This window comes from Oncorhynchus mykiss, chromosome 5 (genome assembly GCF_057628025.1).
Source record: "Oncorhynchus mykiss isolate SJ-2025 chromosome 5, ASM5762802v1, whole genome shotgun sequence".
NCBI classification, from domain to species: domain Eukaryota; kingdom Metazoa; phylum Chordata; class Actinopteri; order Salmoniformes; family Salmonidae; genus Oncorhynchus; species Oncorhynchus mykiss.
This window is the reverse complement of record NC_143026.1, coordinates 89,225,447-89,297,535: the sequence shown is the minus strand read 5'-3', so window position 1 is coordinate 89,297,535 and position 72,089 is coordinate 89,225,447. Positions and strand designations below refer to the sequence as shown.

Genomic DNA, 72,089 nt, shown 5'->3' with positions numbered 1-72,089 from the left:
CAGCATACCATCCTGCAGCATACCATCCTGCAGCATACCACCTTGCAGCATATCATCCTGCAGCATACCATCCTTCAGCATACCACCCTGCAGCATACCACCCTGCAGCATACCATCCTGCAGCATACCACCTTGCAGCATACCATCCTGCAGCATACCATCCTGCAGCATACCACCCTGCAGCATACCACCCTGCACTATTCAGTATACCATCCTGCAGCATACCACCCTGCAGTATACCACCCTGCAGCATACCATTCTGCAGCATACCACCTTGCAGCATACCATCTTGCAGCATACCATCTTGCAGCATACCATCCTGCAGCATACCACCCTGCAGCATACCATCCTGCAGCATACCACCTTGCAGCATACCATCCTGAAGCATACCACCCTGCAGCATACCACCCTGCAGCATACCACCCTGCAGCATACCACCCTGCAGCATACTTGATCTTCATGAATAGGACTTGGAAATATAGAAGTATAGATAAGCGAAATGCTGCACTCAGCTTACACTTATTGAATTCATCCATTATTGGGTTCCAATACACATTTAGATTTGTGAACAGCCATCCACAACATCCACAATCCGTAAAGCGCAAATAGCTAATACCAATCCTCCCAAACAACAAAACCATACTCCTGACGACTGTGTGTAGCTACGGCCGAAAGATTTGTTTAGATATGATCAAATAGACCAGCTAAATTCATCCTACTATTACAAGACTGTATACTATAGACCAGCTAAAGTCATCCTACCATTACAGACTGTATACTATAGACCAGCTAAATTCATCCTACCATTACAAGACTGTATACTATAGACCAGCTAAAGTCATCCTACCATTACAAGACTGTATACTATAGACCAGCTAAATTCATCTTACCATTACAAGACTGTATACTATAGACCAGCTAAATTCATCCTACCATTACAAGACTGTATACTATAGACCAGCTAAAGTCATCCTACCATTACAAGACTGTATACTATAGAGCAGCTAAAGTCATCCTACCATTACAAGACTGTATACTGTAGATCAGCTAAAGTCATCCTACCATTACAAGACTGTATACTATAGACCAGCTAAAGTCATCCTACCATTACAAGACTGTATACTATAGATCAACTAAAGTCATCCTACCATTACAAGACTGTATACTATAGACCAGCTAAAGTCATCCTACCATTACAAGACTGTATACTATAGACCAGCTAAAGTCATCCTACCATTACAAGACTGTATACTATAGACCAGCTAAAGTCATCCTACCATTACAGACTGTATACTATAGATCAGCTAAAGTCATCCTACCATTACAAGACTGTATACTATAGACCAGCTAAAGTCATCCTACCATTACAAGACTGTATACTGTAGACCAGCTAAAGTCATCCTACCATTACAAGACTGTATACTATAGATCAACTAAAGTCATCCTACCATTACAAGACTGTATACTATAGACCAGCTAAAGTCATCCTACCATTACAAGACTGTATACTATAGACCAGCTAAAGTCATCCAAAAGATGACTTATCGACTTGAGCTAAATTATCGACTTGAGCTCTGTAAAAGTAAACAAGAAAGAAGTGCAGAGTGTTTGTCTTTAAATTGAATCCCATTCCCTTTATAGTGCACTACTTTTGTTCAGGGCCCATAGGGCTCTAGTCAAAACTAGTACACTATATAGGGAATATGGTGTAATTTTGGACACAAGCAGTTGTTTTTTCTTCAGTGAGAAACAATTCCTAGAGGGATTCCCCCCAGCCAGTGAGTTCTGACTTAAGCAACAGGAGGGTTCTAGTTATGTTGTCCACCCAGCTTCAGTCCTCAGACAGAGATAGAGGGTGATTGTGCTCACCAGTCATAGCACACAAGTTCCATCTCTAGCTCCCAGCAGCTCCTCCAACCTGTCCTACCGTAGGGCAGGGCAGAGGTGGGTTGTGTTCATTGGGCGTGTAACGTCAGAAAACAGACTGAAACATATTAACCATGTGTAGTATGACCTGTGCAAAATATGTCTTATATTTCTCGTATGACTCTCCGTAGGATTCCTTCGCAAGATATGCTGTTATCTTGGCTAATGGGGAAAGATCTACTTACAGTGCATTGGGAAAGTATTCAGACCCCTTGACTTTTTCCACATTTTCTTACATTACAGCCTTATTCTAAAATGAATTAATTGTTTCCCCTCATCAATCTCCACACAAAACCCCATGATGACAAAGCAAAAAACATGTTATAAATAATTTTTTGCAATTTTATTACAAATAAAAACCTTAAAATATCACATTTACATAAATATTCAGACGCTTTACTCAGTAGTTTCTTGAAGCACCTTTGGCAGCGATTACAGCCTTGAGACTTCTTGGGTATGACGCTACAGGCTTGCCACACCCGTATTCAGGGAGTTTCTCTCATTCTTCTCTACCATAAACTTCTTCCATTTAAGAATGATGGAGGCCATTGTGTTCTAGGGGACTTTCAATGCTGCAGAAATGTTTTGGTACCCTTCCCCATACCTGTGCCTCGACACAATCCTGTCTCAGAGCTCTACAGACAATTCCTTCGACCTCATGGCTTGGTTTTTGCTCTGACATGCACTGTCAACTGTGGGACCACTCCAATCAAGTTTCTAGAAACATCTCAAGGATGATCAATGGAAACAGGATGCACCTCAGCTAAATTTCAAGTCTTATAGCAAAGGGTCTGAATACTTATGTAAGTAAGGTCATTACGGGGTATTATGCTTAGAAAATAAAGAATGGCGCAGAAGGATATGGCTGACGTTTTACGATCCCGTAACCAATTTAGCATTTTTTTAAATGTTCTTTCGCTTTATTTGTGTTTTGTACATAATGTTTCTGCCACCGTGTCTTATGACTGAAAAGAGCTTCTAGATAACAAGACAGCGATTACTCACCCTGTACTGGAGGAAGACTATTTCTTCACCGAGTCGGACGGGAAGGATTTACTTCAGACGCCCGACAAGGCCCTCATCCCCGTCATTCACGGGAGAAAGAGACGGAGGTATTGAGGATGAAGACACTGTTGCCTTGTAAGGACACGTCACCGTGACGGTAATCTACCTTTACCATCGGTCCTATTAACCAACGTACAATCAATCCATAATTAAATACACAAACTACGATCAACTATATCCTACCAACGGGACATTAAAAACTGTAATATCTTATGTTTCACCGAGTCGCGGCAAGCACAGATACAGGTGAAAAAAGATCAGGGTGTGACAATACGTTTGTGATGTTATGTTGCAGTTTGTTTTATATTTAGAAGAACATTAATTGTCAACTAGAAGGTCATTTTCCAAGAAGAAAAATTGTGGGATAGTGATTTGTCTTTTTGCTCAGGACATTGATGAATAGAAACCAAATAAACTGCCACAAAGCAGGACATTTTCTTGGACACATGTTAATAACGAAGGGAGAAGCTGACAGTGAAGGACATTTACTGTTACAGCTTAACTGATGATGCTATGATGATATTATGTTATGCTATGTTAATGATTTTATTGTTGTTTTTTTTATCTTACACATGACTGTAATTGCAGTCTTTGTGTTGATTGGTTAGACGCACTGTAGTAATGCATTAGAATAGCTGTACTGAAGTTTCCTACAGTACAAACAGACATTATCACACTACTGGCAATGGGTTGGAATAAGAGGAAGTTCACCAACATGGATCGCATCTTGTATCAGCTTTCTCATTCTTGTTGATCTATTTATACATGTCAGATCTTCTGTCTGCAATCCTGGCTCAGCTTTGTAGTATTTCTATTTGTCATCTTGATGTAGGAAAACATTAAAAATGACTGTATACGTTAGAGTCAAACCTTTTAGTGTGATTCACCAGACCTTCACCTACGTTGTTCCTTAATTTAATTGTATTTTTTTCAGAATGTCAAAAGACTGAAGGAGGAGACCAGCTTCCTTGAAGATAAGTAGGCAGAGCTGGATATCGACGATGCTGTGCTTCAGGAGTGGGTTGCTGAGGTCCAGCAGTGGCCTGAAGGTATGTTAGGTTCAGGAGTGGCAACTGAGGTCCAGCAGTGGCCTGAAGGTATGTTAGATCTGAACAAATAGAACAAAAAGTCAGACAACCAGAAAAAGCTCAAACCAAGTTTTGTGTGTATGGGATAGGACTGTAGTCAGAGGGTCTTCGGGGTGGGCCCCTATGCCCCCCCACCCCACCCAGCAATGTCTTCTGTCTTCAACACACACTGTTGACTAATCCTGAGTTGAGTTCCACATCCCTCATTGTACAGGTTCTACAGCATCTGGCCGTTCTTATCAGGAACTGAAACTAAACTGCACCCTTTGGCTCCTTCCTGTATTCATATTCAGCAAAAACATGTTTGAACAGAATTTAAACTTTCTACACTTCCTCTTGTCTCCCTCAGTAACTTTACATGCACAAAGTTCCTATTCACCCTTAAGTGACCCTTAACATATTACATGTCTTACACATGTAAAGTAGTCAATATGTTCTAGTATGATGACAGGAATTAGTATATTTCAAGCCAGAATTCAACAGGTAGAAAAGTGAATGTTTCGCTGTTTCTCAACTTCATAATTGTATTGATGTCAGTGAAGTCATGTTTGTAACCTGCCCTATGTTTGACAACCAGACTTCAGGATAGTCAGACAGGAAATGTCCAGAAGAAGGCTGATGGGCTTTACCTTAGTGTGAAACAGAGGAAACACTACCTCTACCGTTTGACAGGTAAATCCCAACAACAATATGACCTCTAACACATTATGAATCTAGCAGTTCAAATGAATTATGAAAGAAAATACATTAGTCATACACATCAGACCATGTTTATGATCAAATGTTGGTATGACCTATGTTAGTAATTGATCTAATGTAAAACATTTAATTAAACTGAGAAATGAAAGACTACCTTGTGAGCCACAACTCTGCATGCCCTGCAATAATGTTATAACCGCATGACAACAAATGCTTTAGAAATGAGTTGATTGGGGCCTCCCGGGTGGCGCAGTGGTTAAGGGCCTATCCCATATCTCTGTGCCACCAGAGACTCTGGGTTCGCGCCCAGGCTCTGTCGTAACCGGGAGGTCCGTGGAGCGACGCACAATTGGCTGGGTCAGGGAGGGTTTGGCCGGTAGGGATATCCTTGTCTCATCGCGCACCAGTGACTCCTGTGGCGGCCGGGCACAGTGTGCGCTAACCAAGGTTGCCAGGTGCACGGGAGTCGCTGGTGTGCGATGAGACAAGGATGTATGGGTATGACGCTACAGGCTTGCCACACCCGTATTCAGGGAGTTTCTCTCATTCTTCTCTGCAGATTCCCTAAAGCTCTGTCAGGTAGAATGGGGAGTGTCGCTGCACAGCTATTTTTAGGTCTCTCCAGGGATGTTAGATCGTTTCAAGTCCGGGCTCCGGCTGGGCTACCTCAAGGACATTTAGAGACTTGTCCTGAAGCCACTTCTGCGTTGTCTTGGCTGTGTGCTTAGGGTTATCACCCCAGTCTGAGGTCCTGAGCACTCTGGAGCAGGTTTTCTTCAAGGATCACTCTGTACTTTGCTACATTCATCTTTCCCTCGATCCTGACTGGTCTCCCAGTCCCTGCCGCTGAAAAACATCCCCACAGCGTGATGCTGCCACCACCATGCTTCACCGTAGGGATGTTTCCAGGTTTCCTCCAGACTTGACGCCTGGCATTCAGTCCAAACAGTTCAGTCTTGGTTTCATTAGACCAGATAATCTTGTTTCTAATGGTCTGAGAGTCTTTTTTAGGTGCCTTTTTGCAAACTCCAAGTGGGCTGTCGTGCCTTTTACTGAGGAGTGGCATCCGTCCGGCCACTCTACCATAAAATTCTTCCATTTAAGAATGATGGAGGCCATTGTGTTCTAGGGGACTTTCAATGCCCCCCCACCCCACCCAGCAATGTCTTCTGTCTTCAACACACACTGTTGACTAATCCTGAGTTGAGTTCCACATCCCTCATTGTACAGGTTCCACAGCAACTGGCCGTTCTTATCAGGATCTGAAACTAAACTGCACCCTTTGCTTCCTTCCTGTATTGATATTCAGCAAAAACATGTTTGAAGATCTGATCTAGCAACCTTTCGGTTACTGTCCCAACGCTCTAACTACTAGGCTACCTGCCACCCCAGTTAACTAAGGGGCTCTAGTTAAGTCATGAGGCTCCCACATTTCAAATTGAAACATTAAGGACTGAAAAACACGTTTTAAAAACTGCACCAATTGAAACATTGAGTTGGCATGTGCTGATGCAGCACAGCGTTATGTAGGTTCTAATGAAGGTCCATATCAATTTACAGGCATATTATAATGATATTACCGAATATATTGATAAGAATCCGATTAGGGATAGGGTTAGAATAATAAACTACAAAATGTTTCCATATTTGTAGTTCACAATTTATCTGGTTCAGGGAAGCAAATGTCTTTATTTTTGCATACACGATTTAATAAAACGTGATTCAAACTAAAGACAGATGCAGTTACAATAATTGATGAATACTATCAAAAACGAATATAACAAATCTGACAGGATCACATGATACCCTTCCTACAAAGAACTATCAATGTCACGTGATGTGACGCAACGTAACGGTAACATAGCAACCAAGCAGTGACTCAAAACACAAACAGTACATAGAGATAGATGTCTGTTCGAAGTGCATGTTTACCATTCTCCCTCTTTATATGTCAGATACTTAGTTGTTGTTATGATCATAACCTGTAAAATGTACAATTTATTTCCTCTAATTGTAATAATAATAATACAAGCAATTGCGAACATTACTAGCAAACGTCGCTGTTGCCCCAAAATATGGGACCTGTTCATCAGAGGTCAACGTTACAGAACGGTCATTTGCCAAACTTTTGTGTAGAGGTATAAATAAAATCGTGTCCGCGGTACAAACTATAACAAAACGTCAAAATTGACCAGGAACATACCGATTAAGTATGACTTTTGTTGTCATCTAATGAATGTATGCCCTATACATATTTGTGCAGTTCATTGACCTGAGAATTGTTCATGTTACTAAACTAAAGCTTAATATCTTATTTTAACTCTGAAGATCTCTTTGGTCGCCACAGAGTTATTTATTTTCTGGGCCGTTATGTTTGGAACAATACACAGAATTCCTTGCATTTAGATATTCTAGTACCTTAAATGATTGGAGACTTTTTTGAATGTGTATTTTGTGGTTTATTATAGTCTGTTTTATTTGTAATGTACAGTACCAGTCAAATGTTTGGACACACCTACAGTACTCATTCCAGGGTTTTATTCATTTTCACTATTTTCTACATTGTAGAATAATAGTGAAGATATTAAAACTATGAAATTGCACATAACTCATTAAAATAAAATAATAGTCTAGAATTATGCGGACCGAAATACAGAAACTACTAGATTATTGGTAATTTCTTATTCAATAATTTACTTCGCTTTCACTTTAAAATAGCTAGCTAGCTACCTCCAAAATAAGTAGTTATGTTTATTTGTACTAATAGCCCAAACTCAGAGAGCATTGAGTTAAGGGATTCAGAAGGGGCTTGGTATTGATGTAGTTCAATGCACCATGAGTTTGTGCTATTAGTACATAAAAACGTTGTGCTAATTTGTACATATAGTACATAATGAATGAGAGACTGGGTTGTGCTGCAGCAGTCTCAGCACCCCTACTTATCTCGTCTCTGACTAAAGCAGTTATTAATCACAATACAATGTACCTCATATAAATGGCCAATAGAGGGGGCCATGTAGACAGTACATGTTCAGTCAGTGATCTAACATCAAGTCAGTCCTCAAGTCTTCTCAGGACTTGTTTGGGGTTTGTAATATTCAACATTTTCAGAGATATAACATGGCTACATGCATAAAACACTAATCAGGAGCTATTTATTCTCAATCACACTGGCACATTGATGACCGTACACAGCCAGCCCCCTGTTGGTCATCTGAAAACCAGTTGTATAGAACATTTAACAGAATATCTCATGATTTGGGACCTTAACATTTGTAATCTTTATTTACTGTAGATAAAGATCTTCATCTTGTTCGTTTTTTCCATTTATGTTTTGAGGTTGGATTTTAGCGTGTAGTGCGTCACCTCGTTAGTCAGCACAGTCATCACCTTCAGTTGGCACTCTCTATTTGATTTCTAGAAACAACATTCCTTTATCTGATCTTCCCTGATTTTGTTTTGCTAAACTTTTTGGTTTGATTCCTGTCTTTAAGTTTGATGTGGGTTTTTCTAATGTTTGGCCTCTTCTTGGGCGAATTGAGCGGGCTCTCACAGTAGGTGTCTGTTAGGTTTCAGTTGTTGTTGCTAGGCAACTTTCAGTGGACATCCCCCATGAGTGTCTTTCAGAACCCCTCCTAAAACCACACCTGTTTAGTTTTGGTTGATGGTCAGTGACTCTTTGTTAGTCCTCCCCTTCCGTTGGAGCCACATTATTTGTTTTTCTTGCTGGGGAACGTAACAACATTGATGTCATCAAAAACCTTTTATGCTTCTGTATGCAAGAAACAAAGTTCAGAACATTTACAGGTGGTTTTCACAGACCCAGATTAAGCCTAAATCTGGACTAAGAATCGCTTTCAATAAATATTTCCCATTGACCCTGTTATTCAGTCCAGGAGTAGGTTTAATCTGGGTCAGAAAATCCAGCCCTAAAAGTGAAAATGGCCTATTACATTGACAGAATATTTGGTAACAGTTTACATGAAAATAGTCAATGTAGAGCTAATGAACAGAAAGTAGCCTGATACATAAACCCTTTATACTTAAAGTAACTGTCACAGTTTTCCTCCTCTTCATCTGAAGAGGAGAGGCGAGAAGAATCGGAGGACCAATATGCGGCGTGGTAAGTGTCCATGGTTCTTTTAATAAGAAAATCTCAACATGAACACAACTACAAAACAAGAAATGTGAAAACCCGAAACAGTCCCTCCGGTGTGGCACAAACACTGACACAGGAAACAATCACCCACAAAATACCCAAAGAATATGGCTGCCTAAATATGGTTCCCAATCAGAGTCAACGATAAACACCTGCCTCTGATTGAGAACCACTCCAGGCAACCATAGATTTACCTAGACAACGAAACTGAACACAACCCCATTAATCTAATAAACCCCTAGACAAGACGAAACACCCTGGCCTAACCAAAATAATAAAGAAAACAGATAACTAAGGCCACGTCCCCCCCCCCCCCAAAGGTGCGGACTCCTGGCCGCACACCTAAACCCATAGGGGAGGGTCTGGGTGGGCGTCTGTCCACGGTGGCGGCTCTGGCGCCCACTCCACCATAGTCTTAGTCCGTTTTTGTAGCATCCTAGGAACGGCGACCCTCGCCCCCGACCTAGGATTGGCAACCCTACTAAATGGCCCCACTGGACTAAGGGACAGCTCCGGACTGAGGTAGCTCAGGACTGAGAGGTAGCTCAGGCTGGTTGACGGCTCTGGCGGATCCTGGCGGATCCTGGCTGACTGGCGGCTCTGGCGGATCCTGGCTGACTGGCGGCTGACTGGCGGATCCTGGCTGACTGGCGGCTCTGGCGGATCCTGGCTGACTGGCGGCTCTGGCGGCTCATGACAGACGGGAGACTCTAGCGGCTCTGGACAGACGGGAAACTCTAGCGCCTCTGGACAGACGGGAGACTCTAGCGGCTCTGGACAGACGGGAGACTCTAGCGGCTCTGGACAGACGGGAGACTCTAGCGGCTCTGGACAGACGGGAGACTCTAGCGGCTCTGGACAGACGGGAGACTCTAGCGGCTCTGGACAGACGGGAGACTCTAGCGGCTCTGGACAGATGGGAGACTCTAGCGGCTCTGGACAGACGGGAGACTCTAGCGGCTCTGGACAGACGGGAAACTCTAGCGCCTCTGGACAGACGGGAGACTCTAGCGGCTCTGGACAGACGGGAGACTCTAGCGGCTCTGGACAGACGGGAGACTCTAGCGGCTCTGGACAGACGGGAGACTCTAGCGGCTCTGGACAGACGGGAGACTCTAGCGGCTCTGGACAGACGGGAGACTCTAGCGGCTCTGGACAGACGGGAGACTCTAGCGGCTCTGGACAGACGGGAGACTCTAGCGGCTCTGGACAGACGGGAGACTCTAGCGGCTCTGGACAGACAGGAGACTGTAGCGGCTCTGGACAGACGAGGCGCACTGTAGGCCTGGTGCTTGCTGCCAGCGCTGGTGGTACTGGGCCGAGGACACTCACCTCAGGGCGAGTGCGGGGAGGAGGCGCAGGGAGTACTGGGCTCTGGACACGCACAGGAAGCCTGGTGCGGGGGGCTGCCACCAGAGGGCTGGTGCATGTAGGTGACACTGGATAGACCGGACCGTGCAGGCGCACTGGAGCTCTTGAGCGCCGAGCCTGCCCAACCTTACCTGGTTGAATGCTCCCGGTCGCCCTGCCAGTGCGGCACTGGGCTGTGCAGATGAACCGGGGACACCATGCGTAAGGCTGGTGCCATGCATGCTGGCCCAAGGAGACGCACTGGAGACTAGATACGTAGAGACGGCTTCATGGCACTTGGCTCGATGCCCACTCTAGCCGGGCCGATGCGAGGAGCTGGTATGTACCGCACCGGGCTATGTCCTCTCCCGACGAGGATTTCGTCCCACGTCCAGAAGTCCTGATTGCGCTGCTCCTGCTGGCGCTGCCTGTCATCACGCTGCTTGGTCCTGTTGTGGTGGGTGATTCTGTCACGGTTTTCCTCCTCTTCATCTGAAGAGGAGAGGCGAGAAGGATCGGAGGACCAATATGCGGCATGGTAAGTTTCCATGGTTCTTTTAATAAGAAAATCTCAACATGAACACAACTACAAAACAAGAAACGTGAAAACCCGAAACAGTCCCTCCCGTGTGGCACAAACACTGACACAGGAAACAATCACCCACAAAATACCCAAAGAATATGGCTGCCTAAATATGGTTCCCAATCAGAGTCAACGATAAACACCTGCCTCTGATTGAGAACCACTCCAGGCAACCATAGACTTACCTAGACAACTAAACTGAACACAACCCCATGAATCTAACAAACCCCTAGACAAGACGAAACCCAATAAATCACCCATGTCACACCCTGGCCTAACCAAAATAATAAAGAAAACAAAGATAACTAAGGCCAGGGCGTGACAGTAACCTAAAAATAAATTATTCAAACACTTCTGTTTGCTTTGAGGGGAAAATGACAACACAACCACGTTGGCCTTTGATATTGTATTTTATTAATTTAACTATGGAAGACCATCCGACATTACTGACTTTTCTCCATGGACTCATGGGACAGCCAATAACCCGATTTTGTAACATGGCTACAAACACCACTTCCACTGCTACTATCACCACTTCCACTGATACTATCACAACTTCCACTGCTACTATCACCACTTCCAATGATACTATCACCACTTCCACTGCTACTATCACCACTTCCACTGATACTATCACCACTTCCACTACTACTATCACCACTCCCACTGATACTATCACCACTTCCACTGCTACTATCACCAATTCCACTGATACTGTCACCACTTCCACTGATACTATGACCACTTCCACTGATACTATCACCACTTCCACTGATACTATCACCACTTCCACTGCTACTATCACCACTCCCACTGATACTATCACCACTTCCACTGCTACTATCACCACTTCCACTGCTACTATCACCACTTCCACTGATACTATGACCACTTCCACTGATACTATCACCACTTCCACTGATACTATCACCACTTCCACTGCTACTATCACCACTCCCACTGATACTATCACCACTTCCACTGCTACTATCACCACTCCCACTGATACTATCACCACTTCCACTGCTACTATCACCAATTCCACTGATACTGTCACCACTTCCACTGACACTGTCACCACTTCCACTGATACTATCACCACTTCCACTGATACTATCACCACTTCCACTGCTACTATCACCACTCCCACTGATACTATCACCACTTCCACTGCTACTATCACCACTCCCACTGATACTATCACCACTTCCACTGCTACTATCACCAATTCCACTGATACTGTCACCACTTCCACTGACACTGTCACCACTTCCACTGATACTATCACCACTTCCACTGATACTATCACCACTTCCACTGATACTATCACCACTTCCACTGATACTATCACCACTTCCACTGCTACTATCACCACTTCCACTGATACTATCACCACTTCCACTGATACAATCACCACTTCCACTGCTACTATCACCACTTCCACTGATACTGTCACCACTTCCACTGACACTGTCACCACTTCCACTGCTACTATCACCACTTCCACTGCTACTATCACCACTTCCACTGATACTATCACCACTTCCACTGATACTGTCTCCACTTCCACTGATACTGTCTCCACTTCCACTGACACTATCACCACTTCCACTGCTACTATCACCACTTCCACTGATACTATCACCACTTCCACTGATACTATCACCACTTCCACTGCTACTATCACCAATTCCACTGATACTGTCACCACTTCCACTGACACTGTCACCACTTCCACTGCTACTATCACCACTTCCACTGCTACTATCACCACTTCCACTGATACTATCACCACTTCCACTGCTACTATCACCAATTCCACTGATACTGTCACCACTTCCACTGATACTATGACCACTTCCACTGATACTATCACCACTTCCACTGATACTATCACCACTTCCACTGCTACTATCACCACTCCCACTGATACTATCACCACTTCCACTGCTACTATCACCACTTCCACTGCTACTATCACCACTTCCACTGATACTATGACCACTTCCACTGATACTATCACCACTTCCACTGCTACTATCACCACTTCCACTGCTACTATCACCACTCCCACTGATACTATCACCACTTCCACTGCTACTATCACCACTTCCACTGATACTATGACCACTTCCACTGATACTATCACCACTTCCACTGATACTATCACCACTTCCACTGCTACTATCACCACTCCCACTGCTACTATCACCACTTCCACTGATACTATCACCACTTCCACTGCTACTATCACCACTTCCACTGCTACTATGACCACTTCCACTGCTACTATCACCACTTCCACTGATACTATCACCACTTCCACTGATACTATCACCACTTCCACTACTACTATCACCACTCCCACTGATACTATCACCACTTCCACTGCTACTATCACCACTTCCACTGATACTGTCACCACTTCCACTGACACTGTCACCACTTCCACTGCTACTATCACCACTTCCACTGCTACTATCACCACTTCCACTGCTACTATCACCACTTCCACTGATACTATCACCACTTCCACTGATACTATCACCACTTCCACTGCTACTATCACCACTTCCACTGATACTATCACCACTTCCACTGCTACTATCACCACTTCCACTGACACTGTCACCACTTCCACTGCTACTATCACCACTTCCACTGCTACTATCACCACTTCCACTGATACTATCACCACTTCCACTGATACTGTCACCACTTCCACTGACACTGTCACCACTTCCACTGCTACTATCACCACTTCCACTGCTACTATCACCACTTCCACTGCTACTATCACCACTTCCACTGATACTATCACCACTTCCACTGATACTATCACCACTTCCACTGATACTATCACCACTTCCACTGCTACTATCACCAATTCCACTGATACTGTCACCACTTCCACTGACACTGTCACCACTTCCACTGCTACTGTCACCACTTCCACTGCTACTATCACCACTTCCACTGCTACTATGACCACTTCCACTGCTACTATCACCACTTCCACTGCTACTATCACCACTTCCACTGATACTATCACCACTTCCACTGATACTATCACCACTTCCACTACTACTATCACCACTCCCACTGATACTATCACCACTTCCACTGCTACTATCACCACTTCCACTGATACTGTCACCACATCCACTGACACTGTCACCACTTCCACTGCTACTATCACCACTTCCACTGATACTATCACCACTTCCACTGATACTATCACCACTTCCACTGATACTATCACCACTTCCACTGATACTATCACCACTTCCACTGCTACTATCACCACTTCCACTGATACTGTCACCACTTCCACTGACACTGTCACCACTTCCACTGCTACTATCACCACTTCCACTGCTACTATCACCACTTCCACTGCTACTATCACCACTTCCACTGATACTGTCACCACTTCCACTGATACTGTCACCACTTCCACTGACACTGTCACCACTTCCACTGCTACTATCACCACTTCCACTGCTACTATCACCACTTCCACTGATACTATCACCACTTCCACTGATACTATCACCACTTCCACTGCTACTATCACCAATTCCACTGATACTGTCACCACTTCCACTGCTACTATCACCACTTCCACTGCTACTATCACCACTTCCACTGATACTATCACCACTTCCACTGATACTATCACCACTTCCACTGCTACTATCACCAATTCCACTGATACTGTCACCACTTCCACTGACACTGTCACCACTTCCACTGCTACTATCACCACTTCCACTGCTACTATCACCACTTCCACTGATACTATGACCACTTCCACTGCTACTATCACCACTTCCACTGCTACTATCACCACTTCCACTGATACTATCACCACTTCCACTGATACTATCACCACTTCCACTGACACTGTCACCACTTCCACTGATACTATCACCACTTCCACTGATACTATCACCACTTCCACTGACACTGTCACCACTTCCACTGCTACTATCACCACTTCCACTGATACTGTCACCACTTCCACTGACACTGTCACCACTTCCACTGCTACTATCACCACTTCCACTGATACTGTCACCACTTCCACTGACACTGTCACCACTTCCACTGCTACTATCACCACTTCCACTGCTACTATCTAACACCACTGCTACTGTCACCACTTCCACTGCTACTATCACTACTTCCACTGCTACTATCAGTACTTTCACTGATACTGTCACCACTTCCACTGACACTATCACCACTTCCACTGATACTATCATTACTTCCACTGATACTGTCACCACTTCCACTGACACTATCACCACTTCCACTGATACTATCACCACTTCCACTGATACTATCACCACTTCCACTGACACTGTCACCACTTCCACTGCTACTATCACCACTTCCACTGATACTGTCACCACTTCCACTGACACTGTCACCACTTCCACTGCTACTATCACCACTTCCACTGATACTATCACCACTTCCACTGATACTATCACCACTTCCACTGCTACTATCACCAATTCCACTGATACTGTCACCACTTCCACTGACACTGTCACCACTTCCACTGCTACTATCACCACTTCCACTGCTACTATCACCACTTCCACTGATACTATCACCACTTCCACTGCTACTATCACCAATTCCACTGATACTGTCACCACTTCCACTGATACTATGACCACTTCCACTGATACTATCACCACTTCCACTGATACTATCACCACTTCCACTGCTACTATCACCACTCCCACTGATACTATCACCACTTCCACTGCTACTATCACCACTTCCAATGCTACTATCACCACTTCCACTGATACTATGACCACTTCCACTGATACTATCACCACTTCCACTGCTACTATCACCACTTCCACTGCTACTATCACCACTCCCACTGATACTATCACCACTTCCACTGCTACTATCACCACTTCCACTGATACTATGACCACTTCCACTGCTACTATCACCACTTCCACTGCTACTATGACCACTTCCACTGCTACTATCACCACTTCCACTGCTACTATCACCACTTCCACTGATACTATCACCACTTCCACTGATACTATCACCACTTCCACTACTACTATCACCACTCCCACTGATACTATCACCACTTCCACTGCTACTATCACCACTTCCACTGATACTGTCACCACTTCCACTGACACTGTCACCACTTCCACTGCTACTATCACCACTTCCACTGATACTATCACCACTTCCACTGATACTATCACCACTTCCACTGATACTATCACCACTTCCACTGCTACTATCACCACTTCCACTGATACTATCACCACTTCCACTGCTACTATCACCACTTCCACTGATACTGTCACCACTTCCACTGACACTGTCACCACTTCCACTGCTACTATCACCACTTCCACTGCTACTATCACCACTTCCACTGATACTATCACCACTTCCACTGATACTGTCACCACTTCCACTGACACTGTCACCACTTCCACTGCTACTATCACCACTTCCACTGCTACTATCACCACTTCCACTGCTACTATCACCACTTCCACTGATACTATCACCACTTCCACTGATACTATCACCACTTCCACTGATACTATCACCACTTCCACTGCTACTATCACCAATTCCACTGACACTGTCACCACTTCCACTGCTACTGTCACCACTTCCACTGCTACTATCACCACTTCCACTGCTACTATGACCACTTCCACTGCTACTATCACCACTTCCACTGCTACTATCACCACTTCCACTGATACTATCACCACTTCCACTGATACTATCACCACTTCCACTACTACTATCACCACTCCCACTGATACTATCACCACTTCCACTGCTACTATCACCACTTCCACTGATACTGTCACCACTTCCACTGACACTGTCACCACTTCCACTGCTACTATCACCACTTCCACTGATACTATCACCACTTCCACTGATACTATCACCACTTCCACTGATACTATCACCACTTCCACTGATACTATCACCACTTCCACTGATACTATCACCACTTCCACTGCTACTATCACCACTTCCACTGACACTGTCACCACTTCCACTGCTACTATCACCACTTCCACTGCTACTATCACCACTTCCACTGCTACTATCACCACTTCCACTGCTACTATCACCACTTCCACTGATACTGTCACCACTTCCACTGACACTGTCACCACTTCCACTGCTACTATCACCACTTCCACTGCTACTATCACCACTTCCACTGATACTATCACCACTTCCACTGATACTATCACCACTTCCACTGCTACTATCACCAATTCCACTGATACTGTCACCACTTCCACTGATACTGTCACCACTTCCACTGCTACTATCACCACTTCCACTGCTACTATCACCACTTCCACTGATACTATCACCACTTCCACTGCTACTATCACCAATTCCACTGATACTGTCACCACTTCCACTGACACTGTCACCACTTCCACTGCTACTATCACCACTTCCACTGCTACTATCACCACTTCCACTGATACTATGACCACTTCCACTGATACTATCACCACTTCCACTGCTACTATCACCACTTCCACTGCTACTATCACCACTTCCACTGATACTATCACCACTTCCACTGATACTATCACCACTTCCACTGACACTGTCACCACTTCCACTGCTACTATCACCACTTCCACTGATACTGTCACCACTTCCACTGACACTGTCACCACTTCCACTGCTACTATCACCACTTCCACTGATACTGTCACCACTTCCACTGACACTGTCACCACTTCCACTGCTACTATCACCACTTCCACTGCTACTATCTAACACCACTGCTACTGTCACCACTTCCACTGCTACTATCACTACTTCCACTGCTACTATCAGTACTTTCACTGATACTGTCACCACTTCCACTGACACTATCACCACTTCCACTGATACTATCATTACTTCCACTGATACTGTCACCACTTCCACTGACACTATCACCACTTCCACTGATACTATCACCACTTCCACTGATACTATCACCACTTCCACTGACACTGTCACCACTTCCACTGCTACTATCACCACTTCCACTGATACTGTCACCACTTCCACTGACACTGTCACCACTTCCACTGCTACTATCACCACTTCCACTGATACTGTCACCACTTCCACTGCTACTATCTAACACCACTGCTACTGTCACCACTTCCACTGCTACTATCACTACTTCCACTGCTACTATCAGTACTTTCACTGATACTGTCACCCCTTCCACTGACACTATCACCACTTCCACTGACACTATCATTACTTCCACTGATACTGTCACCACTTCCACTGACACTATCACCACTTCCACTGCTACTATCACCACTTCCACTGATACTGTCACCACTTCCACTGACACTATCACCACTTCCACTGATACTATCACCACTTCCACTGATACTATGACCACTTCCACTGCTACTAACACCACTTCCACTGATACTATCACCACTTCCACTGCTACTATCACCACTTCCACTGATACTATCACCACTTCCACTGCTACTATCACCACTTCCACTGATACTATCACCACTTCCACTGATACTATCACTACTTCCACTGATACTATCACCACTTTCACTGACACTGTCACCACTTCCACTGCTACTATCAGTACTTTCACTGACACTGTCACCACTTCCACTGCTACTATCACCACTTCCACTGCTACTATCACCACTTCCACTGATACTATCACCACTTCCACTGCTACTAACACCACTTCCACTGATACTGTCACCACTTCCACTGACACTGTCACCACTTCCACTGCTACTATCACCACTTCCACTGCTACTATCACCACTTCCACTGATACTATCACCACTTCCACTGATACTATCACCACTTCCACTGCTACTATCACCAATTCCACTGATACTGTCACCACTTCCACTGCTACTATCACCACTTCCACTGCTACTATCACCACTTCCACTGATACTATCACCACTTCCACTGATACTATCACCACTTCCACTGATACTATCACCAATTCCACTGATACTGTCACCACTTCCACTGACACTGTCACCACTTCCACTGCTACTATCACCACTTCCACTGCTACTATCATCACTTCCACTGATACTATGACCACTTCCACTGCTACTATCACCACTTCCACTGCTACTATCACCACTTCCACTGATACTATCACCACTTCCACTGATACTATCACCACTTCCACTACTACTATCACCACTCCCACTGATACTATCACCACTTCCACTGCTACTATCACCACTTCCACTGATACTGTCACCACTTCCACTGACACTGTCACCACTTCCACTGCTACTATCACCACTTCCACTGATAATATCACCACTTCCACTGATACTATCACCACTTCCACTGATACTATCACCACTTCCACTGATACTATCACCACTTCCACTGATACTATCACCACTTCCACTGCTACTATCACCACTTCCACTGACACTGTCACCACTTCCACTGCTACTATCACCACTTCCACTGCTACTATCACCACTTCCACTGCTACTATCACCACTTCCACTGCTACTATCACCACTTCCACTGATACTGTCACCACTTCCACTGACACTGTCACCACTTCCACTGCTACTATCACCACTTCCACTGCTACTATCACCACTTCCACTGATACTATCACCACTTCCACTGATACTATCACCACTTCCACTGCTACTATCACCAATTCCACTGATACTGTCACCACTTCCACTGATACTGTCACCACTTCCACTGCTACTATCACCACTTCCACTGCTACTATCACCACTTCCACTGATACTATCACCACTTCCACTGCTACTATCACCAATTCCACTGATACTGTCACCACTTCCACTGACACTGTCACCACTTCCACTGCTACTATCACCACTTCCACTGCTACTATCACCACTTCCACTGATACTATGACCACTTCCACTGATACTATCACCACTTCCACTGCTACTATCACCACTTCCACTGCTACTATCACCACTTCCACTGATACTATCACCACTTCCACTGATACTATCACCACTTCCACTGACACTGTCACCACTTCCACTGCTACTATCACCACTTCCACTGATACTGTCACCACTTCCACTGACACTGTCACCACTTCCACTGCTACTATCACCACTTCCACTGATACTGTCACCACTTCCACTGACACTGTCACCACTTCCACTGCTACTATCACCACTTCCACTGCTACTATCTAACACCACTGCTACTGTCACCACTTCCACTGCTACTATCACTACTTCCACTGCTACTATCAGTACTTTCACTGATACTGTCACCACTTCCACTGACACTATCACCACTTCCACTGATACTATCATTACTTCCACTGATACTGTCACCACTTCCACTGACACTATCACCACTTCCACTGATACTATCACCACTTCCACTGATACTATCACCACTTCCACTGACACTGTCACCACTTCCACTGCTACTATCACCACTTCCACTGATACTGTCACCACTTCCACTGACACTGTCACCACTTCCACTGCTACTATCACCACTTCCACTGATACTGTCACCACTTCCACTGCTACTATCTAACACCACTGCTACTGTCACCACTTCCACTGCTACTATCACTACTTCCACTGCTACTATCAGTACTTTCACTGATACTGTCACCCCTTCCACTGACACTATCACCACTTCCACTGACACTATCATTACTTCCACTGATACTGTCACCACTTCCACTGACACTATCACCACTTCCACTGCTACTATCACCACTTCCACTGATACTGTCACCACTTCCACTGACACTATCACCACTTCCACTGATACTATCACCACTTCCACTGATACTATGACCACTTCCACTGCTACTAACACCACTTCCACTGATACTATCACCACTTCCACTGCTACTATCACCACTTCCACTGATACTATCACCACTTCCACTGCTACTATCACCACTTCCACTGATACTATCACCACTTCCACTGATACTATCACTACTTCCACTGATACTATCACCACTTTCACTGACACTGTCACCACTTCCACTGCTACTATCAGTACTTTCACTGACACTGTCACCACTTCCACTGCTACTATCACCACTTCCACTGCTACTATCACCACTTCCACTGATACTATCACCACTTCCACTGCTACTAACACCACTTCCACTGATACTGTCACCACTTCCACTGACACTGTCACCACTTCCACTGCTACTATCACCACTTCCACTGCTACTATCACCACTTCCACTGCTACTATCACCACTTCCACTGATACTATCACCACTTCCACTGCTACTATCACCAATTCCACTGATACTGTCACCACTTCCACTGCTACTATCACCACTTCCACTGCTACTATCACCACTTCCACTGATACTATCACCACTTCCACTGATACTATCACCACTTCCACTGCTACTATCACCAATTCCACTGATACTGTCACCACTTCCACTGACACTGTCACCACTTCCACTGCTACTATCACCACTTCCACTGCTACTATCACCACTTCCACTGATACTATGACCACTTCCACTGCTACTATCACCACTTCCACTGCTACTATCACCACTTCCACTGATACTATCACCACTTCCACTGATACTATCACCACTTCCACTGACACTGTCACCACTTCCACTGACACTGTCACCACTTCCACTGATACTATCACCACTTCCACTGACACTGTCACCACTTCCACTGCTACTATCACCACTTCCACTGATACTGTCACCACTTCCACTGACACTGTCACCACTTCCACTGCTACTATCACCACTTCCACTGATACTGTCACCACTTCCACTGACACTGTCACCACTTCCACTGCTACTATCACCACTTCCACTGCTACTATCTAACACCACTGCTACTGTCACCACTTCCACTGCTACTATCACCACTTCCACTGCTACTATCACCACTCCCACTGATACTATCACCACTTCCACTGCTACTATCACCACTTCCACTGATACTATGACCACTTCCACTGCTACTATCACCACTTCCACTGCTACTATGACCACTTCCACTGATACTATCACCACTTCCACTGATACTATCACCACTTCCACTGCTACTATCACCACTTCCACTGATACTATCACCACTTCCACTGCTACTATCACCACTTCCACTGATACTGTCACCACTTCCACTGACACTGTCACCACTTCCACTGCTACTATCACCACTTCCACTGCTACTATCACCACTTCCACTGATACTATCACCACTTCCACTGATACTGTCACCACTTCCACTGACACTGTCACCACTTCCACTGCTACTATCACCACTTCCACTGCTACTATCACCACTTCCACTGCTACTATCACCACTTCCACTGATACTATCACCACTTCCACTGATACTATCACCACTTCCACTGATACTATCACCACTTCCACTGCTACTATCACCAATTCCACTGACACTGTCACCACTTCCACTGCTACTGTCACCACTTCCACTGCTACTATCACCACTTCCACTGCTACTATGACCACTTCCACTGCTACTATCACCACTTCCACTGCTACTATCACCACTTCCACTGATACTATCACCACTTCCACTGATACTATCACCACTTCCACTACTACTATCACCACTCCCACTGATACTATCACCACTTCCACTGCTACTATCACCACTTCCACTGATACTGTCACCACTTCCACTGACACTGTCACCACTTCCACTGCTACTATCACCACTTCCACTGATACTATCACCACTTCCACTGATACTATCACCACTTCCACTGATACTATCACCACTTCCACTGATACTATCACCACTTCCACTGATACTATCACCACTTCCACTGCTACTATCACCACTTCCACTGACACTGTCACCACTTCCACTGCTACTATCACCACTTCCACTGCTACTATCACCACTTCCACTGCTACTATCACCACTTCCACTGCTACTATCACCACTTCCACTGATACTGTCACCACTTCCACTGACACTGTCACCACTTCCACTGCTACTATCACCACTTCCACTGCTACTATCACCACTTCCACTGATACTATCACCACTTCCACTGATACTATCACCACTTCCACTGCTACTATCACCAATTCCACTGATACTGTCACCACTTCCACTGATACTGTCACCACTTCCACTGCTACTATCACCACTTCCACTGCTACTATCACCACTTCCACTGATACTATCACCACTTCCACTGCTACTATCACCAATTCCACTGATACTGTCACCACTTCCACTGACACTGTCACCACTTCCACTGCTACTATCACCACTTCCACTGCTACTATCACCACTTCCACTGATACTATGACCACTTCCACTGATACTATCACCACTTCCACTGCTACTATCACCACTTCCACTGATACTATCACCACTTCCACTGATACTATCACCACTTCCACTGACACTGTCACCACTTCCACTGCTACTATCACCACTTCCACTGATACTGTCACCACTTCCACTGACACTGTCACCACTTCCACTGCTACTATCACCACTTCCACTGATACTGTCACCACTTCCACTGACACTGTCACCACTTCCACTGCTACTATCACCACTTCCACTGCTACTATCTAACACCACTGCTACTGTCACCACTTCCACTGCTACTATCACTACTTCCACTGCTACTATCAGTACTTTCACTGATACTGTCACCACTTCCACTGACACTATCACCACTTCCACTGACACTGTCACCACTTCCACTGCTACTATCACCACTTCCACTGATACTGTCACCACTTCCACTGACACTGTCACCACTTCCACTGCTACTATCACCACTTCCACTGATACTGTCACCACTTCCACTGCTACTATCTAACACCACTGCTACTGTCACCACTTCCACTGCTACTATCACTACTTCCACTGCTACTATCAGTACTTTCACTGATACTGTCACCACTTCCACTGACACTATCACCACTTCCACTGACACTATCATTACTTCCACTGATACTGTCACCACTTCCACTGACACTATCACCACTTCCACTGCTACTATCACCACTTCCACTGATACTATCACCACTTCCACTGCTACTATCACCACTTCCACTGATACTATCACCACTTCCACTGATACTATCACTACTTCCACTGATACTATCACCACTTTCACTGACACTGTCACCACTTCCACTGCTACTATCAGTACTTTCACTGACACTGTCACCACTTCCACTGCTACTATCACCACTTCCACTGCTACTATCACCACTTCCACTGATACTATCACCACTTCCACTGCTACTAACACCACTTCCACTGCTACTATCACCACTTCCACTGCTACTATCACCACTTCCACTGATACTATCACCACTTCCACTGATACTATCACCACTTCCACTGATACTATCACCACTTCCACTGATAGTATCACCACTTCCACTGATACTATCACCACTTCCACTGATACTATCACCACTTCCACTGATACTATCACCACTTCCACTGCTACTAACACCACTTCCACTGATACTGTCACCACTTCCACTGCTACTAACACCACTTCCACTGATACTGTCACCACTTCCAGTGATACTATCACCACTGCTCCAGAAACCAGTGGACCAAGGACACCTATAAACATGCCTTGCTGCCTAATCCTCTAACTTCTCTATTGTAATGTGCCTTTACAGGAACCGCTGGGTGAGCTACTGTTGGAGAAGCAGGCCTGTCTACAAACAGAAGGGAAAAAGGAGTGTGTGTGTTTTGATGATGATGATGATGATGATGATAGAGAGAGGGAGAGAGAGAGAGAGAGAGAGAGAGAGAGAGAGAGAGAGAATCAAATGCTGAAGCTGATTAAATAAGTTCAAAAAGTTCTGACTCGAACATTCTTGTTCAGTAGTCAGTTTAACTATGCTGTTCAGATGTCAGTTTAACTATGCTGTTCAGTAGTCAGTTGAACTATGCTGTTCAGAAGTCAGTTTAACTATGCTGTTCAGAAGTCAGTTTAACTATGCTGTTCAGTAGTCAGTTGAACTATGCTGTTCAGTAGTCAGTTGAACTATGCTGTTCAGTAGTCAGTTGAACTATGCTGTTCAGTAGTCAGTTTAACTATGCTGTTCAGTAGTCAGTTTAACTATGCTGTTCAGTAGTCAGTTTAACTATGCTGTTCAGTAGTCAGTTGAACTATGCTGTTCAGTAGTCAGTTGAACTATGCTGTTCAGTAGTCAGTTTAACTATGCTGTTCAGTAGTCAGTTGAACTATGCTGTTCAGTAGTCAGTTGAACTATGCTGTTCAGTAGTCAGTTGAACTATGCTGTTCAGTAGTCAGTTGAACTATGCTGTTCAGAAGTCAGTTTAACTATGCTGTTCAGAAGTCAGTTTAACTATGCTGTTCAGAAGTCAGTTTAACTATGCTGTTCAGAAGTCAGTTTTATTATGCTGTTCAGAAGTCAGTATAACTATGCTGTTCAGTAGTCAGTTTTATTATGCTGTTCAGAAGTCAGTTTAACTATGCTGTTCAGAAGTCAGTTTAACTATGCTGTTCAGAAGTCAGTTGTACTATGCTGTTCAGAAGTCAGTTGTACTATGCTGTTCAGAAGTCAGTTTTATTATGCTGTTCAGAAGTCAGTATAACTATGCTGTTCAGTAGTCAGTTTTATTATGCTGTTCAGAAGTCAGTTTAACTATGCTGTTCAGAAGTCAGTTTAACTATGCTGTTCAGAAGTCAGTTGTACTATGCTGTTCAGAAGTCAGTTGTACTATGCTGTTCAGAAGTCAGTTTAACTATGCTGTTCAGTAGTCAGTTTAACTATGCTGTTCAGAAGTCAGTTTAACTATGCTGTTCAGAAGTCAGTTTAACTATGCTGTTCAGAAGTCAGTTTAACTATGCTGTTCAGAAGTCAGTTTAACTATGCTGTTCAGAAGTCAGTTGTACTATGCTGTTCAGAAGTCAGTTTAATCAGTTTAACTATGCTGTTCAGAAGTCAGTTTAACTATGCTGTTCAGAAGTCAGTTTAACTATGCTGTTCAGAAGTCAGTTTAACTATGCGGTTCAGAAGTCAGTTGTACTATGCTGTTCAGAAGTCAGTTTAATCAGTTTAACTATGCTGTTCAGAAGTCAGTTTAACTATGCTGTTCAGAAGTCAGTTTAACTATGCTGTTCAGAAGTCAGTTTAACTATGCTGTTCAGAAGTCAGTTTAACTATGCTGTTCAGAAGTCAGTTTAACTATGCTGTTCAGAAGTCAGTTTAACTATGCTGTTCAGTAGTCAGTTTAACTATGCTGTTCAGAAGTCAGTTCTTTCCAAAACTATACTGTTAAGATTTAACTTTGGATTATGTTCACATTCTCCCCCAGTTCTGGCATTGTAATGAACCATAAAAACATTTCCAGAAAAGCATCATACCTGGAGTTACCACATTAATGATCTCTCCATTTCCAATGTCCACAACCCAGTGGTTGTATGTACCCCTGTTTATCTCAATCATGTCACCAATCTCCATCTAAGTTTAAGGTGGGAAAGAATGAATATATATATATATATATGTATGTGTGTACAGTACCAGTCAAAGGTTAGGACACACCTTTACTATTTTTTACATTGTAGAATAAGAGTGAAGACATCAAAACTACGAAATAACACATATGGAATCATGTAGTAACCAAAAAAGTGTTACACAAATCTAAATATATTTTAGTAGCCACCCTTTGTCTTGTTGACAGCTTTACACACTCATGGCATTCTCTCAACCAGCTTCATGAGGTATTCTACAATGTAGAAAATATTTTAAAAAATAAGAAAAACCCTTGAATGAGTAGGTATGTCAAAACTTTTGACTGGTACTGTATATATATTTTTTTTTTTTCTTTTTCACTTTGACATTATGGGGTAATGTGTGTAGTTAAGTGACATAAAATCTACATGTAATAGATTTTCAATTCAGGCTGTAACAAAATGTGGAAAAAGTCAAGGGGTGTGAATACTTTCTGAAGGCACTCTAGGCCCACACAATTATACCTACGGAGGAGCGGTTTCTATGAAGAAACTTTGAATGTCTTTGAACTTCAGAGAGTTTAACGTTGGACCAGAGATAGCTATCTAACAAGCTTGTGTGTGCATAGCGGCACCAGAATTAAAATAAAACAAGTCTTACCTTTTTGTACTTAATAAATCCTATGTGAAGCGTAATAACTATACTATCCTTAACTAGCATTGAACAAGTCAAACCATTCTTCTCAAATAAAAACTCTCTTCCTAATTTCTGAATCACATTTGTAACCTGGGGGCTACCTGGGGGCTACAGTAGACTATGCTTCGGAGGGGAGGGGCTACAGCTATGCTTCGGAAGGGAGGGGCTACAGCTATGCTTCGGAGGGGAGGGGCTGCAGTAGACTATGCTTCGGATGGGAGGGGCTACAGAAATACTTTGGAAGGGAGGGGCTACAGTAGACTATGCTTTGGAGGGGAGGGGCTACAGAAACACTTCGGAGGGGCAGGTAGCCTACATTTCATGCACACACACTGGCAAGGATGTCCAGCTGGCAGACATAGTGAGGGCTTTGCATAGGCGTTTTTGTGGGTCTGGAAAAAAATGACCGGAACATAAAATAACATTAATAGCCTTTTCCTGGTGGCCTAATGGGTGAAATATAATAACTTCATAATTAATAAAAAAAACAATTTTACGGCCTAAAATCCGGTGTTTCTATGTCAAACGGTTTTGTTATATTTCAGTTTTCTGTGATGTATGTAAAGTGCAATATTGGGATGCAAACTCAAAATGTAAAACATTTCAACTCTGTATCTGACATGGTACAGGCGTCTTCTTTGTATTAAGGCCCTAACCATGTGTGTGAGGTGTATACTTTTGTTTCCAGGTACATTTGTTTAAGACTACCCAGAAACACTCTGCGTGACCCTCATTTAGCCCACAGCAGTAAAAAGTTAACCGGTTCCAATGCTTTTAAAATAACCGTTCTGTTCAAGAAAACACTTCCATTCCATGTTCTGATTCTGTTCCCTGAACCTGTTCCAACCCCTTGTGTTAAAGCAGTTTATGCCACTATTAACACAGCCATGTCTATACTGTAATGCCTTTTTAATGATGCCCGTTGTCCTGCTTTGTGGATAGTCTGTCTATCAGTCGCTAACCGAAAGCATTCTCAAATCAACCACAGTAAGAGTACTTATACTTTATTTTTAGTAATGCAAAAATAGCCATGGTCAGCGGTAGCAATTTTCTTTACATTTTGGTTTGACATCGCAATAAAAACATGATTCTTATGTAGAACTACACAGTGAAGTCGTTAGTCAAAATCCCATCAGAGTAAAACAGATTATTTGATTTCAGTTATTCATACATCCACTCTGAGTAAGTCATTTGGCAAAAAAATAAAAAGAAGCATGGTCACATGAAATTGCAGTCCAGGCCAATATCACTAAGAGTATGCACATAGCCTTGTGCACTGTACCGTAGTTTTACTGTTAATACACAGCATACCCTTTAGTCCTTAAAGGGGTCTGTACCTTTAGTTACATTGTATGACGATCACATGAAATGTCTGATCTGAAAGCAACCGCTTCCCCTAGCCCCCTACCCTTCAGGTCTAAGCAGTACGGTCATGGCTCCACCTAGCCTTCCGATAGGCCTTGTGACAAGGGTCAACCATACAGTTAGTTTACTTTCAGGCTAATGACATAATGCTGGTGTGTACGAGGCTTTGATCCCTTTGTGTTTGTCATCGATCACATCATGGAGGGTTCTTAGTTCCGTTTAAGAATGCAAGGGTTCTATTATCAGGTAATCCACTATACAATCTCTGTCATTGGTATACAACTTGAGGTAACAACATATAAGACAGGGGTGACTCGTTGTGACTCAGGATGCGTGTGAGGGGTTATCTATCATATACATTCACCTCTGCTAGCTTGTGCAAGTGTATGGCACCATAGCATGTACTGTAGCATGTATGCTATTGCTTATACTATGGAGAGAGCCCGCTATTTGCATAACATTCAGAGATTTAACATGACCACATATGCATAATGTACACATTACATTTTACACTATAAGCTCAACATGAGTGTAAATCAAACTCAACGATTTACATGAATAGAGAGCTCAGGACAAAACACAATACAATGGCAGTATGTGGCTGTGGCTGTGGCTTCATAATCCCTGTTTCTGAATCTCAAATGGCACCCTATTCCCTTCACAGTGCACTACGTTTGAGTACCAGAGCCCTATACACTGTAGCTAAGGGGAATAGGGTCCCACATGAGACCCAGGGGCCTAACACAGCAGCCAGAGAGCCACACAGAGCCTGGGGTCAGAGTCGCGTGGGGCGCCATGGGGTTGGAGGTAGTAGTGGCACTGGGTCTTTAGTTACAGTCTGTGTTTCAGAGCCCTGTTCTGTGTTTCAGAGCCCTGTTCTGTGTTTCAGAGGCCTGTTCTGTGTTCCAGAGCCATGTTCTGTGTTTCAGAGCCCTGTTCTGTGTTTCAGAGGCCTGTTCTGTGTTCCAGAGCCATGTTCTGTGTTTCAGAGCCCTGTTCTGTATTCCAGAGTCATGTTCTGTGTTTCAGAGCCCTGTTCTGTATTCTCGAACCCTGTTCTGTGTTCCAGAGCCCTGTTCTGTGTTTCAGAGCACTGTTCTGTGTTTCAGAGCCCTGTTCTGTGTTTCAGAGGCCTGTTCTGTGTTCCAGAGTCCTGTTCTGTGTTTCAGAGCCCTGTTCTGTATTCTCGAACCCTGTTCTGTGTTCCGGAGCCCTGTTCTGTGTTTTAGAGCCCTGTTCTGTGTTCCAGAGTCCTGTTATGTGTTTCAGAGCCCTGTTCTGTGTTCCAGAGGCCTGTTCTGTGTTCCAGAGTCCTGTTCTGTGTTTCAGAGCCCTGTTCTGTATTCTAGAACCCTGTTCTGTGTTCCAGAGCCCTGTTCTGTGTTTCAGAGCCCTGTTCTGTATTCTAGAACCCTGTTCTGTGTTCCAGAACCCTGTTCTGTGTTTCAGAGCCCTGTTCCGTGTTTTGGAGCCCTGTTCTGTGTTCCAGAGCCCTGTTCTGTGTTCCAGAGTCCTGTTATGTGTTTCAGAGCCCTGTTCTGTGTTCCAGAGTCCTGTTCTCTGTTTCAGAGCCCTGTTCTGTGTTTTGGAGCCCTGTTCGGTGTTCCGGAGCCCTGTTCTGTGTTTCAGAGCCCTGTTCTGTGTTCCAGAGCCCTGTTCTGTGTTCCAGAGTCCTGTTCTGTGTTCCAGAGTCCTGTTCTGTGTTCCAGAGCCCTGTTCTGTGTTTCAGAGCCCTGTTCTGTATTCTAGAACCCTGTTCTGTGTTCCAGAGCCATGTTCTGTGTTTCAGAGCCCGGTTCTGTGTTTCAGAGCCCTGTTCTGTGTTCCAGAGCCCTGTTCTGTGTTTCAGAGCCCTGTTCTGTGTTCCAGAGCCCTGTTCTGTGTTTCAGAGCCCTGTTCTGTGTTCCAGAGTCCTGTTCTGTGTTCCAGAGCCCTGTTCTGTGTTTCAGAGCCATGTTCTGTGTTTCAGAGCCCTGTTCTGTGTTCCAGAGCCCTGTTCTGTGTTTCAGAGCCCTGTTCTGTGTTCCAGAGTCCTGTTCTGTGTTCTAGAACCCTGTTCTGTGTTTCAGACAGGTCATTCAGAGAGGTCATGATACAGATCAGGAAATATACTCCAAGACAAATTAATAATTTCCTTGGAATACACGGACAGCTAAACTACCAATGGTTTGATTCCAGCTCCATTCACTGGAAGCTCAGTGTTTGACTCTGTGTGAGTGAGTAGCAATATAGTCCTCCCCTACTAAATCCTCAAGAATTTAGACATTAATGACATCAGTGGCTAATCCCTCTCCATCCTATTCTGGGTTCCAGTTTCCAGGTTCCTCCAGGGTCCTGTGGGTCCCAGGCTCCTGTCCTCACTGCCCAGGGACGTAAGGCCAGCTAATGGAGCTCCCAGAGAGTTGCATGTCCCTGATGAGGGTCTCGATGGGCGTCTTGCCCACCAGGCGCATAAAGAACAGCTGGGAGATGAGGTTGGCGGGCACGGCCCTGAGGGCAGGCAGGCGGAGGAGCAGACGGCCGAAGCGCTGGGGTTGACCCGGGTACTGCATCCTCTCGTACTCCATCAGAGCCACCTGGGCCTTCTCCTGCAGAGACTCTACGTGGATGGGGTCTGTCAGACCACACGCATCTGAAGAGGACAACAGAGGACACACAGACAGACGTAAGCATGGATTTAAAGTCAATCAGAAGTTCAGAAATGGTTAGTGCTACAATGGAGAACACAGGCAAGAGCTACAGTGGAGGAGAAAATAATGTCTCACACAGCCTGAGATCAATGAGACATGCTGACTGAAAGAGCAGATGTACTATTGTAGAGTTGTAGGTCCATATTTCTCATTTGGACAGAGATATAATGCTGTTCATATGAGAAATGCTGACCTACAGACTGACTTTAGAATCTGCATGACTCCTTTTGTCTCGACTGAAATACTAGTGGGAGTAAAAATGAACACTCATTCCAAAGTTATGAGCCTGGGCTTGTATCCCACTTCCTCCCATATTCTCTCTTTCTAATCTGAGAGCAGGGAAGAGTTACAGTGACAGAAAGTATTCACACATTTTTTTTTTTGTTGTCACGTCCTGACCTTAGTTCCTTTTTTATGTCTCTATTTTAGTTTGGTCAGGGCGTGAGTTCAGGTGGGCATTCTATATTTTTGTTCTATGTTTTGTATTTCTGTGTGTGGCCTGGTATGGTTCCCAATCAGAGACAGCTGTTAATCGTTGTCTCTGATTGGGAGCCATACTTAGGTAGCCTGTTCCCTGGTGTTTGTGGGTAGTTATTTTCTGTTTAGTGTGTTTTGCACCTGACGGAGCTGTTTCGGTGGTTTCATTTTTCGTTCTCTTGTTGCTTTTGTATTTAAGTGTTCTGTTCTATTAAATATCATGAACACTTACCATGCTGCGTATTGGTCCTCCCATGTCCATTCCTCCTTGCGCTGCTCCTGCTGCCGCTTCTCCTGCTGCACCTTGGGGCGGCGACACTCCCCTGGCTTTGCCCAGGGTCCTCTCCCGTCGAGGATTTCCTCCCACGTCCAGAAGTCCTGATTGCACTGCTCCTGCTGGCGCTGCCTGTCATCACGCTGCTTGGTCCTGTTGTGGTGGGTGATTCTGTCACGGTTTTCCTCCTCTTCATCTGAAGAGGAGAGGCGAGAAGGATCGGAGGACCAATATGCGGCATGGTAAGTTTCCATGGTTCTTTTAATAAGAAAATCTCAACATGAACACAACTACAAAACAAGAAACGTGAAAACCCGAAACAGTCCCGTGTGGCACAAACACTGACACAGGAAACAATCACCCACAAAATACCCAAAGAATATGGCTGCCTAAATATGGTTCCCAATCAGAGACAACGATAAACACCTGCCTCTGATTGAGAACCACTCCAGGCAACCATAGACTTACCTAGACAACTAAACTGAACACAACCCCATGAATCTAACAAACCCCTAGACAAGACGAAACCCAATAAATCACCCATGTCACACCCTGGCCTAACCAAAATAATAAAGAAAACAAAGATAACTAAGGCCAGGGCGTGACAGTAACCTAAAAATAAATTATTCAAACACTTCTGTTTGCTTTGAGGGGAAAATGACAACACAACCACATTGGCCTTTGATATTGTATTTTATTAATTTAACTATGGAAGACCATCCGACATTACTGACTTTTCTCCATGGACTCATGGGACAGCCAATAACCCTATTTTCTAACATGGCTACAAACACCACTTCCACTGCTACTATCACCACTTCCACTGATACTATCACCACTTCCACTGCTACTATCACCACTTCCAATGATACTATCACCACTTCCACTGCTACTATCACCACTTCCACTGATACTATGACCACTTCCACTGCTACTATCACCACTTCCACTGATACTATCACCACTTCCACTGCTACTATCACCACTTCCACTGATACTATCACCACTTCCACTGCTACTATCACCACTTCCACTGATACTATCACCACTTCCACTGCTACTATCACCACTTCCACTGATACTGTCACCACTTCCACTGATACTGTCACCACTTCCACTGATACTGTCACCACTTCCACTGATACTATGACCACTTCCACTACTACTATCACCACTTCCACTGATACTATCACCACTTCCACTGCTACTATCACCACTTCCACTGATACTATCACCACTTCCACTGATACTATCACCACTTCCACTGATACTATCACCACTTCCACTGATACTATCACCACTTCCACTGCTACTATCACCACTTCCGCTGATACTATCACCACTTCCACTGATACTATCACCACTTCCACTGATACTAATACCACTTCCACTGATACTATCACCACTCCCACTGATACTATCACCACTTCCACTGCTACTATCACCACTTCCACTGATACTATCACCACTTCCACTGACACTATCATCACTTCCACTGACACTATCATCACTTCCACTGCTACTATCACCACTTCCACTGATACTATCACCACTTCCACTGCTACTGTCACCACTTCCACTGATACTATCACCACTTCCACTGATACTAATACCACTTCCACTGATACTATCACCACTTCCACTGATACTATCACCACTTCGATTGATACTATCACCACTTCCACTGATACTATCACCACTTCCACTGCTACTAACACCACTTCCACTGATACTATCACCACTTCCACTGATACTAACACCACTTCCACTGCTACTATCACCACTTCCACTGCTACTAACACCACTTCCACTGATACTATCACCACTTCCACTGATACTAACACCACTTCCACTGCTACTATCACCACTTCCACTGCTACTAACACCACTTCCACTGATACTATCACCACTTCGATTGATACTATCACCACTTCCACTGATACTATCACCACTTCCACTGCTACTATCACCACTTCCACTGATACTATCACCACTTCCACTGCTACTATCACCACTTCGATTGATACTATCACCACTTCCACTGATACTAACACCACTTCCACTGATACTAACACCACTTCCACTGCTACTATCACCACTTCCACTGCTACTATCACCACTTCCACTGCTACTATCACCACTTCCACTGATACTATCACCACTTCCACTGATACTATCACCACTTCCACTGCTACTATCACCACTTCCACTGCTACTATCACCACTTCGATTGATACTATCACCACTTCCACTGATACTATCACCACTTCCACTGCTACTATCACCACTTCGATTGATACTATCACCACTTCCACTGATACTATCACCACTGCTCCAGAAACCAGTGCACCAAGCACACCTATAAACATGCCTTGCTGCCTAATCCTCTAACTTCTTTATTGTAATGTGCCTTTACAGGAACCGCTGGGTGAGCTACTGTTGGCCGCCCCCAGGTGGTGAGGGTAGGCAACAACATCTCCTCCCCGCTGATCCTCAACACTGGGGCCCCACAAGGGTGCGTTCTGAGCCCTCTCCTGTACTCCCTGTTCACCCACGACTGCGTGGCCACGCACGCCTCCAACTCAATCATCAAGTTTGCGGACGACACAACAGTGGTAGGCTTGATTACCAACAACGACGAGACGGCCTACAGGGAGGAGGTGAGGGCCCTCGGAGTGTGGTGTCAGGAAAATAACCTCACACTCAACGTCAACAAAACTAAGGAGATGATTGTGGACTTCAGGAAACAGCAGAGGGAACACCCCCCTATCCACATCGATGGAACAGTAGTGGAGAGGGTAGCAAGTTTTAAGTTCCTCGGCATACACATCACAGACAAACTGAATTGGTCCACTCACACAGACAGCATCGTGAAGAAGGCGCAGCAGCGCCTCTTCAACCTCAGGAGGCTGAAGAAATTCGGCTTGTCACCAAAAGCACTCACAAACTTCTACAGATGCACAATCGAGAGCATCCTGGCGGGCTGTATCACCGCCTGGTATGGCAACTGCACCGCCCTCAACCGTAAGGCTCTCCAGAGGGTAGTGAGGTCTGCACAACGCATCACCGGGGGCAAACTACCTGCCCTCCAGGACACCTACACCACCCGATGTCACAGGAAGGCCATAAAGATCATCAAGGACATCAACCACCCGAGCCACTGCCTGTTCACCCCGCTATCATCCAGAAGGCGAGGTCAGTACAGGTGCATCAAAGCTGGGACCGAGAGACTGAAAAACAGCTTCTATCTCAAGGCCATCAGACTGTTAAACAGCCACCACTAACACTGAGTGGCTGCTGCCAACACACTGACACTGACTCAACTCCAGCCACTTTAATAATGGGAATTGATGGGAAATGATGTAAATATATCACTAGCCACTTTAAACAATGCTACCTTATATAAATGTTACTTACCCTACATTATTCATCTCATATGCATACGTATATACTGTACTCTATATCATCGACGGTATCCTTATGTAATACATGTATCACTAGCCACTTTATACTATACTATGCCACTTTGTTTACATACTCATCTCATTTGTACATACTGTACTCGATACCATCTACTGTATCTTGCCTATGCTGCTCTGTACCATCACTCATTCATATATCCTTATGTACATATTCTTTATCCCCTTACACTGTGTACAAGACAGTAGTTTTGGAATTGTTAGTTAGATTACTTGTTATTACTGCATTGTCGGAAGTAGAAGCACAAGCATTTCGCTACACTCGCATTAACATCTGCTAACCATGTGTATGTGACAAATAAAATTTGATTTGATTTGTTGGAGAAGCAGGCCTGTCTACAAACAGAAGGGAAAAAGGAGTGTGTGTGTTTTGATGATGATGATGATGATGATGATGAGAGAGAAAACATCAAATGCTGAAGCTGATTAAATAAGTTCAAAAAGTTCTGACTCGAACGTTCTTGTTCAGTAGTCAGTTTAACTATGCTGTTCTGAAGTCAGTTGTACTATGCTGTTCAGAAGTCAGTTGTACTATGCTGTTCAGAAGTCAGTTGTACTATGCTGTTCAGAAGTCAGTTGTACTATGCTGTTCAGAAGTCAGTTTAACTATGCTGTTCAGAAGTCAGTTTAACTATGCTGTTCAGAAGTCAGTTCTGTCCAAAACTATACTGTTAAGATTTAACTTCGGATTATGTTCACATTCTCCCCCAGTTCTGGCATTGTAATGAACCATAAATACATTTCCAGAAAAACATCATACCTGGAGTTACCACATTAATGATCTCTCCATTTCCAATGTCCACAACCCAGTGGTTGTATGTACCCCTGTTTATCTCAATCATGTCACCAATCTCCATCTAAGTTTAAGGTGGGAAAGAATGAATATATATATATATATATGTATGTGTGTACAGTACCAGTCAAAGGTTAGGACACACCTTTACTATTTTTTACATTGTAGAATAACAGCGAAGACATCAAAACTACGAAATAACACATATGGAATCATGTAGTAACCAAAAAAGTGTTACACAAATCTAAATATATTTTAGTAGCCACCCTTTGTCTTGTTGACAGCTTTACACACTCATGGCGTCCTCTCAACCAGCTTCATGAGGTATTCTACAATGTAGAAAATATTTTAAAAAATAAGAAAAACCCTTGAATGAGTAGGTATGTCAAAACTTTTGACTGGTACTGTATATATATATATTTTTTTTCTTTTTCACTTTGACATTATGGGGTAATGTGTGTAGTTAAGTGACATAACATCTACATGTAATAGATTTGAAATTCAGTCTGTAAAACAAAATGTGGAAAAAGTCAAGGGGTGTGAATACTTTCTGAAGGCACTCTAGGCCCACACAATTATACCTACGGAGGAGCGGCTTCTATGAAGAAACTTTGAATGTCTTTGAACTTCAGAGAGTTTAACGTTGGACCAGAGATAGCTATCTAACAAGCTTGTGTGTGCATAGCGGCACCAGAATTAAAATAAAACAAGTCTTACCTTTTTGTAGTTCATAAATCCTATGTGAAGCGTAATAACTATAGTATCCTTAACTAGCATTGAACAAGTCAAACCATTCTTCTCAAATAAAAACTCTCTTCCTAATTTCTGAATCACATTTGTAACCTGGGGGCTACCTGGGGGCTACAGTAGACTATGCTTCGGAGGGGAGGGGCTACAGCTATGCTTCGGAAGGGAGGGGCTACAGCTATGCTTCGGATGGGAGGGGCTACAGAAATACTTTGGAAGGGAGGGGCTACAGTAGACTATGCTTTGGAGGGGAGGGGCTACAGAAACACTTCGGAGGGGCAGGTAGCCTACATTTCATGCACACACACTGGCAAGGATGTCCAGCTGGCAGGCATAGTGAGGGCTTTGCATTGGCGTTTTTGTGGGTCTGGAAAAAAATGACCGGAACATAAAATAACATTAATAGCCTTTTCCTGGTGGCCTAATGGGTGAAATGTAATAACTTCATAATTAATACACCTTTTTTTTTTTTTAAACAGCCTAAAATCCGGTGTTTCTATGTCAAACGGTTTTGTTATATTTCAGTTTTCTGTGATGTATGTAAAGTGCAATATTGGGATGCAAACTCAAAATGTAAAACATTTCAACTCTGTATCTGACATGGTACAGGCGTCTTATTTTTATTAAGGCCCTAACCATGTGTGTGAGGTGTATACTTTTGTTTCCAGGTACATTTGTTTAAGACTACCCAGAAACACTCTGCGTAACCCTCATTTAGCCCACTGCAGTAAAAAGTTAACCGGTTCCCATGCTTTTAAAATAACAGTTCTGTTCAAGAAAACACTTCCATTCCATGTTCTGATTCTGTTCCCTGAACCTGTTCCAACCCCTTGTGTTAAAGCAGTTTATGCCACTATTAACACAGCCATGTCTATACTCTAATGCCTTTTTAATGATGCCCGTTGTCCTGCTTTGTGGATAGTCTGTCTATCAGTCGCTAACCGAAAGTATTCTCAAATCAACCACAGTAAGAGTACTTATACTTTATTTCTAATAATGCAAAAATAGCCATGGTCAGCAGTAGCAATTTTCTTTACATTTTGGTTTGACATCGCAATAAAAACATGATTCTTATGTAGAACTACACAATGAAGTCGTTAGTCAAAATCCCATCAGAGTAAAACAGATTCTTGATTTCAGTATTCATTTGTCCACTCTGAGTAAGTCATTTGGCAAAAAAAAAAAAAGAAGCATGGTCACATGAAATTGCAGTCCAGGCCAATATCACTAAGAGTATGCACATAGCCTTGTGCACTGTACCATAGTTTAACTGTTAATACACAGCATACCCTTTAGTACTTAAAGGGGTCTGTACCTTTAGTTACATTGTATGACGATCACATGAAATGTCTGATCTGAAAGCAACCGCTTCCCCTAGCCCCCTACCCTTCAGGTCTAAGCAGTACGGTCATGGCTCCACCTAGCCTTCCGATAGGCCTTGTGACAAGGGTCAACCCTACAGTTAGTTTACTTTCAGGCTAATGACATAATGCTGGTGTGTACGAGGCTTTGATCCCTTTGTGTTTGTCATCGATCACATCATGGAGGGTTCTTAGTTCCGTTTAAGAATGCAAGGGTTCTATTATCAGGTAATCCACTATACAATCTCTGTCATTGGTATACAACTTGAGGTAACAACATATAAGACAGGGGTGACTCGTTGTGACTCAGGATGCGTGTGAGGGGTTATCTATCATATACATTCACCTCTGCTAGCTTGTGCAAGTGTATGGCACCATAGCATGTACTGTAGCATGTATGCTATTGCTTATACTATGGAGAGAGCCCGCTATTTGCATAACATTCAGAGATTTAACATGACCACATATGCATAATGTACACATTACATTTTACACTATAAGCTCAACATGAGTGTAAATCAAACTCAACGATTTACATGAATAGAGAGCTCAGGACAAAACACAATACAATGGCAGTATGTGGCTGTGGCTGTGGCTTCATAATCCCTGTTTCTGAATCTCAAATGGCACCCTATTCCCTTCACAGTGCACTACGTTTGAGTACCAGAGCCCTATACACTGTAGCTAAGGGGAATAGGGTCCCACATGAGACCCAGGGGCCTAACACAGCAGCCAGAGAGCCACACAGAGCCTGGGGTCAGAGTCGCGTGGGGCGCCATGGGGTTGGAGGTAGTAGTGGCACTGGGTCTTTAGTTACAGTCTGTGTTTCAGAGCCCTGTTCTGTGTTTCAGAGCCCTGTTCTGTGTTTCAGAGGCCTGTTCTGTGTTCCAGAGCCATGTTCTGTGTTTCAGAGCCCTGTTCTGTATTCCAGAGTCATGTTCTGTGTTTCAGAGCCCTGTTCTGTATTCTCAAACCCTGTTCTGTATTCCAGAGCCCTGTTCTGTGTTTCAGAGCACTGTTCTGTGTTTCAGAGCCCTGTTCTGTGTTTCAGAGGCCTGTTCTGTGTTCCAGAGCCATGTTCTGTGTTTCAGAGCCCTGTTCTGTGTTTCAGAGCCCTGTTCTGTATTCTAGAACCCTGTTCTGTGTTCCAGAGCCCTGTTCTGTGTTTCAGAGCCCTGTTCTGTATTCTAGAACCCTGTTCTGTGTTCCAGAGTCCTGTTATGTGTTTCAGAGCCCTGTTCTGTGTTCCAGAGACCTGTTCTCTGTTTCAGAGCCCTGTTCTGTGTTTTGGAGCCCTGTTCTGTGTTCCGGAGCCCTGTTCTGTGTTTCAGAGCCCTGTTCTGTGTTCCAGAGCCCTGTTCTGTGTTCCAGAGTCCTGTTCTGTGTTCCAGAGTCCTGTTCTGTGTTCCAGAGCCCTGTTCTGTGTTTCAGAGCCCTGTTCTGTATTCTAGAACCCTGTTCTGTGTTCCAGAGCCATGTTCTGTGTTTCAGAGCCCGGTTCTGTGTTTCAGAGCCCTGTTCTGTGTTCCAGAGCCCTTTTCTGTGTTTCAGAGCCCTGTTCTGTGTTCCAGAGTCCTGTTCTGTGTTCCAGAGCCCTGTTCTGTGTTTCAGAGCCATGTTCTGTGTTTCAGAGCCCTGTTCTGTGTTCCAGAGCCCTGTTCTGTGTTTCAGAGCCCTGTTCTGTGTTCCAGAGTCCTGTTCTGTGTTCTAGAACCCTGTTCTGTGTTTCAGACAGGTCATTCAGAGAGGTCATGATACAGATCAGGAAATATACTCCAAGACAAATTAATAATTTCCTTGGAATACACGGACAGCTAAACTACCAATGGTTTGATTCCAGCTCCATTCACTGGAAGCTCAGTGTTTGACTCTGTGTGAGTGAGTAGCAATATAGTCCTCCCCTACTAAATCCTCAAGAATTTAGACATTAATGACATCAGTGGCTAATCCCTCTCCATCCTATTCTGGGTTCCAGTTTCCAGGTTCCTCCAGGGTCCTGTGGGTCCCAGGCTCCTGTCCTCACTGCCCAGGGACGTAAGGCCAGCTAATGGAGCTCCCAGAGAGTTGCATGTCCCTGATGAGGGTCTCGATGGGCGTCTTGCCCACCAGGCGCATAAAGAACAGCTGGGAGATGAGGTTGGCGGGCACGGCCCTGAGGGCAGGCAGGCGGAGGAGCAGACGGCCGAAGCGCTGGGGTTGACCCGGGTACTGCATCCTCTCGTACTCCATCAGAGCCACCTGGGCCTTCTCCTGCAGAGACTCTACGTGGATGGGGTCTGTCAGACCACACGCATCTGAAGAGGACAACAGAGGACACACAGACAGACGTAAGCATGGATTTAAAGTCAATCAGAAGTTCAGAAATGGTTAGTGCTACAATGGAGAACACAGGCAAAAGCTACAGTGGAGGAGAAAATAATGTCTCACACAGCCTGAGATCAATGAGACATGCTGACTGAAAGAGCAGATGTACTATTGTAGAGTTGTAGGTCCATATTTCTCATTTGGACAGAGATATAATGCTGTTCATATGAGAAATGCTGACCTACAGACTGACTTTAGAATCTGCATGACTCCTTTTGTCTCGACTGAAATACTAGTGGGAGTAAAAATGAACACTCATTCCAAAGTTATGAGCCTGGGCTTGTATCCCACTTCCTCCCATATTCTCTCTTTCTAATCTGAGAGCAGGGAAGAGTTACAGTGACAGAAAGTATTCACACATTTTTTTTTTTGTTGTCACGTCCTGACCTTAGTTCCTTTTTATGTCTCTATTTTAGTTTGGTCAGGGCGTGAGTCCAGGTGGGCATTCTATATTTTTGTTCTATGTTTTGTATTTCTGTGTGTGGCCTGGTATGGTTCCCAATCAGAGGCAGCTGTTAATCGTTGTCTCTGATTGGGAACCATACTTAGGTAGCCTGTTCCCTGGTGTTTGTGGGTAGTTATTTTTTGTTTAGTGTGTTTTGCACCTGACGGAGCTGTTTCGGTGGTTTCATTTTTCGTTCTCTTGTTGTTTTTGTATTTAAGTGTTCTGTTCTATTAAATATCATGAACACTTACCATGCTGCGTATTGGTCCGATCTCTCATACTCCTCGTCAGAGGAGGACGAATCCCGTTACAGAATCACCCACCACAACCGGACCAAGCAGCGTGGTAACCAGGAGCAGAGGGTTCTGGACTCCTGGACATGGGAGGAGATTTTGGACGGTAGGGGACCCTGGGCACAGGCTGGGGAATATCGCCACCCCCGGGAAGAGCTGGAGGCAGCCAAAGCCGAGCGGCAGCATTATGAGGAGCTAGCACGGCAGCGAAACAGGGACGAGAGGCAGCCCCAAAAAATTATTGGGGGGAGGCACACGGGGAGTGTGGCTAAGTCAGGTAGGAGACCTGAGCCAACTCCCCGTGCTTACCGTGGAGAGAGGTGGACTGGACAGGCACCGTGTTATGCCGTGAGGCGCACGGTGTCCCCAGTGCGCAGGCATAGCCCGGTGCGCTACATCGCAGCTCCTCGTATCGGCCGGGCTAGAGTGGACTTCGAGCCAGGTGCTATGAAGCAGGCTCAGCGCATCTGGTCTCCAGTGCGTCTCCTCAGCCTGGGGTATATGGCACAAGCCCTACGCACGGTGTCCCTGGTTCACCAGCACAGCTGGCCGGGCTACGGGGAGTATCCAGCCAGGACAGGTTGTGCAGGCTCGGTGCTCGAGACCTCCAGTGCGCCTCCACAGTCCGGTCCATCCGGTGCCTCCTCCACGCACCAGGCCTCCGGTGGCAGCCCCACGCACCAGGCAGTCTCTCCGTCTCCTCCCTCCAGGTTCTCCAGCCTGTCCGGCGCTTCCAGAGTCTCCCTCCTGTCCGGCGCTGCCAGAGTCTCCCTCCTGTCCGGCGCTGCCAGAGTCTCCTTCCTGTCTGGAGCTGCCAGAGTCTCTCTCCTGTCCGGAGCGGCCAGAGTCGCCCGTCAGTCAGGAGCTGCCAGAGTCGCCCGTCAGTCAGGAGCTGCCAGAGTCGCCCGTCAGTCAGGAGCTGCCAGAGTCGCCCGTCAGTCAGGAGCTGCCAGAGTCGCCCGTCAGTCAGGAGCTGCCAGAGCCGCCCATCACTCCGGCACTGCCAGAGTCTCCTGCCTGTCCGGCGCTGCCAGAGTCTCCCGCCTGTCCGGCACTGCCAGAGTCTCCCGTCTATTCGGGGCCCACTGTAAGGGTCCCCAGTCCGAGGTCGGCGGCGAGGGTCGCCACTCCAGAGGCGCCACATAAGTGGGCAAAGACTAAGGTGGAGTGGGGTCCACGTCCCACGCCAGAGCCGCCACCGCAGACAGATGCCCACCCAGACCCTCCCCTATGAGTTTAGGTTTTGCGGCCGGAGTCCGCACCTTTGGCGGGGGGGGGGGGGGGGGGGGGGGGGGGGGGGGGGTACTGTCACGTCCTGACCTTAGTTCCTTTTTTATGTCTCTATTTTAGCTTGGTCAGGTGTGAGTTGGGGTGGGCATTCTATGTTTTTGTTCTATGTTTTGTATTTCTGTGTTTGGCCTGGTATGGTTCCCAATCAGAGGCAGCTGTCAATCGTTGTCTCTGATTGAGAACCATACTTAGGTAGCAGAACTGTTTCGTTCTCTTGTTGTTTTTGTATTTAAGTGTTCTGTTCTATTAAATATCATGAACACTTACCATGCTGCGTATTGTTCCGATCTCTTCCCGTCAGAGGAGGACGAATCCCGTTACAGTTGTTACAAAGTGGGATTAAAATTGATTTAATTGTCATTTCTTGTCAACGATCTACACACAAAAAAATCATGACAAATAAAATACTAATATATATTGATGAGATAAGTATTCAACCCCCTGCGTCAATACATGTTAGAATCACCTTCGGAAGAGATTACAGCTGTGAGGGTTTCTGGGTAAGTCTTTAAGAGCTGTGAGAGTTTCTGGGTAAGTCTCTAAGAGCTGTGAGGGTTTCTGGGTAAGTCTCTAAGAGCTGTGAGTCATTATGGGTAAGTCTCTAAGAGCTGTGAGGGTTTCTGGGTAAGTCTCTAAGAGCTGTGAGGGTTTCTGGGTAAGTCTCTAAGAGCTGTGTCTTTCTGGGTAAGTCTCTAAGAGCTTTCCCCACCTGGATTGGGCAACATTTGCTCATTATTCTTTTCAATATTCTTCAAGCTCTGTCAAATTGGTTTTTGATCATTGCTAGACAACCATTTCCAGGTCTTGGGTCTTGCCATAGATTTTCAAGCAGATTAAAGTCAAAACTCAACTTCACTGTCTTCTTCACTGTCTTCTTGGTAAGCAACTCAGTGTAGATGTGGCCTTATTGTCCTGCTAAAAGGTGAATTCATCTCCCAGTGTCTGTATAGGGGTCTTGGTTTGGGCCTTAGAGAGACGACCAACCAGTACACTGACCTGGAGACAAGAGGGCGGTGGCCTTAGAGAGACGACCAACCAGTACACTGACCTGGAGACAAGAGGGCGGTGGCCTTAGAGAGACGACCAACCAATACACTGACCTGGAGACAAGAGGGCGGTGGCCTTAGAGAGACGACCAACCAATACACTGACCTGGAGACAAGAGGGCGATGGCCTTGAGGCAGCTGTACTCTGCCGAGTCCACCTGAAGTCGGGTCAGCTTGTCCACCTGGTCCTGGAATACCCTCACCTGGTCCATGAAGGACACCACCCTCTCTGCTGACATGGGCGAGGAGTGGAAGCCGGCGGCGGCCAGCAGTGGGGCCATGTGCAGCGGCAGGGCGGACTGGGCTGCGTTCAGGATGAACAGCTCGCTCCAGCTCAGTCTCAGCAGAGCCACCTGCTCAGTGACGGGCAGCTCAGGGAAGTAAGGGATGTTCCTGGCCCACTCGATGGTGCTGAAGAGGAGGCGTGCCGCCAGCTCACAGATGTTGTCGATGCCCATGACGGAGCCTCCTCCAGCACCTTGCATCTGCTGCTGCTGGCCGTACTGGGGACCATAGCGGCTGCTGGGGTACGGTTCAGCACGGAGCAGCTGGGAGATGAGCTCAGACACAGGATGGCCGTTGAAGAATTCGCCCCCTACTGGCCCAGCCCCAGTACCACCACCTCCGCCGACCAAAGAAGTGGGACTGATGCCTGAGTGGGATGGAGGGATACGCCCACGCTGGACTGCTGGAGGGAAGAGAGAGAGGGAGGAGAGGGGAAGAGGGGGAGAGAAAGGGCTTTGTAGAGGTTATAGAGGCTGATGTAAAATAGAGGACTTTTTAAACTTTTTTTTTGATTTGGGAAGGGATGTTAAACTTTTTCTTTTGAGTTGGGGAGGGTTGTTAAATTTTTATTTTGAATTGGGAAGGGTAGTGTGTTTTTTTTATTGTGCACAGAGGAGCATGGTGTTTTTTTCCCTGGTTTACATTGACCCTTCTGCAGGTTTTACTAAATCATTACAGGTTTCACTAAATCATTACAGGTTTCACTATAACATCTCTTCCACCCTAGACACATTTTCTCATCTGATTGCATGAGTCTCCCCTATATTAAGGTGTTTTGGTGCTTCCAAAACATTTACTATATCACAGTTAAGTATAGTCTAGTCTAACAGTCTAACCTGTCCTCTATCCACCATTCATAGTGACAATAGTGACAGGTGGATTGTTTGCCCAGATCTATAATATGCTAACTAGCATCAAACCACACATAAAATCATCCAAAGCTGCACCAATGTTTTATGTAAGCGGAGAGGCCAGGTGCGGTATTGCGCATGAAAGAACAGTGAAGACATGAGACACTCAGCTTAAAACGCTTCCCTAATGATCATGTTCAGGGACAATTCACATATCCTACCTAGACTAGCCTTGCAACAAATAACTGCATGATGGTTTTCAAGTGAGAACAACATTCCTCTCTAGGCTGTAAACTGCATTGAAAATGTAATTTGAATAATGGAGCGAAAGCCCTGTCATTTGAATATTTCATTCCATTAATTTAATTTGGATCAGCTCTGGGTCTTCTCTGGACAGTTTATAAGGTCTAGAGAGACATAATGAGATGCGCTGTCATAATGTTCCCAGGAAAGTCATGCTCTCTCTGCCTCCAATATAGCCAAAATATTTGTCATTTCACTTTCAAAATGTATTACCTTTGAGGTGTGGCATAAACACAACCAGTCTCAATGTTTTAATCTGATTAGGCTATTTAAAAATTATCCTGTAGGAATCGTCCAAAATAAAATTCCAGCATCCAAACTGTGCAGATTGTGGTGTTGAAAACGCAAACTATGAAGTTGAAGCTCCCCCAAGTCGGTATGCTTTGCTTATTGGTTGTGGTGCATTGGTGGAAAATTTGTTGCATATATTTTATATAAATATAGCATCAACATTTTGAAAATCGGATTTCCACCTCAGGGTTTTCTTGCAAGACGAAAGATATGCTGACAGAGCTGTAGATGCCTAGCCCAAGGGTTTCCCAAACTGGGTCCTGGGGCCCCCTCGTGCACGTTTAGTTTTCTTCTGCCCTAACACTACACAGCTGATTCAAATAATAAACTAATCATCAAGCTTTGATCATTTAAATCAGCTGTGTAGTTTTAGGGCAAAAACCAACATGTGGACCACTTGGGGTCCCCAGGACCCAGTTTGGGAAACGCTGACCCAGCTGATTATTGTCTGCAACTCTGATCGTAGTGGGGTGGCAGGTAGCCTAGTGTTTAGAGTGTTGGAACAGTAACCGAAAGGTTGCAAGATTGAGGTAAAAATCTGTCGTTCTGAACAAGGCAGTTAACCCACTGTTCCTAGGCCGTCATTGAAAATAAGAATCTGTTCTTAACTGACTTGCCTAGTTAAATAAAGATACAGGTAGTGTCTAATGAAACATACAAGGAGAGTTAGCTTGTGGTGGTCGGCGGACCCTCAACCTCCTGGCCCGTAGCCAGGATGCTGAAGTGTCGAAGTTGATATCCACATTTATAAACACAAGAGCCAGGCCTAATCGCCCAACATCTGGGCCCGACCTCACTAATGCTCTTGTGGCTGAATGCAAGTCCCCACAGCAATGTTCCAACATCTAGTGGAAAGCCTTCCCAGAAGAGTGGAGGCTGTTACAGCAGCAAATGGGGACCAACTCAATATTAATGCCCATGATTTTGGAATAAGACGTTCAACGAGCAGGTGTCCACATACTTTTGGTCATGTAGTGTATTTGTGGCCGTAAACACTATTGTGAGGGAGGGTGTCCAATTTTTTTTTCAGTACAAGGGGAGGGTCATATCAAAATATTTTTTACGTTGGGGAGGGGTGGGGGTGGGGAAGTCTTTTTTTTTAATGACACCTCAAGTTGGACCCACCAACCGGCGAAGGTGATCCAAGCATTTCCAGGTAATGTGGAAACACTGTGGCCTGGCTTCGTCAGTGCTGTCGTTGGGTGACTCTGACCCCTGAATGAATATCCCTGCTGAATATAGCTCTGGGCTGGTGTCAGCTCAAAGCAGAATACAGGCTGGGTTATTCAACCTTCACACTGCCTGGGAAATGCCTCTGGCACCTAGCCCTGAATGATACGTACCACGTAGTGGTACTTGGAGACTAGGGGTCAAGAGTGTGTTGGTTAGAGGATAGAGCTAAACTGGTTTACAAATACTATGCCACATGAAATAAGTATAAAACATGTTTGCATTTATATGAGGCTGTGAGACAGTTTTCCTCACCCATTAACACCTTAAAATAGCGTCAGGGCTTTTAAAATTGAGCTTGATGTAGTTTACAGTGTAAATATGCAAATATTTTGGCCACCTGACAAGAGTTGTGAAATGTCGGCTCTGTTTATAACGGCAGGGGCAAACTATCTTGATGCAGTCAGTTACGATATATGGAACATTTGGATTGGCCTCTGCTTTAGGCATGGTCTGACTGGCGGAGATGTTGTGCAATAGGTAAGATAGGATAGTTACCTTCTTTGCGCATGCCAACACGGAAGCATTTCTTCAGCCGGCAGTATTGGCACTGGTTGCGGTGATGCTGGTCTATCTGGCATTCTCGATTCGACCTGCACAACAGAACATTAAACATAGAACTTAGAACGTGTTATCATAACGAACTTAGAACTCTCTCTCTCTCTCTCTCTCTCTCTCTCTCTCTCTCTCTCTCTCTCTCTCTCTCTCTCTCTCTCTCTCTCTCTCTCTCTCTCTCTCTCTCTCTCTCTCTCTCTCTCTCTCTCTCTCTCTCTCTCTCTCTCTCTCTCTCTCTCTCTCTCTCTCTCTCTCTCTCTCTCTCTCTCTCTCTCTCTCTCTCTCTCTCTCTCTCTCTCTCTCTCTCTCTCTCTCTCTCTCTCTCTCTCTCTCTCTCTCTCTCTCTCTCTCTCTCTCTCTCTCTCTCTCTCTCTCTCTCTCTCTCTCTCTCTCTCTCTCTCTCTCTCTCTCTCTCTCTCTCTCTCTCTCTCTCTCTCTCTCTCTCTCTCTCTCTCTCTCTCTCTCGGCCAGTATAGCTGTATTCAACTGGGCATACACTGGTTGGATCAATATTGTTTCCACATCATTTCAATGAAATTACTCCACGAGGGAGGCAAAAGGGTGCTTAGCCCGCTCAGTTGAAACTTGTGCCTCCTCAGTTTGAGTTTTATGTCGCTCTATAAAAATAACTAAAAAGTTCAAATTGATTTGAGTGATAGGTTGGCACAAAATCTGTATCTCCACTGCGCAGTGTCAGCACAATGGACACGATGTGTGTAGGGGACTATGGAACGCCACTGGGGCAGGTAGGTATGATTCCTTTGGGTTTCCACAAAAAGCAGGGGGGGAAACGCTTCTCATCTGTGGTAGGCTGTGTGAATAACTAGGTCCGCCTGTAATATTATGATTTTGATTTCTAACTGCGGGGGTCAAGTTTACTGTTGAAGCTGCTTCTATCAACTCTGCCTCACGCCCCACCACTCCAGAGGTTAGTTAACTTCTTAGTTGGCCGTAAAATACATTAGTGTTATTAGCCTTAGCCTATTTAGCTAGCTTTGAACCAGCTAAACTGCCACAATGGATATCAGAAATTGGCTTTGCCAAAGTATCCAAACCAAGCCAAAAGGAGGAGAACGTCCAACCATCGAGGCCGCCGCCAAGCCTAGCAGCGCTAATGCTGCCGAGCTCCAGCTAGCTCTGTCAAGGACGCTGCAACTCTTCTGAAAAAAGTATGAAACAATCTAGCTGGTTGGTTTTTGATCACAATCTTGCTTTTAGCGTGCATGATTCTGTCCATGGTGCTGACAGAGCGCAGGGAGATTTCACGCCATTGAACCTGTCACTTCTTGGTTAATAGCATTTGAACTTTTATGTTTATTGTGTTATAGCGTGATATAAGCAGAATTCAATATAATTCAAATGCCAGAACCTAAATGACGCTCCTGGGCAGTAGCTACACATCGTTATGTTTCATCATAGAAATACATTAATTCTGGCATCCCGAGTGGCACTGCGGTCTAAGGAACTGCATCGCAGTGCTAGAGGCGTCACTACAGACCCGGGTTCGATCCCAGGATGTGTCGCGACCGGGAGACCCATGAGGTGGTGCACAATTGGCCCAGTATCATCCAGGTTAGGGGAGGGTTTGGCCGGCTGGGATGTCCTTGTCCCATTGCGCTCTAGCGACTCCTTGTGGCGGGCCAGGCGCAGTGCACACTGACTTGTGTTGTACGGCATTTCCTCTGACACAATGGTGTTGCTGGCTTCCGGGTTAAGCTGTCTGGTGTTAAGGAGTGCGGTTTGGCGAGTCATGTTTTGGGGGACGCATGACTTGCCTCTCCAGAGGAGTTAGGGAGTTGCAGAGATGAGACAAGATCGCAATTGGGGAGAAAAAGGGAGTAAAATGAAAATATATATTTTTTAAAGTATTCATTCTATTATGGTATTCTTGGTACACTATTTGTTTTCATGGTTGTAAATGGAACTGTGTGCCGTATCCAACATGTTGCTGAAGCCTATAGGCCTATTTACTTGGCAAGACCGCTGTGCATGGCTGCATCTCACTGTAGTAGACTGCATCTCACTGTAGTAGGCTGTAGACTGCATCTCACTGTAGTAGGCTGTAGGCTGCATCTCACTGTAGTAGACTGCATCTCACTGTAGTAGACTGCATCTCACTGTAGTAGACTGTAGACTGCATCTCACTGTAGTAGGCTGTAGACTGCATCTCACTGTAGTAGGCTGTAGGCTGCATCTCACTGTAGTAGACTGCATCTCACTGTAGTAGACTGCATCTCACTGTAGTAGACTGCATCTCACTGTAGTAGACTGCATCTCACTGTAGTAGACTGTAGACTGCATCTCACTGTAGTAGGCTGTAGGCTGCATCTCACTGTAGTAGACTGTAGACTGCATCTCACTGTAGTAGGCTGTAGACTGCATCTCACTGTAGTAGGCTGCATTTCACTGCAGTAGGCTGCATCTCACTGTAGTAGGCTGTAGACTGCATCTCACTGTAGTAGGCTGTAGGATGCATCTCACTGTAGTAGGCTGTAGGCTGCATCTCACTGTAGTAGGCTGCATCTCACTGTAGTAGGCTGTAGGCTGCATCTCACTGTAGTAGGCTGCATCTCACTGTAGTAGGCTGTAGGCTGCATCTTACTGTAGTAGGCTGCATCTCACTGTAGTAGGCTGCGTCTCACTGTAGTAGGCTGTAGACTGCATCTCACTGTAGTAGGCTGTAGACTGCATCTCACTGTAGTAGGCTGTAGGCTGCATCTCACTGTAGTAGGCTGTAGACTGCATCTCACTGTAGTAGGCTGTAGGCTGCATCTCACTGTAGTAGGCTGTAGACTGCATCTCACTGTAGTAGGCTGCATTTCACTGCAGTAGGCTGCATCTCACTGTAGTAGGCTGTAGACTGCATCTCACTGTAGTAGGCTGTAGGATGCATCTCACTGTAGTAGGCTGTAGGCTGCATCTCACTGTAGTAGGCTGCATCTCACTGTAGTAGGCTGTAGGCTGCATCTCACTGTAGTAGGCTGCATCTCACTGTAGTAGGCTGTAGGCTGCATCTTACTGTAGTAGGCTGCATCTCACTGTAGTAGGCTGTAGACTGCATCTCACTGTAGTAGGCTGTAGACTGCATCTCACTGTAGTAGGCTGCATCTCACTGCAGTAGGCTGCATCTCACTGTAGTAGGCTGCATCTCACTGTAGTAGGCTGTAGACTGCATCTCACTGTAGTAGGCTGCACCTCACTGTAGTAGGCTGTAGACTGCATCTCACTGTAGTAGGCTGTAGACTGCATCTCACTGTAGTAGGCTGCATCTCACTGTAGTGTTTTAGTACTATATCTCTTGACACAATGATGAAAATAATCATGGCCTCTAAACCTTCAAGCTGCATACTGGACCCTATTCCAACTAAACTACTGAAAGAGCTGCTTCCTGTGCTTGGCCCTCCTATGTTGAACATAATAAACGGCTCTCTATCCACCGGATGTGTACCAAACTCACTAAAAGTGGCAGTAATAAAGCCTCTCTTGAAAAAGCCAAACCTTGACCCAGAAAATATAAAAAACTATCGGCCTATATCGAATCTTCCATTCCTCTCAAAAATTTTAGAAAAGGCTGTTGCGCAACAACTCACTGCCTTCCTGAAGACAAACAATGTATACGAAATGCTTCAGTCTGGTTTTAGACCCCATCATAGCACTGAGACGGCACTTGTGAAGGTGGTAAATGACATTTTAATGGCATCGGACCGAGGCTCTGCATCTGTCCTCGTGCTCCTAGACCTTAGTGCTGCTTTTGATACCATCGATCACCACATTCTTTTGGAGAGATTGGAAACCCAAATTGGTCTACACGGACAAGTTCTGGCCTGGTTTAGATCTTATCTGTCGGAAAGATATCAGTTTGTCTCTGTGAATGGTTTGTCCTCTGACAAATCAACTGTAAATTTCGGTGTTCCTCAAGGTTCCGTTTTAGGACCACTATTGTTTTCACTATATATTTTACCTCTTGGGGATGTTATTCGAAAACATAATGTTAACTTTCACTGCTATGCGGATGACACACAGCTGTACATTTCAATTAAACATGGTGAAGCCCCAAAATTGCCCTTGCTAGAAGAATGTGTTTCAGACATAAGGAAGTGGATGGCTGCAAACTTTCTACTTTTAAACTCGGACAAAACAGAGATGCTTGTTCTAGGTCCCAAGAAACAAAGAGATCTTCTGTTGAATCTGACAATTAATCTTAATGGTTGTACAGTCGTCTCAAATAAAACTGTGAAGGACCTCGGCGTTGCTCTGGACCCTGATCTCTCTTTTGAAGAACATATCAAGACCATTTCAAGGACAGCTTTTTTCCATCTACGTAACATTGCAAAAATCAGAAACTTTCTGTCCAAAAATGATGCAGAAAAATTAATCCATGCTTTTGTCACTTCTAGGTTAGACTACTGCAATGCTCTACTTTCCGGCTACCCGGATAAATCACTAAATAAACTTCAGTTAGTGCTAAATACGGCTGCTAGAATCCTGACTAGAACCAAAAAATAATTTGATCATATTACTCCAGTGCTAGCCTCTCTACACTGGCTTCCTGTCAAAGCAAGGGCTGATTTCAAGGTTTTACTGCTAACCTACAAAGCATTACATGGGCTTGCTCCTACCTATCTCTCTGATTTGGTCCTGCCGTACATACCTACACGTACGCTACGGTCACAAGACGCAGGCCTCCTAATTGTCCCTAGAATTTTTAAGCAAACAGCTGGAGGCAGGGCTTTGTCCTATAGAGCTCCATTTTTATGGAACGGTCTGCCTACACATGTCAGAGACGCAAACTCGGTCTCAACCTTTAAGTCTCTACTGAAGACTCATCTCTTCAGTGGGTCATATGATTGAGTGTAGTCTGGCCCAGGAGTGGGAGGGTGAACGGAAAGGCTCTGGAGCAACGAACCGCCCTTGCTGTCTCTGCCTGGCCGGTTCCCCTCTTTCCACTGGGATTCTCTGCCTCTAACCCTATTACAGGGGCTGAGTCACTGGCTTTACTGGGGCTCTCTCATGCCGTCCCTGGAGGGGGTGCGTCACCTGAGTGGGTTGAGTCACTGATGTGGTCATCCTGTCTGGGTTGGCGCCCCCCCCCCCCCCCTTGGGTTGTGCCGTGGCGGAGGTCTTTGTGGGCTATACTCAGCCTTGTCTCAGGATGGTAAGTTGGTGGTTGAAGATATCCCTCTAGTGGTGTGGGGGCTGTGCTTTGGCAAAGTGGGTGGGGTTATATCCTTCCTGTTTGGCCCTGTCCGGGGGTGTCCTCGGAGTGGGCCACAGTGTCTCCTGACCCCTCCTGTCTCAGCCTCCAGTATTTATGCTGCAGTAGTTTATGTGTCGGGGGGCTAGGGTCAGTTTGTTATATCTGGAGTACTTCTCCTGTCCTATTCGGTGTCCTGTGTGAATCTAAGTGTGCGTTCTCTAATTCTCTCCTTCTCTCTCTCGGAGGACCTGAGCCCTAGGACCATGCCCCGGGACTACCTGACATGATGACTCCTTGCTGTCCCCAGTCCACCTGGCTGTGCTGCTGCTCCAGTTTCAACTGTTCTGCCTTATTATTATTCGACCATGCTGGTCATTTATGAACATTTGAACATCTTGGCCATGTTCTGTTATAATCTCCACCCGGCACAGCCAGAAGAGGACTGGCCATCACACATATGCTCTCTCTAATTCTCTCTTTCTTTCTCTCTCTCGGAGGACCTGAGCCCTAGGACCATGCCCCAGGAATACCTGACATGATGACTCCTTGCTGTCCCCAGTCCACCTGACTGTGCTGCTGCTCCAGTTTCAACTATTCTGCCTTATTATTATTCGACCATGCTGGTCATTTATGAACATTTGAACATCTTGACCATGTTTTGTTATAATCTCCACCCGGCACAGCCAGAAGAGGACTGGCCACCCCACATAGCCTGGTTCCTCGCTAGGTTTCTTCCTAGGTTTTGGCCTTTCTAGGGAGTTTTTCCTAGCCACCGTGCTTCTACACCTGCATTGCTTGCTGTTTGGGGTTTTAGGCTGGGTTCCTGTACAGCACTTTGAGATATCAGCTGATGTACGAAGGGCTATATAAATACATTTGATTTGATTTGATTTGATTAGTAGGCTGTAGACTGCATCTCACTGTAGTAGGCTGCATCTTATTGTAGTAGACTGCATCTCACTGTAATAGGCTGTAGACTGCATCTCACTGTAGTAGGCTGTAGACTGCATCTCACTGTAGTAGGCTGTAGGCTGTGTTTTGGTTATTTTGATCTCCATTCACCTTTTGTTTACTGAGTTGGACTACTGTTATTGTAACTAGCCTAAATACAGATTGTCATTATCGATCTGATATTTACTTTACTTACTACTTGGTACCACTGGTTTGTTCCGTTCGCTTTCATTCGTTAGCATTTGCAGTTGTGTCGGCATTGTTAGCCAAACTGTTTGAATGCTTGAATAACAAGGCTACTACTTTCAGCATTTAGTTAGCAATATTTAGTTAGCATTATTAAGTTAGCATTATTAAGTTAGCATGATTTAGTTAGCATTATTTAGTTTGCATTATTTAGTTTGCATTATTAAGTTAGCATTATTCAGTTAGCATTATTTAGTTAGCATTATTTAGTTAGCATTGTTTAGGTAGCATTGTTTAGTTAGCATTATTTAGTTAGCATTATTTAGTTAGCATTATTTAGGTAAGACTGTGTGTACGGCTGCATTCACATATGCTGTTTGTAATAGGTGAATTATAGCCTATATTCATTGGCAAAACGGCCTTGCTTTGCCGTGTAAAACCATTGTACCATTGTGCTGAAACAGTGCAGTGGAGATGGGCTGGAGGTTTCGCGCCAACCTGTATCCTCAAAAGTCTCTTGGTTTACTGTCATATAGCGTGATATAAGCAGAATTCAATATCATTCCAACGCAAGAACCTAAATAAATGGTGCCCCCTCCCCGATTTCAACTGCCCGGTTACTCACTTTATCCTGGCACGGAGAGCTGTCTAGGCACTGGGTCTGATAGCTGTCTAGGATCTGGGTCTGATAGCTGTCTAGGAACTGGGTCTGATAGCTGTCTAGGAACTGGGTCTGATAGCTGTGTAGGCACTGGGTCTGATAGCTGTCTAGGCACTGGGTTTGAAAGCTGTCTAGGCACTCGGTCTGATAGCTGTGTGGGCTTGTATAGATGTCTAGGTCTGTATATATGTCTAGGCCTGTATAGATGTCTAGGTCTGTATAGATGTGTAGGCCTGTATAGATGTCTAGATGTCTAGGTCTGTATAGATGTGTAGGCCTGTATAGATGTCTAGATGTGTAGGCCTGTATAGATGTCTAGGCCTGTATAGATGTGTAGGTCTGTATGGATGTGTAGGCCAGTATAGATGTCTAGATGTGTAGGCCTGTATAGATGTGTAGGTCTGTATAGATGTCTAGGCCTGTATAGATGTGTAGGCCTGTATAGATGTCTAGGCCTGTATAGATGTCTAGGCCTGTATAGATGTGTAGGTCTGTATGGATGTGTAGGCCAGTATAGATGTCTAGATGTGTAGGCCTGTATAGATGTGTAGGTCTGTATAGATGTCTAGGCCTGTATAGATGTGTAGGTCTGTATAGATGTGTAGGCCTGTATAGATGTCTAGATGTGTAGGCCTGTATAGATGTGTAGGTCTGTATAGATGTCTAGATGTGTAGGCCTGTATAGATGTCTAGATGTGTAGGCCTGTATAGCCATATAGCCTGTATACCCATATAGCCTGTATAGATGTCTCGGCCTGTATAGCTGTATAGCCTCTATAATCTTGGTTACCCAGAAGTACAATTTTCTTGAGAAAGTTTGTCATTTCATATTTTACTTCTGGGGGGGAATGTCCTATATGATACAAAATGTAGGAAACAGATTAAGAGCATTTTAACTACTGTGTAGTAAACTGTACAGTAACAGGTCAATGGACAGAGAGAAGGGAAAGTTAACCATAGGAACGTTATCATTTGGGTCATTTGTAAAATGACGGTATTCAATCAGAACTGGATAACAAGTAAGCGTAAATCTTCCCACGCAGTATTTTTGAGACAATGTGCAGTTGAGCTTATTTTCCCTTCACACTGTAAACATAGAGTAAATGCTGTAAACATAAAGTAAACATAGTGTAAACACTGTAAACAGAGTAAACATAGAGTAAACCTAGAGTAAACACTGTAAACATAGTGTAAACACTGTAAACATAGAGTAAACATAAAGAAAACGCTGTAAACATAGTGTAAATACTGTAAACATAGTAAACACTGTAAACATTGTGTAAACACTGTAAACATAGCATAAACACTGGAAACAGAATAAACATAGTGTAAACACGGTAACCATAGAGTAAACATAGTGTAAATGCTGTAAACATAGAGTAAACGCTGTAAACATAGAGTAAACATAGTGTAAATGCTGTACACATAGTGTAAACAGTGTAAACACTGTAAACATAGAGTAAACATAGAGTAAACAGAGTAAACGCTGTAAACATAGTGTAAAAACTGTACACATTGTGTAAACACTGTAAACATAGCATAAACACTGGAAACAGAGTAAACAAAGTGTAAACACTGTAAAAATAGTGTAAACTCTGTAAACATAGTGTAAACACTGTAAACAGAGTGAACATAGTGTAAACGCTGTCAACACAGTGTCAACACAGTCAACATAGTGTAAACACTGTCAACATAGTGCCAACACTGTCAACATTGTGTAAACATAGTGTCAACACTGTCAACATAGTGTCAACACTGTCAACATAGTGTCAACACTGTCAACATAGTGTAAACACTGTCAACATAGTGTAAACACTGTCAACATAGTGTAAACACTGTCAACATAGTGTAAACACTGTCAACATAGTGTAAACACTGTCAACATAGTGTAAACACTGTCAACATAGTGTAAACACTGTCAACACAGTGTCAACACTGTCAATATAGTGTCAACACTGTCAATATAGTGTCAACACAGTGTAAACACTGTCAACATAGTGTCAACACAGTGTCAACATAGTGTCAACATAGTGTCAACATAGTGTCAACATAGTGTAAACACTGTCAACATAGTGTAAACACTGTCAACATAGTGTAAACACTGTCAACATAGTGTAAACACTGTCAACATAGTGTCAATACTGTCAACAAAGTGTAAACACTGTCAACATAGTGTCAATACTGTCAACAAAGTGTAAACACTGTCAACATAGTGTCAACACAGTCAACATAGTGTCAACACAGTGTCAACATAGTGTCAACATAGTGTCAACATAGTGTCAACATAGTGTAAACACTGTCAACCTAGTGTCAACACTGTCAACATAGTGTCAACACTGTCAACATAGTGTCAACACTGTCAACATAGTGTCAACACTGTCAACATAGTGTCAACACTGTCAACACAGTGTCAACACAGTGTCAACACTGTCAATATAGTGTCAACACTGCAACCACCAGCTCCATGAATCTAAACATGCATTCTTACATCACAGGACCAATATTTGTTTATCCCTGACAGCACTGAAACCTGTTTGGCAGCTTTTTAATTTAATATAGCCCTTAGATAGTAAACAATAAACAAAGGGTCATATTCCTCAGGAGTGTGATGTGGTAGTGCAGTCAATATATTATGGACTATAAACTAGGTGGGAGTGGGAAAGGCACATTTGTATGGTTCTGATAAAAAAAAATATGTGTATATTGCCATTGTACACCTGAAAATCTAAAACATAAACCTGAGTTAAAGCTGCAACACAGCCTAACTCAGAGTGGAATCCCCTAAGGGAAATATGATCTAACAAGTTACAGGTTCTATATTTATGCTGTACATGTGATTTATACAAAGGGTGTGTCTAATCCTGAATGCTGATTGGTTAAAACCCACATTCCAGCCAGTGTCTATTCCACAAGTTACCACAGGCTAAATCTATGACGTTAAAATGCCTATTTACTCTGTCCCATCTGACTGTGCAATCCACTGTCTCTTCAGCCCAGCCAGGCAATTTATAAACTCGATGTCCACTATATAAAGCATCTAGACATGATTTATTTTAGACTAACGTTTAGTTATCAAGAGTGTAAACCTTGCTGTCTGTCTCTCCGATATTTGCAACATTGTTTCAATATTCAAATTCGATTTCCAGCTGCCCCATAGTAATGAACGTGTCGGGACTCGGGACGAGACAGATAGGCATGCAACGTTTCTCCGCCAGTCAACATCATGAATCAGCTGGCATAATCTTTATGGATATATACGAAGAAATGTAAATGGAAAAAAGTGCAGCTAGTTTGCAGTCTTTCCAGCTTCAGTTTGAAGTGACTGTGTTAGCTGTGTTGTTGGCCAGCTCCTCTGAACAACAGTGTCCTGACGAGAAAGCACTTTTATTTTTATGCCAGGTGAAATTGCGCCTCATTAGCTCATTGCTATGGATGTATCCAAATAAATGTCACTAGAAAACAGCGTAAACAAATGCAAATGTTGCTACTTTGCTGTTATTCTAGCTGCTTTTTATATGTGACTGTAAATTAGCTGTAGATGGCTAGCTAGCAAGCAAGAGATAAGAATGTTGCCAGCCAGTAAGGAAATGTAAACATTTAGAACGAATGACTTGGTCGCGTCCATAGATCCAGAACAAAAATACTGAACAACTGAGTCGCATCTCTAACCAACGACCAGCCGGCTTGGGTAGCAACCCTAGATTTGTGTCGGGACTATATCTTGTGGAAGGATGAAATAGTATGAATAAATGCTAAAAATCTATTTTTTAATGAAAATATGTCAATCATTATTTGAATATGTTGGTAACCCGTTGTATAAAGGTGATAATGCCCTCATAGCCGGTGTTTGGAGGATATATTGGTACGGTTTGCAGCACCCGTGCCAATATGTCCTCCAAACACCAGCTTAGAGGGCATTTTCACTTAAATGAACACCATGAACAGAATATGAATTTTTGAGATCCAAGTACACAGTAACTTTTGACATTAACTTACGTGTTTCTTGTACTTTTTCTAAACATTATTTTTGTAATTATTATGTTATTGTTTTGCACGTGCACATATTTTCTTGTGAATAAACAGAGAGGCTGCACCCACCTGCAGAGACGCCGGAAAACGTGTGGCGAGACAAAATTTGCACCAGTACTTTTCAATTTGACCACACCACTTTCAAAGCAGCAGCCCTTTTCAGCGCATTTTCACAGTTCTACTGTAACGGCGTTCTTCGTTTGTTGAGAGAGAGGACCGAAATGCAGCGTGGTGATTACTCATGTTCTTTAATCAATAATTGACGATACATGAAATAACTAAACGAATACGAAAACAACAAACGGAACGTGAAACCTAATACAGCCTATCTGGTGAACACTACACAAAGACAGGAACAATCACCCACAAACACACAGTGAAACCCAGGCTACCTAAATATGGTTCCCAATCAGAGACAATGACGAACACCTGCCTCTGATTGAGAACCATATCAGGCCGAACATAGAACTAGACCAAAACATAGAAAAACAAACATAGACTACCCACCCAACTCACGCCCTGACCATACTAAATAAATACAAAAACAACGGAAATAGAGGTCAGAACGTGACATCTACATTTACCTGCCATGTCGCAGTCTACCATTGAAACAATTAAAGACTAAAATGCAGAAAAATTGTGGCACTGGGCGCCATTTAAAAAAATATATGAGCATGGCCTTACTTGTATTTGTATTCATTATGGATCCCCATTAGTTCCTGCCAAGGCAGCAGCTACTCTTCCTGGGGTTTATTATGGATCCCCCATTAGTTCCTGTCAAGGCAGCAGCTACTCTTCCTGGGGTTTATTATGGATCCCCATTAGTTCCTGCCAAGGCAGCAGCTACTGTTCCTGGTGTTTATTATGGATCCCCATTAGTTCCTGCCAAGGCAGCAGCTACTCTTCCTGGGGTTTATTATGGATCCCCATTAGTTCCTGCCAAGGCAGCAGCTACTCTTCCTGGTGTTTATTAAGGATCCCCATTAGTTCCTGCCAAGGCAGCAGCTACTCTTCCTGGGGTTCAGCAACATTAAAATAGTTATACAACTTTAAAAACATTACAACACATTCATAATATATTTCACAACACACTGTGTGCCCTCAGGCCCCTACTCCAATAACACATTCTACTGTTTGCATCAGTTACCAGATGTGGGATAGAGTTCCATGTAGTCATAGTCTGTTCTGGACTTGGGGACTGTGAAGAGACCTCTGGGGACATGTCTTGTAGGGTATGCACGGGTGTCTGAGCTGTGTGCTAGTCGTTTAAACAGACAGCTCAGTGCTTTCAACATGTCAATACCTCTCATAAATACAAGTAGTGATGAAGTCAATTTCTCCTCTACTTTCAGCCAGGAGAGATGGACATGCATATTATTAATGTTTGCTCTCTGTGTACATCCAAGGGCCAGCCATGCTGCCCTGTTCTGAGCCAATTGCAATTTCCCTAAGTCCCTCTTTGTAGCACCTGACCACACGACTGAACAGTAGTCCAGGTGCGACAAAACTAGAGCCTGTAAGACCTGCCTTGTTGACAGTGCTGTTTAGAAGGTAGAGTAGCTCTTTATTTTATTTTATTTTTTTATTTTACCTTTATTTAACCAGGTAGGCTAGTTTAGAACACCTTTATTTAACCAGGTAGGCAAGTTGAGAACAAGTTCTCATTTACAATTGCGACCTGGCCAAGATAAAGCAAAGCAGTTCGACAGATACAACAACACAGAGTTACACATGGAGTAAAACAAACATACAGTCAATAATACAGTATAAACAAGTCTATATACAATGTGAGCAAATGAGGTGAGAAGGGAGGTAAAGGCAAAAAAGGCCTTGGTGGCAAGGTAAATACAATATAGCAAGTAAAACACTGGAATGGTAGTTTTGCAATGGAAGAATGTGCAAAGTAGAAATAAAAATAATGGGGTGCAAAGGAGCAAAATAAATAAATAAATTAAATACAGTTGGGAAAGAGGTAGTTGATAGGGCTAAATTATAGGTGGGCTATGTACAGGTGCAGTAATCTGTGAGCTGCTCTGACAGTTGGTGCTTAAAGCTAGTGAGGGAGATAAGTGTTTCCAGTTTCAGAGATTTTTGTAGTTCGTTCCAGTCATTGGCAGCAGAGAACTGGAAAGAGAGGCGGCCAAAGAAATAATTGGTTTTGGGGGTGACTAGAGAGATATACCTGGGGGTGACTAGAGAGATATACCTGGAGCGTGTGCTACAGGTGGGAGATGCTATGGTGACCAGCGAGCTGAGATAAGGGGGGACTTTACCTAGCAGGGTCTTGTAGATGACATGGAGCCAGTGGGTTTGGCGACGAGTATGAAGCGAGGGCCAGCCAACGAGAGCGTACAGGTCGCAATGGTGGGTAGTATATGGGGCTTTGGTGACAAAACGGATTGCACTGTGATAGACTGCATCCAATTTGTTGAGTAGGGTATTGGAGGCTATTTTGTAAATTACATCGCCAAAGTCGAGGATTGGTAGGATGGTCAGTTTTACAAGGGTATGTTTGGCAGCATGAGTGAAGGATGCTTTGTTGCGAAATAGGAAGCCAATTCTAGATTTAACTTTGGATTGGAGATGTTTGATATGGGTCTGGAAGGAGAGTTTACAGTCTAACCAGACACCTAAGTATTTGTAGTTGTCCACGTATTCTAAGTCAGAGCCGTCCAGAGTAGTGATGTTGGACAGGCGGGTAGGTGCAGGTAGCGATCGGGTGAAGAGCATGCATTTAGTTTTACTTGTATTTAAGAGCAATTGGAGGCCACGGAAGGAGAGTTGTATGGCTTGCCTGGAGGGTTGTTAACACAGTGTCCAAAGAAGGGCCGGAAGTATACAGAATGGTGTCGTCTGCGTAGAGGTGGATCAGAGACTCACCAGCAGCAAGAGCGACCTCATTGTTGTATACAGAGAAGAGAGTCGGTCCAAGAATTGAACCCTGTGGCACCCCCATAGAGACTGCCAGAGGTCCGGACAACAGACCCTCCGATTTGACACACTGAACTCTATCAGAGAAGTAGTTGGTGAACCAGGCGAGGCAATCATTTGAGAAACCAAGGCTGTTGAGTCTGCCGATGAGGATGTGGTGAAGCCTTGGCCAGATCAATGAATACGGCTGCACAGTAATGTTTCTTATCGATGGCGGTTAAGATATCGTTTAGGACCTTGAGCGTGGCTGAGGTGCACCCATGACCAGCTCTGAAACCAGATTGCATAGCAGAGAAGGTATGGTGAGATTCAAAATGGTCGGTAATCTGTTTGTTGACTTGGCTTTCGAAGACCTTAGAAAGGCATGGTAGGATAGATATAGGTCTGTAGCAGTTTGGGTCAAGAGTGTCCCCCCCTTTGAAGAGGGGGATGACCGCAGCTGCTTTCCAATCTTTGGGAATCTCAGACGACACGAAAGAGAGGTTGAACAGGCTAGTAATAGGGGTGGCAACAATTTCGGCAGATAATTTTAGAAAGAAAGGGTCCAGATTGTCTAGCCCGGCTGATTTGTAGGGGTCCAGATTTTGCAGCTCTTTCAGAACATCAGCTGAATGGATTTGGGAGAAGGAGAAATGGGGAAGGCTTGGGCGAGTTGCTGTTGGGGGTGCAGTGCTGTTGACAGGGGTAGGAGTAGCCAGGTGGAAAGCATGGCCAGCAGTAGAAAAATGCTTATTGAAATTTTCAATTATGGTGGATTTATCAGTGGTGACAGTGTTCTTATTCTCCATGGACTTTACAGTGTCCCAGAACTTTTTTGAGTTAGTGTTGCAAGAAGCAAATTTCTGCTTGAAAAAGCTAGCCTTGGCTTTTCTAACTGCCTGTGTATAATGGTTTCTAGCTTCCCTGAACAGCTGCATATCACGGGGGCTGTTCGATGCAAATGCAGAACGCCATAGGATGTTTTTGTGTTGGTTAAGGGCAGTCAGGTCTGGGGAGAACCAAGGGCTATATCTGTTCCTGGTTCTAAATTTCTTGAATGGGGCATGTTTATTTAAGATGGTTAGGAAGGCATTTAAAAAAAATATCCAGGCATCCTCTACTGACGGGATGAGGTCAATATCCTTCCAGGATACCCCGGCCAGGTCGATTAGAAAGGCCTGCTCGCTGAAGTGTTTCAGGGAGCGTTTTACAGTGATGAGAGGAGGTCGTTTGACTGCTGACCCATTACGGATGCAGGCAATGAGGCAGTGATCGCTGAGATCTTGGTTGAAGACAGCAGAGGTGTATTTAGAGGGGAAGTTGGTTAGGATGATATCTATGAGGGTGCCCGTGTTTAAGGCTTTGGGGAGGTACCTGGTAGGTTCATTGATAATTTGTGTGAGATTGAGGGCATCAAGTTTAGATTGTAGGATGGCTGGGGTGTTAAGCATGTTCCAGTTTAGGTCGCCTAGCAGCACGAGCTCTGAAGATAGATGGGGGCAATCAGTTCACATATGGTGTCCAGAGCACAGCTGGGGGCAGAGGGTGGTCTATAGCAGGCGGCAACGGTGAGAGACTTGTTTTTAGAGAGGTGGATTTTTAAAAGTAGAAGTTCAAATTGTTTGGGTACAGACCTGGATAGTAGGACAGAACTCTGCAGGCTATCTTTGCAGTAGATTGCAACACCGCCCCCTTTGGCAGTTCTATCTTGTCTGAAAATGTTGTAGTTTGGAATTAAAATGTCTGAATTTTTGGTGGTCTTCCTAAGCCAGGATTCAGACACAGCTAGAACATCCGGGTTGGCAGAGTGTGCTAAAGCAGTGAATAGAACAAACTTAGGGAGGAGGCTTCTAATGTTAACATGCATGAAACCAAGGCTATTACGGTTACAGAAGTCGTCAAAAGAGAGCGCCTGGGGAATAGGAGTGGAGCTAGGCACTGCAGGGCCTGGATTCACCTCTACATCGCCAGAGGAACATAGGAGGAGTAGAATAAGGGTGCGACTAAAAGCAATAAGAATTGGTCGTCTAGAACGTCTGGAGCAGAGAGTAAAAGGAGGTTTCTGGGGGCGATAAAATAGCATCAAGGTATAATGTACAGACAAAGGTAAGGTAGGATGTGAGTACAGTGGAGGTAAACCTAGGTATTGAGTGATGAAGAGAGAGATATTGTCTCTAGAAACATCATTGAAACCAGGAGATGTCATTGCATGTGTGGGTGGTGGAACTAATAGGTTGGATAAGGTATAGTGAGCAGGACTAGAGGCTCTACAGTGAAATAAGCCAATAAACACTAACCAGAACAGCAATGGACAAGACATATTGACATTAAGGAGAGGCATGCTTAGTCGAGTGATCAAAAGGGTCCAGTGAGTGGAGAGGTTGGTTGAGGCTCACGGCGATTTAGACAGCTAGCCGGGCCATCGGTAGCAAGCTAGCATAGGATGGAGTCTGTTGTTAGCCACCTCTTGCGTTCGGTCAGTAGATTAGTGGGGTTCCGTGTGGTAGAGGGGATTAATCCAAATCACACAACAACAACAAAAATAAGAACAATAGATATAGTTATAGAGGCCCGAGAAGAAAACATAATAATAAAAATAAATAAATTGTCCGATTGTCTATTCAGATAGCAGCCGGTAAGACAGCTAACGGTTAGCGGGCCGCAGATGGGCGTTCAGGTAACGTCGCGACAGAGGAGCCAGCCGGATCTCATTCAGGTAGATAACGTCGGCAGTCCAGTTGTGAAGGCCCGGTGGGGCTCCGCGTAGGCAGTGAAACGGGTCCGGATAGGTGACTGCAGCCCAGGAGTGAATGATGGAACTCAGGAGTGATTGATGGAGCTGGCTAGCACCGGAACAATCGATGTTTGCTCCGGAATCGACGAAAGCCGACTGTCACACGGATAGCAGCTAGCTAGCTGTGAGATCCGGGTATGAATGTCCAGAGAGCAGTTGAAATCCAGGGACATGGAGAGAAAAATTGGTCCGGTATGTTCCGTTCCGAGCCGCGCTGCGCCGTACAAAACTGGCGATAGATTTCCGAGCTAAAGGATAGCTGATGACCACAAACCGTGGTTAGCTGAATACTAACGATTTGCCAGTAAAGAAGCTAACTAGCTTCTGGATTAGCTTCTGGGCTAGCTCCTGGCTAGCTCCTGGCTAGTTTCTGGCTAGCTTCTTGGAGTTTCTGGCTTGCTTCTTGGAGGATTACAGATGATGACCACAAACCGTGGTTAGCTGAATACTAACGATTTGCCAGTAAAGAAGCTAACTAGCTTCTGGATTAGCTTCTGGGCTAGCTCCTGGCTAGCTCCTGGCTAGTTTCTGGCTAGCTTCTTGGAGTTTCTGGCTAGCTTCTTGGAGGATTACAGATCTGAGGTAAATAATACTTTTTTATAAATATAAATTGGTGAGGCTGGTTGCAGGAGAGGGTTTAGAAGATGAGTTGATGGAAAATAAAAATAAAATGTATGTGAAAAAAGTTGTAAATATATATATATACAGGACACGACAAGACGAGGACAAAAGACGTCTGAACTGCTATGCGATCTTGGAGAATGAAGAATGAATTTATTATGAACAGACTTCTCCCCATCTTACTACTGTTGTATCAATGTTTTGACCATGACAGTTTTCAATCCAGGGTTACTCCAAGCAGTTTAGTCACCTCAACTTGCTCAATTTCCACATTATTTATTACAAGATTTAGTTGAGGTTTAGGGTTTAGTGAATGATTTGTCTTAAATACAATGCTTTTAGTTTTGGAAATATTTAGGACTAACTTATTCCTTGCCACCCATTCGGAAACGAACTGCAGCTCTTTGTTAAGTGTTTCAGTCATTTCAGTTGCTGTAGTAGCTGATGTGTTTAGTGTTGAGTTATCCGCATACATAGACACACTGTATTTACTCAAAGCCAGTGGCATGTCGTTAGTAAACATTGAAGAAAGTAAGGGGCCTAGACAGTTGCCTTGTGGAATTCCTGATTCTACCTGGATTCTGTTGGAGAGGCCTCCATTAAAGAACACCCTCTGTGTTCTGTTAGACAGGTAACTCTTTTTCCACAATATAGCAGGGGGTGTAAAGCCATAATACATCGTTTTTTTCCAGCAGCAGACTATGATCGATAATGTCTAAAGCGGCACTGAAGTCTAACAAAACAGTTCCAACAATCTTTTTATCATACATTTCTCTCAGCCAATCATCAGTCATTTGTGTAAGTGCTGTGCTTGTTGAATGTCCTTCTCTAGAAGCATGCTGAAAGTCTGTTGTCAATTTGTTTACTGTAAAATAGCATTTGTATCTGGTCAAACACATTTTTTTCCAAAACTTTACTACGGGTTGGTAACAGGCTTATTGGTCGGCTATTTGAGCCAGTAAAGGAGGCTTTGCTACTCTAAGGTATCGGAATTACTTCTGCTTCCCTCCAGGCCTGAGGGCGCACACTTTCTAGTACGCTTAAATTGGAGATATGGCAAATAGGAGAGGCAATATCGTCCTCTATTATCCTCAGTAATCTTCCATCCAAGTTGTCAGATCCTGTTGGCTTGTCATTGTTGATAGACAACAATATTTTTTTTCACCTCTTCCGGACTCACTTTACGGAATTCAAACATACAATTTTTGTCTATTAATAATTTGGTCATATATACTTGGATGTGTCACACAAGCTCATAGATCGGACCCGCCGAGTGCTGAAGCATAAATGTTGTCTGGTGCTTGGATACAACATGTTCCAAACTGCCTCTGGAAGCAACGTCAACACATGAACTGTTCGTCGGGAGCTTCATGAAATGGGTTTCCATGGCCGAGCAGCCGCACACAAGCCTAAGATCACCATGCGCAATGCCAAGCGTCAGCTGGAGTGGTGTAAAGCTCGCCGCCACTGGACTCTGGAGCAGTGGAAATCCGTTCTCTGGAGTGATGAGTCATTCTTTACCATCTGGCAGTCCGACGGACTAATCTGGGTTTGGCGGATGCCAGGAGAATGCTACCTGACCAAATGCATAGTGCCAATTGTTAAATTTGGTGGAGGAAGAATAATGGTCTGGGGCTGTTTTCATGGTTCGGCCTAGGCCCCTTAGTTCCAGTGAAGGGAAATCTTAACGCTACAGCATACAATGACATTCTAGACAATTCTATGCTTCCAACTTTGCCCTTTCCTGTTTCAGCATGATAATGCCCCCGTGCACAAAGCAAGATCCATACAGAAATGGTTTGTCGAGATTGGTGTGCAAGAACTTGACTGGCCTGCACAGACCCCTGACCTCAACCCCATCGAACACCTTTGGGATGAATTGGAACGCCGACTGCGAGCCAGGCCTAATCGCCCAACGCCAGTACCCGACCTCACTAATGCTCTTGTGGCTGAATGGAAGCAAGTTCCCGCAGCAATGTTCCAACATCTAGTGGAAAGCCTTCCCAGAAGAGTGGAGGCTGTTATAGAAGCAAAGGGGGGGGAGCCACTCCATATTAATGTCCATGATTTTGGAATTAAATGTTTCACGAGCAGGTGTCCACATACTTTTGGTCATGTAGTGTATCTCTCGCTCTCTCTCTCTCTGCTGCTTCTCCTTCATTTGTAAATAAATGTATTTGTTCAAAGCTGTTCAACTATTGTTTTTCTCTCTCTTTGAGTCAACTACTCACCACATGTTATACAATGCAGTGCTAGCTAGCTGTAGCTTATGCTTTCAGTATTAGATTAATTTTCTGATGCTCTGATTGGATGGACAACATGTCAGTTCATGCTGCAAGAGTTCTGATAGGTTGGAGGACGTCCTCTGGAAAATGTCATAATTACTCAATAAGTCTATGGAAGGGGGTGAGAACCATGAGCCTCCTAGGTTTTGTATTGAAGTCAATGTACCCAGAGGAGGACGAAAAATAGCTGTTCTCTGGCTACACCATTGTGCTACCCAGTGGTGTAAAGTACTTAAGTAAAATACTTCAAAGTACTACTTAAGTCGTTTTTTGGGGGTATCTGTACTCTACTTTACTATTTATTTTTTGGAAAACTTTTACTTTTACTTCACTACATTCCTAAAGAACAGAATGTACTTTTTACTCCTTACATTTTCCCTGACACCCAAAAGTACAAAAGTTGCATTTGGAATGTTAAGCAGGATGTCAAATTCACACACTTATCAAGAGAACACGTGGTCATCCCTTCTGCCTCTGATATGGCGGACTCACTAAACAGAGAACATCCCTGGTTATCCCTACTGCCTCTGATTTGGCGGACTCACTAAACACAAATGCTTAATTTGTAAATGATGTCTGAGTGTCGGAGTGTGTCCCTGGCTATCCATTCATTTTAAAAACAATAAAATGGTGCCATCGGTAAATGATTCATACTTTCACTTTTAATACTTAAGTATATTTTTTGCAATTTATTTACTTTAGATTTTGAAGTATACTTAGAACCAAATACTTTTAGACTTTTACTCAAGTAGTATTTTACTGGGTGAATTCAACTTTAGCTTGAATCACTTTCTTTATTATGGTATCTATACTTTTACTCAAGTATCACAATTGAGTACTTTTTCCACTCATGGTGCTGCCCTACAAAATGCTGTTGAGACTACTGTAGACCTTCATTGAAAAACAGTGTATTTTAATCAGTTATTTGGTGACGTGAATATATTTAGTATAGTTGTATCTAAAAAGGAAACCTTTTTTTACGTTTCACTATTTTTATTATAATGAAATTCACTGAGTAGCATGGTCCACCTCTTCCTTCTCTGACGAGCAGCCACTGCTGAGCAATATGATTGGCTATTCATTCAAGCACCACTTCGCTCTTGCGTATCACAATTTCTCGAGCACTGAGCAGTACGCTACGTAAATTGATAGCTACGTTTACACAGCAAAGGTGAGCTGTCCTTAGCAAAAAGAAGTGCCCGTCAATCTACTCGCCGAATTTATTTCATTTAGGCAAAGTGATTTACAAAAGTAAACATTCAATAGTGAACATACCAACAATGTGGTGGCTACTGTTGAAAGCAAAATAAAAATCACTGTAGCGTTGATCTTGACAAGCCTACTGTTGACAGGTCAGTATCTCTTTTGGTACGCCATTGTCTTAAAGGGGCAGCATCCTATTTTAAAATGTAAAACAAAACAAAAAACGTCTCGAAAAGGCATACTTTAGAAACAAACATGAATGTGATTAATTAATACCATGACATTCTAAAGAATAGAATAATGACTTGCATTGATAAATTATATGAATCAGCTTTTTATCACAATAGCCACATGTAGCCTATTAATATCTGAATATAGAGAGGAAGCATGCCAATCTATAGGCCCTGCATGACCCCAATCCGTTTAAAAAATACACCATGTCCCCACCAGTAGAAATTCTGTTCGGGCTAGCAGATTTTTATCCAGTTGGCCCAGTTGGGTTAAGTTTGAACCCTGTCATAGCCTACGAATAGGACCCAGAGTTTTACACAAACAGGTCATGAGATCAAGAAAAACTCCAGGCCCCAGAAAAGACATGCACAAATTTAGCCATAGCACTTTTGATCCAGTGGTGCCACCTCTGCCTACCTGCAGGAGTAGTTGAGGTTCCTTCTGATGCTCCTCTTGAAGAAGCTCTTACAGCCCTCGCAGGTGAACACCCCGTAGTGCTTCCCACTGGACTTGTCCCCACACACCACGCAGTCCACCACGCACGCCTTGTCTTCGTCTCCCACCTCCACATCACTCCCGGCCTGGGGCGAGCCCTCCTCATCTCCACGCAGGTAAGCCTTCTCCCCACCCAGTCCGTTGGTCTCCCGGTTAGGATTGCCCCATCCCCCGCTCACCATGGCCATATCTGAGCTAAACGGCCGACACACACACTCCCTCTTACACACGCCTGTCCACTCACCGAGTGCTCTCCTCTTTTCTCTGAAAATCTTCAGCTATAACACTTTAGTTTCTAATCATACTAAATACGTTTTTGAGTTCACTTCCAGGAAAAGTAATAGAGTTGACCTCTTTCCCCTTCTGTCTCTGTGAAATGACCCGGAGGTCCCTCTCACTGCTCTACTTCTCTACTGTCGCTCTCCTTTTTTTCTCCTTCTCTCCCCTGTCTTTCCTGTGACCCAAGTCAATGACTCCTCCTAAAAGTTCTGACACAACGAGCGGTTCAGAGTTCAGGAGGGGGAAAAGGGTGTAGCCTGTCCTTTCACAGAAAACAATACATTACACTTAGAGGCTTAGGCTCTCTCCCTCTCTCTCCCTCCCTCTCTTTCTCTCTCTCTCTTTCTCTCTGTCTCTCCCTCTATCCCTCTTTCTCTCTCTCTCCCTCTCTCTCTCTCTTTCTCTCTGTCTCTCTCTCTTTCTCTCTTTCTCTCTGTCTCTCCCTCTATCCCTCTCTTTCTCTCTCTATCCCTCTCTCTCTCTATCCCTCTCTCTCTCTCTCTATCCCTCTCTCTATCTCTCTCTGTCCCTCCCAGAGGGAAAAAAAAACACCTCTTCCGTAGGATTACTTTACTACTTACGAACTAGTCAGACCAGTTCTGGGCTGTGTAGAAAGTGCCATCTATCTATCTAACAGGCATAAGCACAATTTTAGCTCAGCAGTTAGAAAACACAGAACTCATTTCTGTCAAGAATTTCAGATACAAGCAGAGATTCAGAGAATGCTAGAAATGGATTGCTGTCATTCAACCCCCATTAGAAGGTTGAGTTACTTTGCCTTTGTTTGGTTCACAGTTTACACATGCTCACACCCTCACAAACTTGTATAAACAGCACTTTTGGTTTCACTAGCTTGGCAGAACTATCCTATCTCCCCAGACAGACAATACTCAAAGACAATATATGAATACAGAGAACAACCAGACTGAATCAACAGGCAGACTGAATCTACAGGCAGACTGAATCTAACGCAGACTGAATCTAACGCAGACTGAATCTATAGACAGACTGAATCTACAGGCAGACTGAATCTACAGGCAGGCTGAATCTACAGGCAGACTGAATCTATTGGCAGACTGAATCTACAGGCAGACTGAATCTAATACAGACTAAATCTAATGCAGACTGAATCTATAGACAGACTGAATCTACAGGCAGGCTGAATCTACAGGCAGACTGAATCTACAGGCAGACTGAATCTATTGGCAGACTGAATCTAACGCAGACTAAATCTAACGCAAACTGAATCTATAGGCAGACTGAATCTATAGACAGACTGAATCTATAGGCAGACTAAATCTATAGACAGTCTGAATCTAATGCAGACTGAATCTATAGGCAGACTAAATTTATAGACAGTCTGAATCTAATGCAGACTAAATCTAATGCAGACTGAATCTATAGGCAGACTGAATCTATAGACAGACTGACTCTATAGACAGACTGAATCTATAGACAGTCTGAATCTATAGGCAGACTGAATCTATAGACAGACTGAATCTAACGCAGACTGAATCTATAGGCAGACTAAATCTATAGACAGTCTGAATCTATAGGCAGACTGAGTCGAATGCAGACTGAATCTATTGGCAGACTGAATCTATTGGCAGACTGAATCTATAGACAGACTGAATCTAACGCAGACTGATTCTATAGGCAGACTGAATCTATAGGCTTGCTATTTAAAACACATAAATGATAAACAGCTCCTTCTGGTCCTGCTAGTCTGGGAAAGTTCAAAGTGCAGTGATGTCCCCTTGCTCTGTCTGTTGTGAAGCAGCATCTGTTTCTTGTTCCTCGCTTGCTCCCATATATCTGTGGCTTCAATAGTTCAAACCACCAGGAGCAAACGCAGTGAAAACACAGTTGAGAAAGGGAGGAAAATACTCTCTCTACTATCCCTTAAACAGAATGCAAGTTCCTCCTAGCAAGTCTCCCCTCTTCTCTCTCTTTTTCTGTCTCTTTCTCTCCCTTGTCTTGTCAGTGCTTGTCCATCCAGTAGTAACGACTTGAGGCCTAAGTCTCTCTGCATTCCCTTAAGCACAGTCACAATCTCCTTCTTCCTACTCTCCTCCGGCCCCGGCTTGAATAAATTAGGCAAACCAGCGGAGGAAAAACACGGGTCACAGACGATAGCCAAAGCTAGCTGCTGAGGTGTAGCGCAGTCTTAACAGCCTCTTCTGCTGGTCTTCTCTCTCTCTCCCTCTCCCTCTCTCTCCCTCTCTCTCTCTCCCTCCCTCCTTTCGCCCAGTGAGTGAGTATTGGAGCATGTGTCTGTGTGCTCAAGCCCTCTGGTTGCCATGGCACTCATTGCCTTATAAGGCCATTGGAGTCAAAGAGCAGAGAGTGGGCTGTAGAGGGAGCTACACTGGAGGGCTCTCTCTCTCTCTCCTCTCTCTCTTTCTCTCTCTCTCTCTCTCTCGCTCTCTCTCTCGCTCTCTCTCGCGCACTCTCTCCCGCTCTCTCTCTCTCTCTCTCTCTCTCTCCCTCTCCCTCTCCCTCTCCCTCCCTCTCGCTCTCTCTCTCTCGCGGACTCTCTCTCGCTCTCTCATTCTACACACTCACACTCACACACACACACACACAGAAAGAATGCGGCTCCCTGCTCGCCCCCTTCTCCAACTAAGCCCTGACCCCAGGATGCCTCCCAGCACTAGGGGAGTTAACCCCGACAGTGCCAGCAGACGAAAGGGGGCCGCTGGCCAGCACACCAGGCACCAGGCGCATGGCAGGGCTTTTTTTTTACTCCAGTTTCATGTTCTTCTCTCCAATCCGCCCGGCTGACTTCCTCTGACTTTGTTGACCCCATAATAACGAGGAAGAGGTTTGTTGTTATGGAGGAACTTGGATAAAGGTCACACAGGCTATTCTGCAATCTTTGACAGACTTATTTTGACACTGTCTGGGTTGGTGTCTTGTAGGCAGGATATTTAAATGAAAAGGAATGCAAAGAAAGTGTTCATTGATTTAGTACATATTTATACACTGAGTGGACAAAACATTA

The 72,089-nt window shown here is 44.5% G+C and overlaps 2 protein-coding genes across 3 annotated transcripts; one reads left to right on the top strand and one right to left on the bottom strand.

Annotated features, from left to right (window-relative positions):
* The first annotated feature begins 2,457 nt into the window (after positions 1-2,457).
* On the top strand, positions 2,458-11,204 carry LOC149983619 (uncharacterized). Its single transcript, XM_090236270.1, has 2 exons — positions 2,458-3,088; positions 3,926-11,204. Exon 2 carries the CDS (start codon positions 9,854-9,856, stop codon positions 10,382-10,384), a length of 531 nt encoding a protein of 176 aa, XP_090092396.1. The 5' UTR covers positions 2,458-3,088; positions 3,926-9,853; the 3' UTR covers positions 10,385-11,204.
* A 26,693-nt stretch (positions 11,205-37,897) lies between these two features.
* nr2f6b (nuclear receptor subfamily 2, group F, member 6b) lies at positions 37,898-71,869 on the bottom strand. Of its 2 annotated transcripts, none has more exons than XM_021604716.3 (4): positions 68,729-71,869; positions 47,187-47,281; positions 43,835-44,416; positions 37,898-40,584 (listed from the first exon to the last, which is right to left on the bottom strand). In XM_021604716.3, exons 1-4 carry the CDS (start codon positions 68,992-68,994, stop codon positions 40,310-40,312), a joined length of 1,218 nt encoding a protein of 405 aa, XP_021460391.3. In that variant the 5' UTR covers positions 68,995-71,869; the 3' UTR covers positions 37,898-40,309. The 2 variants fall into 2 exon arrangements, with proteins under 2 accessions (XP_021460391.3, XP_021460393.3); XM_021604718.3 differs by having other exon boundaries at positions 43,835-44,413.
* Between the last annotated feature and the right edge of the window lie 220 nt (positions 71,870-72,089).

Excerpts from the sequence above, each read along its gene's own strand:
- nr2f6b (XM_021604716.3), bottom strand. The coding sequence starts at position 68,994 with ATGGCCATGGTGAGCGGGGGATGGGGCAATCCTAACCGGGAGACCAAC. Across the intron at positions 47,282-68,728 it reads AACCTCAACTACTCCTGCAG|GTCGAATCGAGAATGCCAGA; the intron begins GTAGGCAGAGGT and ends TCTGTTGTGCAG. Across the intron at positions 44,417-47,186 it reads TGTTGGCATGCGCAAAGAAG|CAGTCCAGCGTGGGCGTATC; the intron begins GTAACTATCCTA and ends TCTTCCCTCCAG.
- LOC149983619 (XM_090236270.1), top strand. The coding sequence starts at position 9,854 with ATGGGAGACTCTAGCGGCTCTGGACAGACGGGAGACTCTAGCGGCTCT.